Source organism: Mya arenaria, chromosome 14 (assembly GCF_026914265.1).
Source record: "Mya arenaria isolate MELC-2E11 chromosome 14, ASM2691426v1".
NCBI lineage: Eukaryota > Metazoa > Mollusca > Bivalvia > Myida > Myidae > Mya > Mya arenaria.
The window spans coordinates 51,023,132-51,084,798 of NC_069135.1; the positions used below are offsets into that span (position 1 = coordinate 51,023,132).

General features: G+C 37.7%; 3 protein-coding genes across 3 annotated transcripts; all 3 read left to right on the forward strand.

Moving 5' to 3' along the window:
- The first annotated feature begins 8,497 nt into the window (after positions 1–8,497).
- Positions 8,498–10,498, forward strand: LOC128216224 (uncharacterized). The gene is made up of 2 exons (XM_052922795.1): positions 8,498–8,811; positions 9,097–10,498. Exons 1-2 carry the CDS (start codon positions 8,498–8,500, stop codon positions 10,427–10,429), a joined length of 1,647 nt encoding a protein of 548 aa, XP_052778755.1. The 3' UTR covers positions 10,430–10,498.
- A 19,892-nt stretch (positions 10,499–30,390) lies between these two features.
- LOC128216225 (uncharacterized) lies at positions 30,391–35,667 on the forward strand. Its single transcript, XM_052922796.1, has 2 exons — positions 30,391–30,725; positions 34,287–35,667. Exons 1-2 carry the CDS (start codon positions 30,391–30,393, stop codon positions 35,665–35,667), a joined length of 1,716 nt encoding a protein of 571 aa, XP_052778756.1.
- A 17,616-nt stretch (positions 35,668–53,283) lies between these two features.
- Positions 53,284–60,398, forward strand: LOC128218324 (uncharacterized). The gene is made up of 2 exons (XM_052925976.1): positions 53,284–53,638; positions 58,535–60,398. Exons 1-2 carry the CDS (start codon positions 53,304–53,306, stop codon positions 59,916–59,918), a joined length of 1,719 nt encoding a protein of 572 aa, XP_052781936.1. The 5' UTR covers positions 53,284–53,303; the 3' UTR covers positions 59,919–60,398.
- Positions 60,399–61,667: the final 1,269 nt, after the last annotated feature.

Sequence of the window (61,667 nt, forward strand, 5' to 3'; positions counted from 1 at the left end):
TAAAGGTCTCTTCTATGTCATTAAGATACATACTAAATAAAAAGGGTGAAAGGCTTTCACCTTGACGTACCCCTAAATCACATGTGAAAGAATAACTTAGGTTATCGCACATTTTGACTTTTGACTTAACATTCTTATATATAGATTTGATTACATTCAGTATGTTACCCCTCACCACATAAATGCACATCTCAGTAAATGCACATCTCAAATTTAAGTAATTTAAACCATAACACATCTATTACCACAAAATCAAAAGCCTTTTGGAAATCAACAAATGTGCAGAACAGCCTGTCGTTGTTACTTAAAACAATTACTAATTAAACAGTGCAGTATGAATATGTTGTCCACTGTGCTCATGCCTTTACGGAAACCTGCTTGAGCTTCTACATAAACTGAGTATTTGTCTGCCCATTCATTTAACCTGTTATTTAGAATTCGCCTGAATAATTTTCCTAATGTACTAAGTAATGTTATTCCTCTATAATTGCTCGGATCATTTTCATCACCATTTTTGAGTATCGGGAAAATAATACCCTTAGACCAGATTTATGGGAAATGTCCTCGTTTTAAACACAAATTAAATAAAGCATGAAAATAATGTCTTAAATACTTTTCACCATATAAAAACATCTCATTCAAATATAAATCTACCCCGCCGCTAGTATTTTTTCGTAATTGTTAAATAGATTTATCTATTTCTTCTAATGTAATTTCTTAGTCTAACTCTGAAAACATAATCTGGAGTTCCCCATCCAAATATCTGTCATTAAAATTTAAAATGTCTTCGTCGGCTTAAATATTAAATAAATGGTAAAACACGCACACATTTGGATTGCTAAACATGTATATTTATATAAATGTCGTAACTCATTTGGTTATTAAATCAGTTAAAGTACAGAGATAGACAATTTTAAGGAACCAATAGGTTGATAATTATAGAACATTTAAATGACACTTAACTCAAAACAAGCCACCAAATGTTAACTCTGCCATATTTTATGCCGAAAATAGGTGCATGTCCCATTGTATTATTTACAGCAAAATGAAATGAACATGATTTAAGTTATTAATAGCTAGCTGAAAATAAAATCTCAATGATAAAATGATGAAGTATTACTTTAACTTTATATGAAATTAAATGAAGTATCAAAGTAAAACATACAAGTATGTATCAAGTTATATATCCATGGTCATGTGATTTGAATGGTGGCAGTGATAGCTGTGCTGCAAGGGAAGTAACAATTTGTGAAGTTTGCATCCAGGGTTGTTTTCGATGGAAAATTGTTTACCGAATGTGTTAAAATATAAAAACAATAATTTACGTAGTTTCATTTCGATTTTAAGTGTATATTATTTCTCGCTAAAAATAAGAAATAAATATAAGATAAACTAACGCTTTTTTCCGTATACAGTTAACTTCTATTATATAACAGTTTGATTGCTACGCCACTTATTAGAAAAGAACATAGTTTGAATATTGGCAATCGGAACGATAAATGTTTTTGTTTCTTCTGAAAAGAAATATATAACATGAACGTGAAACTGAAAGTAATAGCAAGCAAAATGTCCGTGCACAAATGCCGGTGCAACTTAAATTTGACAAGGATGCATTGGATAACAGAATAATAAGTATTTGCAGGAACAGTTATGTTTAACTCAACATTCATTCAATGATTATATATTCTATTGATAGAAATTTGCTTGGGGAAATGTTTCCTATGACAAGGTGAAAAAGGATACGTCCTACCGATCCCATTTATTACTGCATGTAAAAGGAAACACAGGTGTTATTTTTGTTGGCCTTAATCGCAGTTTAATTGCTTTAAGGCCTAGAAATATGTTTGGTTAGGGTTACATCCTTTTAAAAAATAGGTAGGGTAGGAAGGCTTTTTTTATTAGGCTTTTTTTTAAGAATGTCATTTTCATCATTGGATACCGGTGTAAAGATATATTCTGAATAAGCATTTAAGGTTTTCAACTACAAAGTGAAAAGCAATTTAAAAAATATACATATATTTTTTATTTCATTTTTTTAGTTTTTCATATTTTTTTCAAACTGACTATAAAACGGTAGGATCGGCGCCTATTCCGTATGGTCGGGTAACCTGAACCAAATTTTTTTAAGCCTAATCAGAAAAAAAAATCAGATGTATTATAGTTGTAGAGTATTCATGTATTTTAACAAATGTATTTCAATCATTATGAAACTTTTACATAAAAAATATCAATCTAGCTTTTAAATGCTTATCAATAAAATCCAGTCACCTGATCTATTACGTATGTTGGAAATAAGCTGTTTATCGAACTTCCTTGTTGGAAGTGAAGGCCAGTGAGAAGACGTTTGTAACTTTTAACCCTATATGTTACAGGACTATGGCATTAAATTTTGCATCCTCAATTCAGGGGAGCTGTGATTTCATCCATGAGTTCGCCTGTTCCGCTTGTGAAGAAGATGGACTGAACACGGAAGCTCAACATTTCTGTCAGCAGTGCACGAAATATTACTGCGATAACTGTGTACCAGTTCACAACAAGCTATTAAGAGACACATAGTGCTCGACCGAAAGGATGTGAAGAAATGGGCAGCAGCACCAGGGATGTTAGACGTCCTTGAGAGATGTGAGAAGCACCCCGGAAAGGCGCTAAAGCTGGTCTGTGGTGACCATGACCAGCTGTGTTGCCATGTGTGCGTTGCCGTGGATCATAGGTATGTATCAAAGACGTTAAAATAACACAATCACAGTATAGAAATTGATCGAAAAATATTTTAAGCATGCTTAACACTGTTACCGGTTTCTCGGTCTGTCTGTCTTTCTGTCTGTTTGTGTGTCTTTGCATATGTCTGTCTGTATGTATGTCTGTCTGTCTTTTTGTCTGTTTGTGTGTCTTTGTATATGTATGTCTGTATGTCTGTCTGTATACATGTCTATCTGCATGTCTTTCTGTCTGTCTGTCTGTTTGCCTGTGTGTTTGTCTGTGTGTCTCTCTGTCTATCGTTCGGTCTTTCTTTCTGTCTGTTTGTGTGTCTATGTGTATGTCTGTCTTTATGTATGTATGTCTGCTTGTGTGTATGTTTGACTGCCTGTGTGTATGTCTGACCGTGTGTCATTCTGTATCTGTGTATGTTTTTCTATGTGTGTGTGTGTGTGTGTGTGTGTGTGTGTGTGTGCGTGCGTGCTTGCGTGCGTACGCTTGTGTGTTTGTGTGTGTGTTTTTGTATCAGTGTCTGTGTTTGTGTGTGTCCGTCAGTGTGTGTCCGTCATTGTGTGTCCTTCAGTGTGTCCGTCAATGTGTGTGTGTGTCTCAGTGTTTGTCTGTCAGTGTTTGTATGTCAGTGTGTGTCTGTCAGTGTGTGTCTTTGTGTGTGTGTGTGTGTGTGTGTGCGTGCGTGCGTGCGTGCGTGCGTGCGTGCGTGCGTGCGTGCGTGCGTGTGTGTGTGTTTATGTGTGTGTCTGTCACTGTGTGTCTATGTGTGTGTGTCTGTCAGCGCTTGTCTGTCAATGTGTGTCCGTCAGTGAATCCGTCAGTATATGTGTGTCTCTGTGTTTGTCTGTCAGTGTGTGTCTGTCAGTGTGTGTCTGTCACTGTGAGTGTGTGTATGTGTGTCTGTCAGTGTGTGCGTCTCGTATGTGTGTGTTTGTGCGCGCGCGCGTGCGTGCGTGCGTGCGTGCGTGCGTGCGTGTGTGTGTGTGTGTTACAGAAATTAATGCATTAAAGTTTTAAGACTCTAATGGGCATCTTTTAAATCTATGATCAGCTTGATATTATCTTAATGTGTATCATTTACGCTTAATACATGGAACATCGATGTAAGCAAACTCAACAGGTTCTGAAAGACGACGACGAAGAAGAAGACGACGACGACAAAGACGACGACCGACGACGAAGACGACGACGAAATATAAGTATTTAAATTGATTCAATTTTAGAAGAATGTTATGAACAATCGTCTTCAACAAAAACGTGTTTTTCCTTCTTTCATTGCAGACACTGTTCATCAATACAGCACATTTCAGAAGTTGCAAAGGGCATCCGCAAAGATCCGGAGTTTCGTCAATTACCTCAACGGGTAGCTGTTCTTAGGAAGCATATAGAAGATATGAAAAACGACAGAAAGAAAAATAGTGCCTCACTGAGGAAGACTCGAACAGCCTTTGTTGCTGAAATCAATGCAATCCGGGAAAAGATCAACGGCATTCTTGACAAGATGGAAACAACAACCGTTCAAGAATTAGACCGTCTGGTGGCTGATCAGGAACTGTCCATTAAGAAAGATATGGAATCCTGCACACAGATGCACGACGAATTAAAGAGCATTATGGATGACATACAAAGGAAAGACTCATCAGGCGAACCACCCATATATATTGGGTTCAGAAAATGTGAAGAAATAATCAAGCAAACAAACGAAATTCTGCAGAACATATCAAGTGTTGTTAAATACAATATAACTTTTCGTAAACATAATGGAATTAGAGATAATTGGTCCTCGATGAAGAATTTCGGAGAGTTAAATGAATCGAATGTTTTTGGTGCACGACCACGTACATCGCTTTTTCCCCGAGATCATGTATTCGCTACCGAAGGTTACAAGGAGTACAACGTAAACATTAGTTCTGACAAAGTTTCGTGTTATATTAAAGGGATATGTGAGCTACCTGGTGGAGAGATTGTTATTACAGACGCCAACAACATAAAGTGAAACTCCTGGACCAGGAGTACAGGGTTGTCGACCACTGTGATGTCCCCGAGTATCCATATGACGTGTGCCACATCGGCGGAAATGAGGTTGCCGTCTGCGTTAACAACAACAAAGACAATGGTGATAGACATGAACTTCATTTCATTAACATTACAAAAGGGACATTTGTGACGCGAGAATTAAGTTTCACCCGTAGATGTTACGGCGCAGCTCATCATGGAAACATTTTTTTTACATTTCATCAGGCACCGCGCTGTACGTCTATACAATGGAAGGGGAGGTGGTTAAGAAGCTGTACGAGGACAAGATCGGTGAATACACGGTGTTGAGAATTGCCCTCAGTAACGACGGGAAGGCTATCTACAATACAAACAAATCAAACAATCAACTTATCACCCTGGACAACCTTGGCAACAAGCTAGCCACATTTATTGATCCTGACATGAGGAGACCTTACGGAGTACACGCGACAACTGCTTGATACGTTTTCGTCTGCTACTAAAACTCCAACACAGTTCTGCAGGTTGACAAGGACGATATAACGAAGTTGGCCACACTGGCAAAGAAACAAGATGGATTGTACGAACTTACTGCTTTGTACTTCATCAGCCGTACTTCCTCTCTCGTTGTCGGATATAAAGACACTCTTCTTGTCATCAATGAACGATAAATAAAAAAATACCTCCACTTACAAGTGACAAAAAAAGATCATTAATAGAACTGTGTTAACTGTGTTAACCTTTTTCGTGTAAGTATTAACATGGATAAAAATTGTTCAATATAATACGAGAATCATATTTGCTTAAACATACATAAACATTTATACGTTACGTGTTACGCTTGCTTTTTGCTACAAAGTTATAAAGTTTATCGTGCGCATGTTATTCAACTATATCACTGTTGATTTTAAAATATTATTCACATATGTTATATATCTGGTATGAGTATGTATGTATACAGATTAACTATTGTCTCTTTAATGCGAAAATAAATACATAATATACGGTCCGTTTTGTCCATGTGCCTAAAAGAAGATTGAATACCTTTACTACAACTACAAGAGTCAGTTATGTGTTTACTATTTTCACTGGACACCCAGATCAACCGTTCATGTAAGGATCGTCGTCATAGGTGGAAGATTCAAGCAGAGATGTTATTAAGTGAAAAAAAAAACTTGATATATGCTCTGTTTATTAAAGGCGCACATTAGTGGTTGATGCAAAAACATTTTTTATAGTTAATGAAGAATTATGTTAATCTCATTTGACAAACGGATCAAATAAAAAAAGTTAAATTATTATTACCCCTTATAAAATATAAAATATGTTGTTGTTTTTTTATTTATAGCTACGTGGCCCTTAAATGGCGCCAAAATATCGCTAGTAATATGTACACATATGTGTTTTAATCATTAAAGTCAAATGAGTTCAACATAATGCTGCATTAATGAAAACTAATATTGCACCAACCTATAGTGTACCCCTTTAAAACTTGAAATGATTATTGATTCAAAAGTAAGTATTGCAACTCTCGATTTATTTACAAAGGCATTTTAAAGGCAATACACACAGCTATGTCGCCAATACAAGTCTCTGCTGATCTAAATGAAATCTTAAATGGACTAGTTCACTATTTTTAAAGTCCTATCAATAGTGCTGACTGATATTGACGTTGCGTGTACGGAATCCGTATCCCCATCCAGTTCACGTTGTACAGGATCCGTAGTTCAATTCCGTTAACACAACGTTGCGTGTATGGGGTCGGTATACCCTTCCAGTTCACGTTGCATTTACGGGTTCCGTATATGCATCCCGTACACGTTGCATGTCTGGGTCCATATATCCATCCCGTACATGTTGCATATGCACGGCCCTTTAATAATCCCGTACACGTCGCATGTACCGCGTCCGTTTATCCACCCAATACATGTTGTGTGTACGGGGTCCGTTTATCCACCAAATACACGTTGTGTGTACGGGGTCTGTTTATCTACCAAATACACGTTGTTTGTACGGGTTCAAGAGCAAGTTGTGTATATGCGGTCCGTTTATCCACCCCGTATACTTGTGTGTACGGGGTCCATTTATCTACCCAATACACGTTGTGTGCACGGTACGAGGTCTGTTTATCCACCCAATGCACGTTGTGTGTACGGGGTCCGTTTATCTACCAAATACACGTTGTGTGTACGGGGTCCGTGTATCTACCAAATACACGTTGTGTGTACGGGGTCCGTTTATCTACCAAATACACGTTGTTTGTACGGGTTCCAGAGCAAGTTGTGTATATGCGGTCCGTTTATCCACCCCGTATACGTTTCTAGTACGGGGTCCGTTTAACCATCACGTACATGTTGAATATTAAGGGTTCGTATATATATATATATATATATATATATATATATATATATATATATATATATATATATATATATATATATATATATATATATATATATATATATATATATATATATAGGACAGGGGCCTCGACGCATAAGCTTCCTTCCGGGAACCAAATGTAAAGTTTATTTACACCCGTGCATAGCGCCAGCCTTGTCCTGTCATTCAAAATATTTACCATATCCATAACTAAATAATTGTTAAAGATATTAAAATGAAACTTTGAGTACTTGTTTAAGATATGCATATATCATATATTTAGATTGAACCCTACTGAGTTCTCTACTCAAGCCTAGAGTAATCAATTCTAAACATCAAAGCTGGTGGGGGCGCGTCAGGTGCATCATCCTTGATCAGTTTTTGAAAACCCTCTACTGACAAATAGTTTCAAGAAGCCTTAGTGGAAATGGAAAGTTCGTATTTCAATAAGCTATCAAAGATGAAGGATCTGTATCATATGAAAATAGTCACAAAAGCTTCAAAAAACTTTTCCGCTGTGTTTTCTCTTCAGCAACAAGCAACCTCAATGGAAGTACAGTGTGTATTTTATTTTTCCTATTCTAGATGCTAGATCTGAATAATATGAACAAAGCAATATGTGTATGTACCTTTTTTAAGAACCATAACAATGTGATCTTTAGGTCACAACCTAACCTCCCTTTAAATTTTAATAATGAAAATGAATCACTAACGTTTTTTTATGGACTAAAATAAATTTGACAACTAAGGCCTTCAGTAGCAGCTCTTCTCATTGTTTTCTTCCAGAGTGTTTTATAAAAAAATCGATCTGAGACAGTTTTAAAGTGCCTAGTTTTGTTAAATTCAGATATTCAAATATTGGTGATGATGTTGCACTAAAAAAACATTTTTATTAAAATTTTCTATTCCTATTCCTTATTACTCTGACACTTTTATTCAATATCAATACAAACTCATGCATGATAAACATAAATTTTGAGTGTTAAACCTAATCGTGTTTTAATAGCAGAAAGGGCAAAACTATTAAATGATTGGTGAATGCTTAAAGATTTACTGTGATCTACTATTCGTCTCTTAAGGTCATTCTTCATAAAACATAAAATTGTTTTCATGATGTATTCATCCTTTTTGGAATATTAAAACAATATTATTAATTGTGGTAAATCGTTTTTTAGTGTAAGAATGCATCTTTAAAAGTTTAAATTTCATAGTGTTTGCGATACGCTTATCTTGCTGACAAAATAGATAAACGAAGAATTCCACGTCCCGGTTTCTTAAAGTGCAAAGGAAAATATACCCACTATCACTTAACCAGTTTAAACTTGTCACGGCAATGGCGGTCCACACATATGTGAGTTGTAAGACTTAAAGTTATCTTTTTGCAAGTGAAGGCTTATTGAACCTGTACAAAATGGCTGCTGGAGGTTCATACTTTTACAAGGGATCTGACCTGATTCACGACTACGGTTGTTCCAAGTGTGAGGAAAATGACCTGAACACTGAAGCCCAGCACTTCTGTCCGGACTGTGAACACTATCTGTGTGACAAGTGTGATGGGATTCATGGAGAGTATTTCAAGAAGCATGTTGTGTACGGGCGTGGAGAGATACAGAAGTGGGCGGGGTTCTCCATAGACAAATGTGACCAGCATGGCAAAGAGCTGGAGGACCACTGTGATGACCATCAGGAATTGTGCTGCAGTGTATGTGTGGCCCTAAACCACAGGTGAGAGCTTAACCACGGGTCTGATAATATTAGTTAAGTAACATGTAAATAAACATTTTTTTTCACCATTTTGTGTGTTTGCTGTGTTTGACAATGTTAAAGGTAAGGCAAAAGAATTCATTTTCCCATCTCAGAGCCAGATACATTTTTCTTGCCACTATGAAAAAAAAAAGAAACAATGCATCAACGCAAAATCTTGCACTATTTCATGAATATGTTGATAAGCAGATATGCCTCTTTTTGTTTCTTTCATGAAATGATGATATAATCAATCACGTATTACAGACTGTGTAGCAGTATCAGTCATCTGCCTGACCTGGCCAAGGGCTTCCTGCAGACAACAGAGTTTAAGCAGCTGCCAGCTGCAGTGGACAAGATTAAAAGCAGGCTGTATAAGCTCACTAATTCCAGGATGAATTATCAAGCCTCACTGAGGGACTCCTATGAGAACATCATAGTTATAATTAAGGCTCTCCGCGACGAAATTAACCAGATCTTAGACACGCTGGAGGAACGGACAGTTGAACAGTTGGATAGCATAATGAAAGATTTAGAGAAGTCTATAAAGGATGATTTAGAAATCTGTTCTTACATGGACGACCAACTCAGTATCATGATTGAGAAGCTGCAGCATATGGCATACAAAAAGGAGACCAGCTCTTTCATTGGATTCATGAAATGCCAGTCTAAATTGAGTGAAGCCAGGTATTTTGTGGAGGAAATACGGGGAAAAGAAGGAGTGAAGTATAAATCTGATGAAAGTGTATTGCAACTTTTGAGAAAAATGAGCCGCCTTGGCAATGTTGAACGTGTTCCTTCCATTTATGTGGGTACGGCTCAGAGTTCAAGTCATTTTAACGTTAGGATAGAGAAGGACAAGAAACAATGCTATATTGCAGGTATCTGTGAGTTGCCCAGTGGAGAAATGGTTTTGACTGACTATACGAATGACAGAGTGAAGCTACTGAACAGGCAGTTCGAGGTCATTGCTCACTGTGATCTGCTTGCTACTCCTGAACACTTGTGTCACACCACAGATAATAATGTAGCTGTAGCTGTTAGTGACAAAAATGAGGTTCACTTCCTGGCAGTAACCAAAGGGAAGCTTCAAGCAATGAGAAAATTCACCATCCACCATTACTGTTGCTCAATCGCGCACCACAATGGCCAGCTATATGTTGGCTCCATTGATGGTCTGTACATGTACAATATGGTCGGAAGACTCATTAAGAAGATATATCAGGACTTTTCTGGTGGTAAGGCTGTGTACAGTTGTGCTATCTCTGCTTGTGGGGAGAGAATTTTTGTTACGAACTCTGATTATTCTGAGTTAGGAACACTTGATAAAACAGGCCAAGTAATTTCTACAATAAAAGATCCTGAACTAGAATATCCAATTGCACTATGTGTCAGCCAAAGTGGTCATGTGTTTGTGTGTGGGCTGGGGTTTCGCACTGTAATGCAGGTAGACAAGGAGGGGAGACATAAGCTGGCCACAGTGGCCAGGGAGGCAGATGGACTGTATAACCCTCGGTCAGTATGGTTTAGTGAACAAACGTCCACCCTCATTGTTGGGAATCTTCTGCAGGACAACATAACTGTTGTCAAGTTGAATTGAATGAAAGCAAATCAGATTCAGGTATTAACACCTTGACAGAAGATGTGAACGAGTGTTTTGAACTTAGTATCCAAGTATGGCTGATATTTATTGTTCAATGCAAGCAATGTTTTCTAGAAGTTGATATTTGTTAGTAAACCATATCAACAGTGTGTATTATATCTTGCATAAATGTATAGAAATGGAAAATATTAGTTTGTGTCAGTAATAAAGTGGTTTATATATTTTAAGCGATGACTGTTTGGTGAATTAAAATTTTGTGAACAGGAACTAATTGTATATACAAATGAAAATGAATCTACGTCAAACCTATTTCATGCCATTTTAAAGTAATCAGTATACTATGAATTCCAAACCTTGTAACCATGAATATGAGAAAGTGTTGAACATAATATATATCATCCGAACAAAAAAGTTTTGTGTTTAAAAAAGAAAAATGTAATCATGATGAAACAATGGGAAACGTTTTTGAGAAATAAATGATAAAATATTTGATCGTAAAGAAATAATGGAAAAAGGTTTGAGATATAAAATATGAAGTACTGGGAATTTAAGGCACTAATTAACATGAACATTTGGTACTTTATTACAGTAAGGAACATAAATACATCCCATGTAAATGATTTACTGGTTTTGTAAAATAAAAATAAAGCTGTTATATCTTCTAATCAGAGGCTTCTTTGATAAATAAAGTTTTCGCTCAAATTGAAAGTGATGTGCTTTCTCTTAGCGACCTTCCTATCAACGAGCATGTCGTACAATCACCTGTTCCGAAAGGGTTATTTCAATAAGTAATTGTATTTATTTCCAAACATGTGGCTTAAATTGTTAAATCAGACTCAAAATAGTAGAAATTGCAAATGTTTTCTTTTTGTTTCTTCTAATTAGTAATATTCACATTCAGCATTATACTGGATATCCAAACACTTGTTTCGAACAATGACCTCAATGAGGAAAAAATCAGAATACTTTCACGAATAAATATCAGACGAGAAAAATATTTGTCTGCCTATAACCCAATTAGACATTATTGGTATCAAATTTTTTTTTAAGTTTTAGATTTTGTTAAAAATGGGTTGAAGATTCTGCACCAATGCAAATATATAATAGAAGTGTAGTTTCATACCAATTATTCCAAGAAATGCAAAACAAATCCACATTAATGGACTGTAAACTATTTAAAATTGACTATTTTATAAACCTGTTCGGAAACATTGGGATAAAAGAAACCATTGACTTTAGGCTTATTAGTGAATAATTTTGTGTATAATAAGTTTTTTTAGTGTTATAGTTTGCATATTTTTGTGAAAAATACTTATTTTGGTATTTTACTGTAGAAATGCTCAATAACAATAAAACCTGAAAATTCAAGTGTGTATATATTTCGGACATCAACTATTTTGGACGAATATTTAAAAGTTTGCTTAAAGGGATGTGTTTCAATATATCTACTCTGTGTGATTGAATTTGATACTGATGATTGTAAGTGACATTATGAAAAGCTTATATTAACACAAAATTATGTATTCATGACGTTTTAGTCTTATATGGATACTGATTTGTTTTCTTAAAGAACCAGTATTCTAATTTAGTGAAATAAAATAAAATACGGTAATATTTTAGATAAATGGAACTTAAACATTAATGCTTTAGTTTTCAACAATTGTAATAACATCATTCTGGTATCAACATTTAATGTAATAAAAGGAAGTGTTTGGTTAGTAAAGTAATACTAATATACTAATATTGTTGCTAAGATTTCAAAATGACATATATCATTTTATTTTCATACTATAAGTAGAAAATTAAAAAAAAATGTGATTCCAATAATTTATTTTGTTTGTTTCTCTCTTGTTAAAGATATAGTAACATTTAAAATCAAAATTGAAAAGTGCAAAGTCCATGAAAGCTGCAAAATTAATGAAACTTTCATTTCCAAGTTGACAATTCACTAAATTCTATATATAAAATGTATCATTTAATGCTTTTCATAGACAACTATCTTCCCATTGTTTTTTCCTAAGATGGTTAAATAGAATTTTTACTACCATGATTACACAAAAGAGTTACAGAAAACAGTTTTATAGCTGGCTAATAACATCTTACAACTGTTTTAGGCCAATTAACCAGTTTTTCATTTAAGTGTTGGTAACGATTTTCAAAAAATCATTAAAAAATCATTTTTTTTGTCAATTTTGAAAATTTAACTGTTCTGAACTTCTCTTAAATTGAATTTCATTAAAATATTTCAATATATAAAAAATCAATGGTACACTTTTTTTTTACTTTCTATCTTTAGAACAGGGGCTGTATTCAATAAGTACCTTAGAGTGACCTTTAATTTAAGAATGCAAACTACGTTTTTTGATTGGCCTGTACTTTTAGCTGACCAATAGGCTGAATGGACTGATGCGTGTCTAAGGCTATAAGGATCAGATCAATACTGAATACTGGCCTAGGACATTAAGTAATATATCCCTCATTTCAATACACTATCAATTCCTTCATCGAAAGCTTATCCAAGCTTCCTTTCAGTCATCGAACTTGTTCTTATTTAGATTAATAAGCTTACAAAAACTTCGCGGATAGATCGTTAAATTAAGTATTCCCAATGATAGACTCCTCTGTTTTTTATCAATACGACACAATTTGCAGTTTTAAATAGATTGTATTTAAATATTTCGATTTATCTTTTCTGACAACTGCCGAATAAAATCGCCCTTCTCGCAGATTTATTATGCTTAAGGCCATAAAAGCCATCGACGTACGGGAATGAATGACTTTTGATATATGCAATTAACGAGTTTCAAGTTATGTCGAGATTGAATATGTCACCTGTGATAATGCTCTAATAACTGGGCTGAGGTTAAATTATGTATTCTTATGGAGCAGTTTCCTAGCACTAGTCGTATAAATTTAATTTAGAATATAAGCAATGTTTACTTAAAATGTTTGTAATGTTACTTGCGAGTAACCTTAAAGTGGCACTATTATTTCAATCGAAAGTATTTACACATGAATTATACTCAAACAATACTACTTTTAGATACCTCCATTCCAATATTGTGAAGCGTGTATTGAGGATCTGATCGTTGCAGAATCGCATGGAAATGGTGTTTGTGGTCAAAGCAAAGTAGAATATCAACTCATTTCGCTGGCGATTAACCAGCATTCGATAATATAGATATGTTAATGCACATCTAAAGTGTCTATGTTTTTGTTGCGATATAAAGTGTCCTTCGTCCAGTGCATAGTTAACCTTGAAACTTGTGTGGCACATTTAATTCATGCTTTATAACTGCAAATTCCATATTCTTATGCGCAGCAACCAGATACAGAAATAACCTCAAATGTACTAAATACTTGCTATTTACAGTTTCTTACAATGACTGCATCGTACCTTTGAACAGTTTTTGCATTAGGTGCTCTGAATGGCTTCCCTCCGTCTGCAGATAGAGTTGGGATCTCTAATCATAGCAGTACTTGGAGTTTACCTTAAGTTTACGTTTATTATTATTTGTTTTATTGATAAGTTTTTTCCTCAAGTTAATGCATACTTTGATAAGATTTAACTTTTGCGTTTTATCTTTATTAAGGATTGTTGGGATATGAGCGAGGTTTAATCTGGTTTAAATCCCCAGTAAATTTACATTTTACTGTCCGTTCCAAGGCGGTACCTAAGAATTCTTGATAAACATACCTATTTTTTATATATATATAGTATGTTTGCACTGTGCTGTTTGTGGAGTTTTGTGCTGTTCTTCTATGTTTCTTGTCTGTGATTTTGAAGTAATGAAAAGCGTCAGACATTTCTTAAAGTGGAAAGCAGGGGTGAACCCAGGATTGGATATTTCGTAACCGTTTGACTTGCGCCCCTTCAAAATTAAAATGTTGAAGGGGTTGGGAGGCCAGCCCCCTAGAAAATGTTCACAAGTTCTAGGCCGAAATGGAGCATTTTTGACGTTTTTATATACTCTTTACCTCCTTTATTTAAATAAAAAGTTACCTTTGGCGATTTTAGGCGGCTGGGGCGCCGGGTCCGCTCCCATTGAATCCGTTAATGGAATTTGTCCTATAATCGACATCATGTTAAAACGGCAAAACTTGCTCTTCTTGGTATATATTTCAGGTTTATACCATTCGTAAGAAATATTTAATAAATCATACAAACGAAACCCGTTCGCTCGATATCGCTGGGCTCGATTTCCTCGTTGGCTGGAACTGAACGTTGAGAACCAATTTTGTTTTACTCTTTGTAAGGATGCGCGCTTGGCTCGATATTCGCGAAGCTCGTCCGATCCCTGGGCTATCGAGCCAACGGTTTTCGACTGTACATTTATTTTCTCTTCTGGTTTATAAGACAACCTTAGAAATGTATTCGACCCAAACAGATGTGAATTACAGTTGTCTGATGACGTCATATTATATCAATATCAATTGAAAGGATTTTGTGTCCAGAAAATAAAACACTTTTATTTTTACCGAAAATAATTTAAAATGTTTTTATTGGGCCCTTCAAAGATTGCAAAATATGGCGTTAATATTCAAACTGTTCATAATTTTATGTATGATGTGTTATCGGTTGTTATTTTTTGAACGTATTAGAAATCAGCCAACAAATACTTAAAGTATACCAATTTTATATGTTGACCGACAGACATCGACATTTAACATTAACGTCAGGCACCAATAAATATATATCCTATACAGTCGAACCCGTTGGCTCGAACTCCAAGGGACCGGCGGAAATACCTCGAGCCTAAGACAATGCGGGCTAAGCGGGATGGTTTACTTTCAGTATAAAGAATCGGTCAGTAACATCTAGGTCGAGCCTACGAGGAATTCCAGCCAAACGAGTTCGAGCCAACGGTGTTCGACTGTATATTTTATCGTTAATTGAGCAATTAACATGCAAGATAAGACTCATTTAATGTGCTTCATGTATATTTCTGTATATTTCTGTTTACTCTACCAACGCTCTGACTAGGACATTATTTTTTACTGAGTGCCACTTTAAAGTGACTCGCCTATGTTTTTGGACCAACAATTAATTTTCCCGGTAATGCATCTGAAAACACTTATTTTATCATTATTTTACTCTATGAAATACAGATATAGCATAAACAAGAAGTTTAACTTTAGTGGGGTTGAAACCCACGCCCGTAAAGTAAAAGTAGACCGAGTAGTCCACACTGCCACCTGGACTTTAACAAATGATGAGGATATGTTGACCTGTTAGGGATACATTGATAACATCACATGACAATCAACAAATCACGCAACACCCCATAGCTGTTATGAATGTTTAACTGCATTACGACAGTGTGGTCTTCAAAGACGATATTTGAGCAAATATCAACATTTGCTGAAGGGTTCAGGCTCTTTTTTTCTTTTCTTTTCTTTTAACACTCCTTATGATTTGCCACACTTTATTTCATAATTAAAAAAGTGCATTTTACAAACCATGAGTGAGTCCCTTTTAAACAGAGTTGGGCCTTAAGGTCTATTATATTATATAGATACTAAATTGCGATATGTCTTTTTGACAGTTAATGACTTTCAGGCCATCGATTCTAATAAGCCTGTCTTCTTCAAAGACGTGACTCAAACACTAATATGTTTTTTCCCAAACAATGTGTTAAATGTCATCAGAAATTAAGCGTTAAAATCTGTACAGAGTTGTTAATGCATTTATGTTTGAGAAAAGATGTATATATATATATTTTGTATATATTATGACATTGAAAAATATCGGAAAGATGTGGCTTGTTGATTTGAGTTACGTGTATTGTTTTGTTTCATAAACATATGATGATGATGATGATGATGATGATGATGATGATGATGATGATGATAATGATGATGATGATGATGTTGATGAGGATGATGATGAGGATGATGATGAGGATGAGGATGAGGATGATGATGGCGAAGCCTCGAGTGAAATATTTACTTTTGGTGATCACAGGGTATATTGCTATTTACTGGAAACGGTTTTTTCTTATTTTATTAAATGCCTAAAAATGGAGATGTCATTTAATTATTTGTTTTAGAAAAAAACGCATATTTGTATGCACACGTAACGTCATTTCGGAAATGGCGTCGTTACCCAAGCCCTGCGCGCGCTGACGTTCGATTTGAGACTGACAGCGGGCTAAACTTTCAACACAATGAAAAATATACATTTGATATTTTGCCTGTTTCAAACTGACAAGTATACATGTACTTCCAAGTCAGAACTGACCACATGCATGTACTGCAAAGTCGGAACTGATCACATGCATGTACTGCCAAGTCGGAACTGACAAGTATGCATGAACTGCCAAGTCGGAACTGACCACATACCTGTGCTGCTATCTCGAAACTGACTGCATATATATACGGCCAACACGGAACTGACCGCATGGAAGTACTGCCAAAACAAAACTGACCGCATACATGTACAGCCAACTCACAACTGAATCCATACCTTTACAGCAAACTCGGAATGGAAAGCATACATGTACTGCCTACTAGAATCTGACCGCATGCATTTACAGCCAATTCACAACTGACTGCATACCTGTGCTGCTATCTCGAAACTGACTGCATATATATATATATATATATACGGCTAACTCGGAACTGACCGCATGAAAGTACTGCCAAAACAAAACTGACCGCATACATGTACAGCGAACTCACAACTGACGGTATACATTTACAGCCAACTCACAACTGACCGCATACCTGCGCCGCCAGCTCGAAACTGACGGCATACATTTACTGCCAACTCACAACTGACTGCATACCTGCGCTGCCAACTTGGAACTGACTGCATACCTGTACAGCCAACTCACAACTGACCGCATACATATACTGCCAACTAAAGACTGACCACATACGTGTACTGCCATCTCGGAACTGGCATCATACATGTACAGCCAACTCGGAAAAGAAAGCATACATAAACTGACAATTTTAAACTGACCGCATACCTGTACTGCACACTTGAAACTAACCCGTGTACGGGTACAGCCAACTTGGAACCAATATAGCCATCATTGAACTGACAACATACAAATACGGCAATCATTGAACTGACAACATCCATATACGCCCATCATATAACTGACAACATTCATATACGCCCATCATGGAACTGACAACATGCATATAGCCATCATTGAACTGACAACATACATATACGGCCATCATTGGACTGACAACATACATATACGCCCATCATGGAACTGACAACACGCATATAGCCATCATTGAGCTGACAACATGCATATACGGTCATCATTGAACTGACAACATACATATACGCCCATCATGGAACTGAAAACACGCATATAGCCATCATTGAACTGACAACATGCATATACGGCCATCATTGAACTGACAACATCCATATACGCCCATCATATAACTGACAACATTCATATACGCCCATCATGGAACTGACAACACGCATATAGCCATCATTGAACTGACAACATACATATACGGCCATCATTGAACTGACAACATACATATACGGCCATCATTGCGCTAACAACATACATACACGGCCATCATCGAACTGACAACATACATATACGGCCATCATTGAATTGCAACATGCATATACGGCAATCATTGAACTGACAACAAACATATACGGGCAGCATTGAACTGAAAACATACATATACGCCTATAATGGAACTAACAACAGGCATATAGCCATCATGGAACTGACAACATGCATATACGCCATACGGCCATCATTGAACTGACAACATACATATGCGCCCATCATGGAACTGACAACAAACATACACGCCCATCATGGAACTGACAACATACATATACGCCCATCATGGAACTGACAACATACATATACGCCCATCATGGAACTGACAACACGCATATAGCCATCATTGAACTGACAACATACAAATACGGCAATCATTGAACTGACAACATCCATATACGCCCATCATATAACTGACAACATTCATATACGCCCATCATGGAACTTACAACATGCATATAGCCATCATTGAACTGACAACATACATATACGGCCATCATTGAACTGACAACATCCAAATACGGCCATCATGGAACTGACAACATGCATAAACGGCCATCATGGAACTGACAACATGAATATAAGGCCATCGTGGAACTGACAACCTGCATATACGGGCATCATGGAACTGAAAACATACATAAACGCCTATCATGGAAATGAAAGCATAGATAAACGCCTATCATGGAAATGACAGAATCCAAATACGGCCATCATGGAACTGACAATATGAATATACGGCCGTCATGGAACTGACAACATGAATATACGGCCATCATTGAACTGACAACATGCATATACGCCTATCATGGAAATGACAGCATAGATAAACGCCTATCATGAAAATGACAGCATCCAAATACGGCCATCATGGAAATGACAACATGAATATACGGCCATCATGGAACTGACAACATTCATATACGGCCATCATGTAACTGACAACATGAATATACGGCAATCATGGAACAGACAACATGAATATACGGCCATCTTAGAACTGACACCATGAATATACGGCCATCATGGAACTGACAACATGAATATACGGCCATCATGGAACTGACAACATGAGTATACGGCCATCATGGAACTGACAACATTCATATAAGGCCATCATGGAACTGGCAACATGAATATACGGCCATCATGGAACTGACAACATGAATATACGGCCATCATGGAACAGACAACATACATATACGGCCATAATGGAACTGAAAACATTCATATAAGGCCATAATGGAACTGACAACATACATATAAGGCCATAATGGAACTGACAACATTCATATACGGCCATAATGGAACTGACAACATACATATACGGCCATCATGGAACTGACAACATACATAGAAGGCCATATTGGAACTGACAACATTCATATACGGCCATCATGGAAATGACAACATGCATATACGGCCATCATGGAACTGACAACCTGCATATACGGGTCTCATGGAAATGACAACATTCATATAAGGCCATAACGGAACTGACAACATTCATATACGGCCATCATGGAACTGACAACCTGCATATACGGGCCTCATGGAAATGACAACATGCATGTTCGGCCATCATGGAACTGACAACCTGCATATACGGGCCTCATGGAAATGACAACATTCATATACGGCCATCATGGAACTGACAACCTGCATATACGGGCCTCATGGAAATGACAACATGCATATACTGCCATCATGGAACTGACAAAATGCATATACGGCCAAAATGGAACTAAAATCATACATGTATGGCCATCGTGGAAATAACAACATTTGTATACTGCCATAATGGAACTGACAACATGCATATACGGCCGACATGGAACTGACAACATTGATATACGGCCATAATGGAACTGCATGGATTGCCAACTCGGAACTGAGAGCATACACGTACTACCTACTCGGAACTGACTGCATACATATACATGCACTGCCAACTCGGAATTGACCGAATACATATATTTCTAACACGGAACTGACCGCATGCATGTATTGCAAATTCGGAACTAACCGCTTACATATACTGCAAACAAGGAACTGACAAATGCCTCCATTGCCAAGTAAAATTATAAGCTTGCAATCTTAATTCGTGCCCTTATTTGCATTCACATTAAATGGATTTGATGGCGGGCTTTTCCACCAATTTTAGAGTGCTTTTATTTTTTACAGTTTTAAATGAACTAATATGATGTCATGGTGTAATGCACATGCTGTCCATAATACTTTTCACCATAAGTTTAACATGTTTTAACTCTTTAATCTTCGCACGAAAGCAATTACATGTACCAGCCAAATGCATACAACTCTGATAAGATGTCCACATGTTATCATTCGTTTGTTTGCTCATGTCAATGAGTTGGTTATATATTTACTCACTTATCAATACACATATTGATTTACTGTTTGCCCAGAGGGATTGAACCAGTTAAAAACAATTGTCTGCATATTTCTTTCTTATGTTTTTCTCAATATTCATATAATTTACCGTTTAAAGCCTTAGCGCAGTTAGTTGTAAGCTTTAAGGTTACACCATATAAAGCTTTAGAGCGGTCTATTCAATGCTTTAAGGTTACACGGTCTAAAGACTTACAGCAATTCCTTAAAGACTTAAATGTAACACCTTCTAAAGCCGTAGAGCAGTTTATTCAAAGCTTTAATGTAACACTTTCTAAAGCCATAGAGCAGTTCATTTAAATCTATAAGGTTACACCGCATAAAGCCTTAGAGCAGTTCATTCACAGCTTTAAGGTTACAACGTCTAAAGCCTTAGAGCAGTCCATTAAAAGCTTTAAGGTAACACCGTTTAAAGCCTTAGAGCAGTTCATTCACAACTTTAAGGTACACCGTCTAAAGCTCTAGAGCGGTTCATTCAAAGTTTAAGGTTACACCGTCTAAAGCCTTAGAGCATTTCATTCACAGCTTTAAGGTTACACCGTCTAAAGCTTTAAAGCGGTCTATTCAAAGTTTAAGGTAACACCGTTTAAAGCCTTAGAGCAGTTCATTCACAGCTTTAAGGTTACCCCGTCTAAAGCTTTAGAGCGGTTCATTCAAAGTTTAAGGTTACACCGTTTGAAGCCTTAGAGCAGTTAATTATTTAAAGTTTTAAGGTTACACCGTTTAAAGCCTTTAAGTTGTTTACATGATGCTTTTAAGTAATACCGTTCAATGCCTTACAGTGCTCCACAAAAAGCTTAAATGAAGCACCGTCTAAAGCCGTACAGCTGTTCATTCAACTCTTTACAGTTACAACGTCTAAAACCTTAGAGCATTTCATTCAAAGCTTTAAGGTAACACCTTCTAAAGCCGTAGAGCAGTTCATTTAAAGCTATAAGGTTACACCGCATAAAGCCTTACAGCAGTAAATTGTAAGCTTTAATGTAACACCGTCTAAAGCCTTAGTGCAGTTAATTATTTAAAGTTTTAAGGTTACACTGTTTAAAGCCTTTAAGTTGATTACATAACGCTTTTAAGTAACACCGTTCAATGCCTTATAGTAGTTCACATAAAGACGCTTTAATGAAGCACTGTCAAAAGCCCCTCGGTAGTTCACGAACAGCTTTAATACAGCACATTTCACAGTATCGAGCCCCAGTATGTCTGCACATTTTTCCATCCTGTCACATTTGGCACCAAACGGGGAACCGTGGCTGTCCGTGCACTTAATGGGGCGCCCAACGGGGGCCCATGGTTGGACGTGTACTTAATGGGGCGCCCAACGGAGGATCATGGTTGACCGTGTACTTAATTGGGTGCCTAACGGAGCACCATGGCTGAACGTGTACTTAATGGGGCGCCCGAAGATGGACCATGGCTGAATGTGTACTTACTAGGCGCCCAACGGGGGACCATGGCTAAACTTGTACTTAATTGGGCGCCCAACGGAGCGCTATGGCTAAACGTGTACTTGATTGGGCGCCCAACGTGGGACAATGGCTGGTCTTGTACTTAATTGGGTGCCCAACGGGGAACCGTGGCTTAACGTGTTCTTAATGGGACTCCCAACGGAGCGTTAATGGAGCGTCCAACCCAACTTGGGACCGTGGCTGAACAAGTTCTTAATGAGTGTCCAACGGGGGACCTTGACTGAACGTGTTTTAATGGAGGGTCCAACGGGGGACCTATGCTAAACGTGTTCTTAATGGAGCGCATAAAGGGGGACAGTGACTGAACGTGTTCTTAATGGATGTTCAACGGGGGACAGTGGTTGAACGTGTTTTAAATGAGCGTCCAACGGGAGACAGTGACTGAACGTGTGTAATTGAGCGTCCAATGTGGGACCTATGCTAAACGTGTTCTGAATGGAGCGTCCAACTGGGGACAATGGTTGAACGTGTTCTTAATGGAGCGTCCAACTGGGGACAATGCTTGAACGTGTTTTGAATGGAGCGTCCAACGCGGGACAGTGGTTGAACGTGTTTGAATCGAGCGTTCAACGTGGGACCTTTGCTAAACGTGTTCTGAATGGAGCGCCTAACGGGAGACCTTTATTTAACGTGTTCTGAATGGAGCGTCCAACTGGGGACAATGGCTGAACGTGTTTTAATGGAACGTCCAAAGCGGCACCTTTGCTAAACGTGTTCTTAATGGAGGGTCCAACTGGGGACAATGACTGAACGTTTTCTTAATGGGACTTCCCACGGGGATGAATGTTTTTCTTTCTTCAATTTTAGTATATAGCTCTAAATAAACACATGTCAAGAACAATTAACACCCAACGTTACAATTCGATATCATTTTGGATCTGACCGATACCGTTTCACCATTTAAATTAACGGATACCTTCGACAGTTTTCGCTAACAACGATGTCCTCGAAAAACAACAATGCTAAAATATGCCAAAACACTTCGCCTACTTTCCATCGAAAACAACCTTGGATGTATATGAACGGTTTACAATCTCAGAATCTTCACATTTTACTACAAGTGAATCGCGTTTTTATTTCAAATTAACACGAATTACTGCTACTAATGAATGTGAACACTTCCGAGGCCATCTTCTACGCAATGATCGCCCTAGACAAGCGGTATAGATCTCAGCCAACTTGAGTGAGATAAGCTGGATTTCGGCTATGCGCTCTACTTAAATGTATTTTATTCTCTCCTCAAGGTATACTTTAATATCATTTCAATTATTCAAGTTGAATGGTAGTTTAAAATATGAAGAAAACCTTCAAAATGAAAGATAATTTACCATCTTTAACCGAACTCGTATTTAACGAGCGGCGGTAAGCGCACGGGCGGTCACATGAGCCCTCAGATTCGACACAGGACTAAGGCAGGGAGGTTGGGCGTAAAAATGACTCAGATCTGTTCATTTTCATACATTCTATTCACAATTTAAGTCATGAATTTATTCAATTGTCAATAATTATGTATCAAATGTTTACCTATAAATATGAAACTACATGTAAATGTGTCTCTATCACGCCTAGATAAAGTGTAATCTTCAGACTGTCAGTTTGAATTAATCTAGCTGAGTGTCGAAAACTGATAACCAGCGATACAGTGTCTTAAAATAAAGCAAAACTCTTAAGTAAAATGATATCTAACTCTTTCAAATTATCAACAAAGTAAATTCACTTATCAGGAACCATAACAACTTTTAAATTTGAAAACCTATCGTAAAACAATATGGAAAGTCCATAGGGAAACCACAAACTTACTCCGTGTGTGTATACCACGTGATAAATTGTGTCATAAAGTCTACGGAAGGCAATATTTTGATTTGAAAGAAGATTTTAAACAAAGTTAACTTTACTATTTCTTTACCATTTTAAATGAAATATAGCGCAGTCTTTGCCGCTTAAGGAGCCTTGCCTTAGTTCGGTCTTTTACAAGAGTTTGATTGAGAGTTTAGTTTCTTAAAACCTTTTCATAATACGGCCGTCTTACGGAGCACTGTCAAAACATTATTTTGGAAACAGGTTTGTCGAAGTGTTTGATGAAACTAATGACCTTATCAAATTTCGGTAATAAAACAAATGCGGGGTTCTTTAAGCGGCATAGACTGCCTTTTATTTCATAATAAATTGTGTAGTTAAAGAAAACTTATCTTTAATTTAAGTCTTCATTTTAAGCAACATGTTGCCGTCCGACGTCGCATTTATGACGTAATTTATCACTTGGTATACACACACTGTAATTAACAAAACATATGAATATTAAAATGGTGAAGATATCGTCAAAGGACAGATATCTTGCATAAATTGATCGAGTCTTTTATTAAATAAACGGTAAAACCCGCACATATCAGGGGTGCGTTTCAGATAGATTTTACGATCTGCCATTATCGTAAATTTACGATCGTAATAACGACCAACTTAACGATAATCATAAAGGCGTTTCAGAAACGTCTCGTAAACTCTCCGGTCGTACGTAAAAAATAACGATAAAGCACAGCGTTAAAGCGAGTGACCCAGTCTGAAGTGAAATGACGTTACGTCACTTTGACCTGATGAGCGCACCTGTCTTTTTTAATAATAATAATAATAATTATACCGATAATCTCTTGAAGTGAATCAATTAATGAAACTCTCCTTTTTATAATGATTGACACAAATGATACAAACTCGTGATCTCCATTCTGATTACCCATCTGCTATTTATGTTACAATTGTATCTTAAGTACATCGTCATCCGGGATTTTTTGTGATGGAGGCAGTGGCGGGTTTCGACGCTCATTTTAATATTTGTGTAATTATTATGAAAATTGGACAACAACAAATTACGTTTTTTTTCAGGCTGGTGATTTTACTTTAAATTCGTCTTTGATAAGTGAAATATTATAGTATGCGTAATATGAATGTTGTGTAAAGTAAATGCAAACGTGCAGCATGGTGCTGATGATGATAGTCACGATGATGCGACGACAACGGCAATGATGATTTAATAATAATAATGTGACAACGACACTATAATGATGATGCGATGACAACGATATTGATAATGCGACGACGACGACTTAGATGATGATAATAATAATGATGATGCAACGACGGCAATGATACTAATTATGATGTGACGATGACGACAATGATCATGACGAGATGATGATGCGTAGATGTTGCTGATGATTGATGATGTGGATGACGATGAAGGTGTGAAGTTGGTGGTGTCTGTGGTTGTGGTAGGTGCGGTGGATAATGATGAGGATGATGATGACTGATTCCGATCATCAACAACCGGCCTTAGTTCAGATAACGAGTAAAGTTCATACGCACCAAAACTGTTATGTTAAGAGTTATTGTATTGGGAAACAGTTCGAAAATACATTGACTGGTTGGATTTTTTGTATGAAGACAATTCATAAATCCATCTTTATTGTGTCAATCGTTGTAATAACAGTTAAATAAACAGTATTTCAGATTCATTCAAAATACATGATAAAATCTACATTTGCAGACATGCTTCAAATACACAAAATTACTAAAAGAAATACAGCTATTTTACAAGTTCGTCTCATCAAAACACATTCAACAAAAAGTATCTTAACTGGTGCAGATTGTCAAAGTGTTTAAATGTTCAGAGTTTCATGCAAACATTATCTATTATCTATTTCAATCATGTTATGATATACACTGGAGTATATACTTTATGTAGCATTCTGTGTTTATACATGAGCCAGTCAAAGTAAAAAATAAATGTATTCAGAAATATCGAAAGATTCACTTAAATTCTATAAAAAGATAGTATGAATGTTTACATGATCAGCCATTGTAGTGTGTGTTTTCTATATATTAATAAGTTTGAATAAATGTATCATTAAGATAAGCCTTATATAATTCACAAACATGTACAACTGGATATACACAGTTGAATTTGTATAATATACATATATATATATATATATATTTGAAAAATCTAATGCTAATCGCTTTTAAATGCAAAGTCAAACTTAAAATAAATATAAGAAATTTCATTTCAAATAATGAAGGTTACACAAATGCCTCACTGCCTATTTAACAGTTAAAAGTCTTATGTTGTGTTGTGTTGGGATATGCAATTAATTTCAGATTCTGTGTCAATATATCTGTAATTATCTGCTTGGTCTGGTATCTCCAGTGTATGTAGGTATAAAATTCTGTTCTGACAAAAGTCTCCTAAAACACACTGGAAACCTTTAAGGTGAGTATCTAGAAGACTGACTGTGAGCATATTCTAGATGTTTGAAACCTTGTGATTTCTCAGTGTCCTGAAAAAGACAAAAAGTTACAAAATATTGTTTAATACAGCACAATATAATACTTTTTTGATAACGCCCTTTAATGGTTAAACTACAAGTAACACATAATTTACATTCCCATATTTCAACTGAAATTGTTTGAATATTTTATGAAAATTATTGTCTTTTAAAAAAATAAGTAGGGTTTTTAAGAAAACATGAAAAACACCATTCTGGTCACATTTTATTTCTTGTTTAATGTTCATATAAGTTAAATAACAAGTATATTGAACCAGTTAACTGCTCAAAGTAAGATGCCCAACATTGTAACAAATTAATATAAAATTCATCTTATTGTATTATTCATAACATTGGTTAATATCCTATTGCATTTTTCATTTCCTACCTACTTTTACATTTCCCTCCATTGCCAGCTTGAAGCATTCCTGATAGTTTTCTATCACCAGCCTGAAATAATTAACTAAAACAAATATTTAACAAGTAAACAAACACTAAAAAATGAAAACATAGCATATCAATAAGCATCTGTACATAGCCTGTGCATTAACTGCAGATACATAATATGGTTTTAAGTTTAAGTTTCTTACATAAGTCCTTATGACAATGTGTTCATATGTTGAATATACCTCCATTATTATTCATAAAACCAACATTACAATTTAATTCCCTTTTCCATACCATTATTAAACAGAGGTCAACTGAAGAGCACAGCATTTTCCACCAAGACCATGACACTTCTGTTGGCAATTTTCATTTCAGTTTTTATTGTACACTTGGCATAAATGGTATGACTGAAAAGGACAAGATTTAACCTTTGTCAGTTGAAAACTCACAAAGTGTACATAATACTACAAAGTTCTACATAAACCATAGGATACCTTACTAAAACAAGTTTCAATTACAAGTAAAGGTGAACTTAAATGATTACATAGTCACCTGAAAGAGTCCATGGTATTAAAGTATCCAATAATCAACTTGTTTGTTGTGACAGTGTTGTTTACATTACTGTACAGTATATTTACATATTTAGCATCAGTTGTAGATGTGTAAAAATAAGAAGAAGAATTATGTTATATCATGACATGATAAAATGGTAACACTGTTTAATAATTCACTGACTACATGCCACAAATGCCGGTAATATTACAACAAAATATGTACAGGCATTTATTCATCCGAATTAAAAACCATCCGAAATAGAGGAATGTTTAACATGACATATTAAAAAGCAATGAAACCAAATCAAATTCTACATCATATTCCATGTTTTAGATGTACACAATATCAGCACATTACATAGATATAACAAAAAGCTTACATCTTCTACAGTTAAAATCCTTTTTTGACAGAACGACGGAAATAGAACATGTTCATACTGTTTTCAGCTATTTTTAGACATAGTTTGAAAATTCCACACCAGCGAACATGCTATACGCAATATTAAACTCTCAAATGTTGATAAAAAGTAAAAGTATACTTTGATATGGAGAAAATCTTCATCCGCCATCTTGATCGTTAAGTTAACGAGTGCCTCTTACCGGTCGTAGGTTTACGAGCAAAATTAACGATAAAGCAGGTGCACGTTGTGTCTCTGAAACGGTGCCGATCGGTAATTTTGGTCGTACTACCAAAATCAGCTAACGATCGCCTTAACGATCGTCTCTGAAACGCACCCCTTGTATGTTAATATGTCGTTACTTCATTTAAGGAATGAATTGCGGTGTTGATGTCAATATCGGGGATATGAACGCAATTGGGCTGGTCAAAGTACGCGTGGAGTTCTTCGGACTACACACATTTTGACCAGCCCAATTGCGTTCATTCCCCGATAATGACATCAACCCCGCAATTATTTCCTTATATAAACACCAATAGTTCATTATTTCATTTAAGAATTGTTAAAAAGGGGACCTGCTGACACATTACAAACAATAACAAGATCAATAGTTTTCATGTATATTGTTATGCGATGAATTGCGATCCGAACATATCCGAATATGTTGCGTTCATCGATTGATAAACGCAATTGCCGAAAGGCAGTTCATTTAAGGAAAGGAAGTTGAGGTGTAAATATTTGGTTATTAAATCAGTTAAAGTACAGAGCTAGACCATTTTAATGAACCAATAGGTTGATAATTATGGAACATTCAAATGACACAATGTTTTTCAAAACAAGCCAACAATATAAACTTTGCCATATTTTATTCCGAAAATAGGCGCATATCCCATTGATTTGTGTACAGCAAAATAAAAGGAACATGATTAAAGTAATAAATAGCTAGCTGAAAATATTTTTTTTCAAATTAAATGAAGTATCAATGTAAAGCATAATTATTATAAGTTAAATCGGGACAAAAACTCATTAACTTATAGCAGGAGATGAACGGAAAATATCGTAACATGTACGCAACAACCGGCATGCAAGCTGATTTCCGGTATGTTTTTTTGGTAGAACCCGTTACGTATGTATCACGTTATATATTCATGGTCATGTGATTTGAATGGTGGCAGTGATTACTGTACCACAAGGGAAGTAACAATTTGATTTGTTTTGTCCAAGGTTTCTATGGAAAATGACCGAAGTGTTCCGAATGTTTTAAAATATAAAAACAATAAGTTATGTAATACAGTTTTTAATTTTATTTTGATTTAAATTGTGTATTATTTCACGCTAAAAAAATGAAAAATAAATAGAAGATAAACTGACGTATTAATTTGGTCAGTTTACAGTTGTATTATACAACAGTTTGATTGCCACGCCATTTATTATAAAAGAACAATGTTTGAATATTGGCGATCGGTACGGTGAATGTTTTTGTTACTTCTGAAAACATTATAACAAGAAAGTGCAACAGAAAGTTAAAGCAAGCAAAATGTTCGTGCACAATTACCGGTGTAAATTGAATTTTGACAATAATGCATTGGGTTACAGAATAATAGTATGTGCAAGAGTATTGTTTAACTCAACATTCATTCAATGATTATATAATTATTATAATGATAAAAAAATGCTAGCGGTAATGTTTCCTATGACAAGGTTAAAGATATACGAACTACCGATCCCATTTGTTACTGCAGGTAATAGGAAACACAGGTGTTATTTTTGTTGGCCTTAGTGACAGTTTAATTGCTTTAATCAGAAAAATACACGTGTATTATAGTTGTAGAATATTTATATACAGTCGAACCTCGTTATGTCGACTTTTTCGGGACCTAGTGGAAAAAGTCGAGATAACGAAAAGTCGACTCATCCGAATTACAAAAAATATATCCAATCCCAACACGTTTCAGTTGGATTGTACGATGTTTACATCCACAATTGAACGGTCTTGTTAAATATTTTCGTCATGAAAACAGCAAACTTATTCTTGAAAAATAAAGTGAAACAAAAGAAGAATTATTTGTGTCAAATTTATTTCTATTACATTTATGGATCACATAAAACACATATAAAGCCACAATTGCATACATTTGTACATTGTAAGATTTTATACCGGGTCCTTCTCTGAATTGGTCGACCAGAGCAGTGGAACTAACATTTGATATTTTGAAGTTATTCTTTCTGTTCCCATTAAGGATTGATATCTAATCAATAAAATGTTCATGTTTTATACAATACCAAAGAGCTTGAGCAATAAATGTCTCTTTAATTAAATACATAAACAAACAACTTTAATTATTCGCACTTACCAATTACATTTTTGTATCCCCCAATTATGACAGTTTGTTATATTGACACGCAAGGTATTTTGCGACATGCCGCAAACCGTCATGAATATTTTCACACCTACGTCTCGATCTACAGTTCGACATAAAGAACATGTGTGAAATACGAACACTGGGACTGAAAAACGAGGTCGACATAGCGAAAAAGTCGAGATAAAAAAATCGACATTAACAGATTTATTTTATAAAGAATAAGAAGGAATAAATTCGGGACCGGAAAAAAAGTAGACATAATCGGAAAGTCGACTTATCCGACGTCAACATAGCGAGGTTCGACTGTATTTTAACAAATGTTTTTCAATTATTATGAAACTTTTTACATATTAAATATCAGTCGAGCTTTTAAATGCTTATCAATATAATCCAGTCACCTGACCTATTACGTTGGCGGGAGATAAGTTGTTTATCTTACGTCCTTGTTGGAAGTGAAAGGCAGGGAGAGGACGTTTATAAGTTGTAACCCTATATGTTACAGGACTATGGCATCGAAGTTTGAATCCTCCATTCAGAGGAGCTGTGATTTCATCCATGATTTCGCCTGTTCCGCTTGTGAAGAAGATGGATTGAACACGGAAGCTCAATATTTCTGTAATCAGTGCATGAAACATTACTGCGATAATTGTGTTACAAAACATAATGGCTTATACAAGAGACACACGGTACTCGACCGGAAGGACGTGAAGAAATGGGCAGCAGCACCAGGGACGGTGGACGTCCTTGAGAGATGCAAGAGGCACCCCGGGGAGGCGCTCAAGCTGGTCTGTGGTGAACATGACCAGCTGTGTTGCCATGTGTGCATTTCAATTGATCATAGGTATGTTTCAAAGACGGTTTAAGTTAAAATAACACAATCACAGTATTTAAACTGATCAAAAAATAGTTTAAGCATGCTTCACATTGTCTCCGGTTTATACAATCACAACAAAATTGTATATTACATATGTGTATTATTAGACTGTGCTAAATTTTTATCCGTCAACACTGTCAACAAAGCCTTGCTAATGCACCAGTCAATTGTAACCACGCCCCCTCCAGGTTCGGGGGGGTATACCGGGGATAGCCGGGGAAATGGGCCGTGTTTTTACTTTCCAGGTGGCCCCGCAGTGCCGGGTGTCTGTGGTGGTTTTGTCTTCACGCCAACTATAGCGGGAAATTGGACTTAGCTTTGGTCCCTTGGGTGCGGGGGCATTTGGCGGTGGGGGGGGGGGGGGGGGGGGTTACCAGCAGATTGTCCTCGCAGGGCGGAAAATTTTCCGGGGCTTGGCTGAACCGAAAGTCAAAATCCCCGCTATTCCCCGGACCTGGGGGCGTGGTTACAAATGACTGGTGCATAACTATAACACATTTGTTTACTCGTTCATTATATATCACCTGCAGATCGGGTAGGGAGGGTGTCGAACTCACCCCCTCTGAAATCCTCTATGTTTTCTTTTTATTTTATTATAGTTGAACTACTAAAATACCAACAAAGTGCACCATTTGGACTAAAATTGTCATTTCTTTTATTTATTTATTTTTTTTTTTTTTTTTTGTGGGGATCATTTGACCCCCAACTCCCTGCCCCCCCCCCCCCTTCCCAGCACTTCCAACTAAATAGATTTCGCTTTTGAGGGAGATGGGAAAGTAAAAAGGTTACGCCCCTAAGTAGCGCCCCATCTAACGTCGAATCCTGGATCCGCCCCTGTATACATATATAGACTCGTTATTCGTGTCAGATCTTATATTATGAGACCTTTATTCAAATGGAGAAATATTGAGAAACACTTTAGTACTCTCTATTAACTCACGATGATTTGGGCAAAATTTCTAGCTGTGCGGTTTGACTAGATGAATATGTCGTGCACGTACATAAAATGACACTGTAAATAGCATATTAATGCGTAATAATTATGTTCCAACGCATTCGGAAATCCTCGGCCATTTTCCATCAAAAACAATCTCGGGAAGTATATTGACGGTTTACAATGACCGAATTCTTAACATTAAAGTAATTTGCAAGTAGAACGCGTAGTATTTCAATTCAGCAGTTAAACTGTTGGGAATCTTAATTGTCTTTACAATAATATGCTTCACTGACAATTAAAAAAACTTAGTGATTCAAAATACACGCTAAACACAACGATTCATTTTTACTATTATTTATTTTTTACGATCTACTCCTACTGATGTACCGACATACATCCGAGGTTGTTTTCGATGGAAAATGGCCGAGGAGTTCCAAATGGTTCTAATGCTCTTTATTATTTCTCAGATAGTCAAGGGACATAACTCGACACATTCTAAGAGTTATGAGCTTTACTACAAATACTGCCACTGTTGTTCGGCGACTAATGGTATAATGAATTTAAACTCTATGCGACTTATGGTATACAGAATTTGAACTGTATGCGACTTATGGTATACTGAATTTGAACTGTATGCGACTTATGGTATACTGAATTTGAACTGTATGCGACTTATGGTATACTGAATTTGAACTGTATGCGACTTATGGTATACAGAATTTGAACTGTATGCGACTTATGGTATACAGAATTTGAACTGTATGCGACTTATGGTATACTGAATATAAACTCTATGCGACTTATAGAATACTGAATACAAACTGTATGACGTTAAATGAATGAATTCGCAAAACATCGTCATAACAAGAAATCTAAGTTATTTTTTAACCAAGCCTTTCTTCTAAGAAATGTTATTATAAATACTAAGACTTAGACTATAAAGTAATTTATGCTATTAGCCTCCCAACATTCCTATACATGTACCATTTACCTTTCAATTTAGATATTAATCATCTAGTATTTTTTAAACATATGCTATGCTTTTATTTGTCTTTACTTGTCTTTATTGTTTTTTACTTTTAATATGCCATATTTCATTGTGTCTGTCTGTCTGTCTGTATCGCTGTCTGTATGGCATTCTATATGGCTGTCTGTATGGCCGTCTGTCCGTCTGTCTTTCTGTCTGTCTCTTTGTCGGTGTGTTTGTCTGTGTGTTTGTCTGTGTGTCTCTCTGTCTGTCTGCCTGCCTGCCTGTCTGTGTGTTTGTTTGTGTGTCTCTCTGTCTGTATGCCTGCCTGCCTGTCTGTGTGTTTGTCTGTCTCGGCCTGTCTGTTTGCCTGTGTATTTGTCTCTCTGTTTGTCTGTCTGTGTGTTTGTCTTTGTGTCTCTCTGTCTGTGTCTCGGTCTGTCTGTTTGCCTGTGTGTCTCTCGGTCTGTGTCTCGGTCTGTCTGTTTGTCTGTCCGTATGTATGTCTGTCTGTCTGTTTGTCTGTGTGTTTGTCTGTGTGTTTGTCTGTGTGTCTCGGTCTGTCTGTATCTCGGTCTGTCTGTTTGCCTGTGTATTTGTATGTGTGTTTGTCTGTGTGTCTCGGTCTGTCTGTTTGTCTGTCTGTATGTCTGTCTGTCTGTTTGCCTGTGTGTTTCCCTGTGTGTTTGTCTGTGTGTTTGTCTGTGTGTCTCGGTTTGTCTGTGTCTCGGTCTGTGTGTTTGCCTGTGTGTTTGCCAGTGTATTTGTTTGTGTGTTTGTCTGTGTCTCTGTCTGTCTGTCTGTCTGTTTGTCTGTCTGTATGTATGTCTGTCTGTCTGTTTGCCTGTGTATTTGTCTGTGTGATTGTCTGTATGTCTCTCGGTCTGTCTGTTTGTGTGTCTTTCTGTCTGTTTGTGTGTCTTAATGTATGTCTGTCTGTATGTATGTCTGTCTGTCTGTGAGTATGTCTGACTGTGTGTCCTTCTGTCTGTGTGTGTCTGTGTGTGTGTCGCACGTGCGTGCGTGCGCGTGTGTGTGTTTCTGTGTGTGTTAGTTTGTGAGTGCGTGCGTGCGTGTCTGTGTGTGTCTGTCTGTGTGTTTTTGCCTGTGTGTGTCTGTTTGTGTGTCTGTCTGTGTGTGTGTGTGCGTTTGTGTCTGCGTGCGTGCGTGCGTGCGTGTCTGTCTGTGTGTCTGTCTGTGGGTCTGTCTGTCAGTGAGCGTCTGTAAGTGTGTGTGTCTGTCTGTGTGTATTTATGTGTGTGTGTGTATCTGTATGTATGTGTGTGCGTTTGTGTGCGTGCGCGCGCGCGCGCGCGTGTGTGTGTGTGTGTGTGTGTGTGTGTGTCTGTCTGTCTGTCTGATTGTTACAGACAGTAATGCATTAAGGTTGTAAGACCCTAATGGGCATCATTTCAATCTATGATCAGCTTGATATTATCTTAATGTGTATCATTTACGCTAAAAAATGGAACAACGATGTTTTAAAGCAAAATCAACAGGTTCTGGAAGAGGACGACGAAGACGACAACGAAATATAAGTATTTAAATTTATGTGACTTTAGAAGAATGTTATAAACAAGCGTCTTCATAAAACAAACATATGTGTTTCCTTCTTTCGTTGCAGACACTGTTCATCAATACAGCACATTCCAGACGTTGCAAAGGACATCCGCAAAGATCCCGGGTTTCGACAACTACCTCAACAGGTTGCTGTTCTTAGGAAGCAGATAGAAGATATGAAAAACGACCGAAAGAAAAATAGTTCCTCATTGAGGAAGACTCGAACAGCCATTGTTGATGAAATCCAAGCAATTCGTAAAAAGATCAACGACATTCTTGACAAGATGGAGAAAACAACCGTTCAAGAATTAGACCGTCTGGTAGCTGATCAGGACATGTCCATTAAGAAAGATATGGAATCCTGCACACAGATGCACGATGAATTAAAGAACATCATAGATGACATACAAAGCATAGACTCATCAGGCGAACCACCCCTTTATATTGGTTTCAGAAAATGTGAAGAAAAAATCAAACAAGCAAAAGAAATTCTGCAAAACATGTCAAGTGTTGTCAAATACGATTTAACTTTTCGTAAGCATAATGGAATAGAAGATAATTTGTCTTCGATGAAGACATTTGGAGAGTTAAATGAATGCAATGTTTTTGGTAAACAACCACTGATATCGCTATTCCCCCGAGATCATGTATTCGGTATCAAAGGTTACAAGGAGTACAACGTGAAGATGAGTTCAGACAAAGATAAATGTGATATTCTAGGGATATGTGAACTGCCTGGTGGAGAGATTGTTATTACAGACTTCACCAACATGAAAGTGAAACTCCTGGACCAGGAGTACAGGGTTGTCGACCACTGTGATGTTCCCAAATATCCATTTGACGTGTGCCACATTGGTTGGAATGAGGTTGTCGTTTGTGTTAACAATAACGACGGTATATGTGAACTTCATTTCATTAACATTGCAAAAGGTAAACTTGTGACTACGAGAAAATTAAGTTTATCCCATAGATGTTACGGGGCAGCTCAGCACGGGAACAACCTTTACATTTCATCAAACACCGCGCTGTACGTCTATACGATGACGGGGAAGCTGGTTAAGAAGCTGTATGAGGACAAGTCCGGTGATAACACGGTGATGAGAATTGCCATCTGTAACGACGGGAAGACTATCTACATCACAAACTTCTCAAACAATCAACTTATCACCCTGGACAACAACGGCAACAAGCTGGCCACATTCACTGATCCTGACTTGGTGGCACCTGACGGAGTACACTCGACAACTGCTGGACACGTGTTCGTCTGCTGCTTTAACTCCAACACAGTGCTGCAGGTTGACCAGGACGGGAAGACGAAGTTGGCCACACAGGCAAGGAAACAAGACGGAGTGCACCACCCTCAAGTTTTGTTCTTCAGCAGCCGTACATCCTCTCTGGTTGTCGCCGGAGAGAAAGACACGCTCCTCGTCCTTAATGTGCGATAAATAATAGATCCAATTACAAGTAGCCAAAAGACAATTATTATAACTGATTGTTTTTTTACTTTAACCTTTTCTCGTAAGTATTAGCACGGATGAAAAATGTATATAATACAAGAATCATATTTGCTAAAACATACATATACCTATATATATTTTACGTATTTTATTTGCTTTTAGCTACATAGTTATAATGTTTATCGTGCACATGTTATTCAACTTAATGACTGTTTATTGTATAATGTTTTTCAAATATAGTTTATATGTTGTGTGTATGTATATATATGATTTATTCTTTATTTAATTTTGAAATAAAATATATAATACGGCCCGTTTGTCCATGTGCCTTTAAAAAGCTTCACTACTTTTACTACAACTACAAGAGAGCCAGTTATATGTTAACTATTTTCACTGGACACCTAGATGAAAATAGGTGCATTAATTATGCAGAGTTTCTTTAAAGTAAAAACAATAACAACATATACCATGATTATAGTTGGTTTTGTTTTCAATTAAAGGCACACAATAAAGATGGATTCAAAAAACATTTTGTTTTTATATTAAATGTAAAATTATGTTAAACTCATTAGACAGTATGATCAAAACATTAACAAACATAATGCCACCCGTTTTAGTAAAAAAATAACATATTTTTAATTAACAGCTACGTGGCCATTAAAACGCGCAAAAAAGTATTTACACAAATTATATTTATTGTTTGTTTTATTAATTATTATCAAATGAATTTAACATAATACTGCATTTATAAAATAATAATATTGCACCAACGTGTTCAGAGTTTGTTTACAATCCGTATATCCTCCCCGTAAACGTTACAGGGTCCGTATTTCCATAGCTTACACGTTGCATGCACGGGGTCCGTATATCCATAGCTTACACGTTGCATGCATGGGGTCCGTATTTCCATAGCTTACACGTTGCATGCATGGGGTCCGTATTTCCATATCTTACACGTTGCATGCATGGGGTCCGTATATCCATAGCTTACACGTTGCATGCATGGGGTCCGTACTTCCATAGCTTTACACGTTGCATGCATTGGGTCCGTATTTCCATAGCTTACACGTTGCATGCACGGGGTCCGTATTTCCATAGCTTACAAGTAGCATGTACGGGGTCCGTATTTCCATAGCTTACACGTAGCATGCACGGGGTCCGTATTTCCATAGCTAACACGTTGCATGCATGGGGTCCGTCTCCCCATAGCTTACACGTTGCATGCACGGGGTCCGTCTCCCCATAGCTGACACGTTGCATGCACGGGGTCCGTCTTCCCATAGCTTACACGTTGATGCACGGGGTCCGTATTTCCATAGCTTACACGTTGATGCACGGGGTCCGTATTTCCATAGCTTACACGTTGATGGACGGGGTCCGTCTTCCCATAGCTTACACGTTGCATGCACGGGGTCACTTTATCCATCCCGTACATGCTACGTGTATGGGGTCCGTATATCCATCGTGTGCACGTTGTATGTATGGAGTCTGTTCTTCTGTCCCGAGCATGCCAGGATACGGCTTCCGTACATCCATATGTATGTTTATATATTATTTTTTGGCCAAAAAATTAACGGTTAAAATATGTTCTTCTGCAGAAGTGTTTAATTATTTAAGAAATTAATAACTCCAAATTTTAAAAGTTCGGGGTGTGGATGTACAGAAGTCCGAACACGTGGTGCTCCGTATACGTATTCGTGTACGGGTACCGTACACGTTTAGTGTACGGGTCCAGCCACGCCCGTATATTCAAGATGTACGGGACCGTTCATTCCCATTTATTCAACTACTTTCCGCAGTTAAAAACAAACTTTAATTTGAAAATTGTAAATTAAAAAAAAGGTTTAATTTCAAAGTAAACTGACTTAATTTGCGAACATTTAGAGTAAACATTAAATTGTGTATAAACAGTTTTAACTTTGTCATACATGCATGAGAAAATGGTTGAGGGGTCTTCATCAATGGAATAGAGGATAACTGTTTGTTTCAGTGTAAGATCGTAATATATTTCACCGATTGAGCTCAAAAACTATATATTATTCACGCATGACGAAGCCTCGAGTGAAATATCTACTCTGGGTGATCACAGAGTATATTGCTATCTTACTTGAAACAAACAATTTTTATTTTATTAAATGCCTAACATTGAAGTTAGAAGTCATTTAATTACTCTTTTTTAGAAAAAAATACGCCAATGTGTATGCTCACGTAACGTCATTTCGGAAATGACGTCGTTGCCCTAAGCCCTGTGCGCGCTGACGTTTGATTTGGAACTGAAAGCGGGCAAAAATTTCAAAACAGTGAAAAATATCCATTTGATATTTCGACTGTTTCAAACAGTGAATTATACATTGTTTTCACTGATTAATCTCTTAAAACCACCGGAAAGCATATAATTAATACATATACAGTAAGCATTAGGATATTATGGACCATGGTCAAACAAAAGTGTAGAGGATAAAAAAATCATCATTTTCTGAAAGTGCACCATGAGCTTTCGGTCTTGTGACGTCACAACATTGACGTCACGTGCAAGTTAGTGTTGACCAGGCTCATCTGGTAGGAAGCGGTTTGTTAGTTCACGAACGAGCGAATCGTTCACGTGCACGGGTTGTCTGCTGAAGTAATGTAAAATGCGTCATGTATCCGTGCTTCGTCTTCGCAAATGCGCGGTCTAAAAAAAATAGAAAAGAAACATATATCAAATAAGCAAAGATGGCATGAAGCACTCGTTCACCTATCAAAGGCGTACCTGAAACCAGGCGCAATGCTGCCTTATACGCGAGTACGCGGCTGAATCCACATGATTCTGACAAAAATATTAAGAACAAATCAGCCAAAGTTACAGTATGCGTACTTGATTCCATAATCCTGTCCATTATTAACTGTCCATTTTCCAGTACTAAATAATGCACATCAGAACGCCAATAATGCACCAGATTGGACCATTGTTTTCATTTTTTTCCGATGGGTCATGCCCCCGGAATCCCATAGCACAATTATGAATCCACATTAATAGAGGGCTAGCTACGCCCCTGGAAGCATGTTGAATTGTATGCCCCTATAACTTGAGAGACACATTGAAGTGCGAACATCTTTCATTAGTACTAAAGAATACAGTAATCAAAAAATCATTTTCAAGCATTCTGGTCGCCATAAATCAACTAAACTAACATAAACTTTAACCAGTTAAGGCGACTATAATTTAATTGCTAGGTATTCATCCCCGCCAGTTTCCTTTTTTTCCGCAACCCCTTAAATTGTATTGACGCAAATAAAGATGTTGAATTAGGACCTGTTTTCGTATCGACTCGTCCATTATGCAATATGAATAAACACATACTTAACGGTGAAACAGTCATCGAAGAAAATAAAATGTCAACCCTCCTCCGCCCACCCCAATTTAAAATTAAAATTTGGATGAAAATCTAACAGCTAATATATATATACTCACGTTATCATGAGTAAAACAATTATTTGCTAATCAAAATTGTTCCAGACACCAAATAAGATTTGTTATTGGTAGCAAATTTCACATTGTAAGATATATAGATTGAGTCTGGCTCGTTCGTTCGTCTTTGCTATATAGGTAGTATCTGTAACGTAGAGGCACGTCAGGTCGGAAGGACATGCGAACGTTTACTGTATGACGCTGGATCGCCGCACTGACCTCGCTATACATAGTCCTCTCTCTAAATCGGATCCGATTGTTAGAGTACTGAAAATATATTAAATTCAAATTAAATAACATTGGCCTAGAATAGCATTGATTCATTTGTTGTCAATTTATAGCTGTATACGTTTTAACATCTTCGTGTACCTGCAACAACACCAAAGACAAATAAACTGCTTTCAGTGTAAATTGTTATAAGCAACGGGAGGGCGGGTGGGAACATACACCAGTTGAATGCTACCAATAAACCTTGAGTGACGAATACGCCCCGCACAATCCTTATATACTGAACCTAAAACTCGTGCACGGAAAATACACGAGAATAATATTTCCGCTAACAAGAACCGGTTTCTAGCGCAAACAACTAAAATAAGAAACAATCTAGAACCGCGAATAATTTCATTTGGATTTCACGGACACTTTTTGAGTTTCATTCAAGATGTCTTCATACAATATTTCAGATATACACTCCGTTAGTCTTCGATATTTGTTTTTAATGTCGGGAATTAAGCACTTACCGTTTTGGAGTAACGTAGATTGAGTTGTACGTTCTTTCGTACTGGGGTATGCCTAGGGGCACCCCTGCCTACATACAACCAGTTAACACGACCCTGATTGGCATTTAACCATTCAATTGACCAATTAAAGGATACTTCGTCAATAAAATAGCACATGTGGCGGATCCATGGTCTAGTGTAACACACTTGACTGTCAATCTAGGGGTCACAGGTTCGACTCCCCACCGGAACACTAAAATACTAATCATATCTCTGGAAGGACGTTAAATGAGAGTCCCGTGTGACAGTGCTATTAACTGGTGCACGTTAAAGAACCAGGGTAGCTCTTACCAGGGTAACATTATGTATGTGCACTATGCTCCAACCACCTAAAATGACTAACAATCTTGTCGGAGCCCTCGCCGAATGTGTCTTGCGCAAGTGCGCGTATAAATAAATCTATAAACGAGATATATAAGCAAACAAACACACCAAAAAATAGCATCGAGTCAACAAGAACATAATTATCATCTATGATAATAAAGGGATAAAATATTTTCGGCGTTATCTTTACGTCATATGATAAACTGTTTCCGGTTTGTCGTGTATATGATAATTCAACTGGGCAGGTCACGTGAGGCATACTAATAGAAGCAAAAAATAACAATAACAATCTTAGTGTTTGGCGCGAATGTCCATACCAGGTAAGTCGTTTACATTTGTATACATGTAATACTTATATAGTTTAGTTCAAATCGACACCAGTGTAAAAGGCATTAAATCACGCTCGACATATGGTTTAAACATATTTTATTATCGAAAGAAACATACAAAGTATGTAAGGTCGTATTTACAATATCAAAATATAGGATTTCTAAATTGCTCGACATGTTATTTGTATAATGAAAGTTGTCAAACATTGTCACAATTTCCATTCTTTGATCTTATAGAACTCATTAAAGTCTGGGAATATTTTGAGTTATGAGAAACGTCGGACATTTGTTAAAGTTAAACGCAGGGAGGTTCAAGGATTTGATGTTGGAGGTGGCGTAACTTAGGGGCGTAACCATTTGACTTGCGCGCCTTTCTCAGAAACAAAATTCAAAATTAATTTTCTTAAAATGTTGAACAGGGGGGGGGGGAGGAATTTCCCAAGACAATTTTAACAATTTATATTCTAAAATGGTGCATTTTGGGCGTATTTCTTTACTCTTTTGCTCGTATATTGAAATAAAAAGTAAACTTTGGCGATGAAAGCGGAATAGGGGGATGTTTAAAGGGCCAAACTCGCTCTTCTTGGTATACGTAAAAGGTTTATACCATTCTAAGGAAATATTTTATAAACCATACAGTCGAAACCCGTTGGCTCGATTTCGCTTGGCTTGATTTCATCGTGAGCTCGAACTGGACGTTGAGGACCGATCTTGTTTTACTCTTTGTAAGGATGCGCGCTTGGCTTTAGTGGGGTTCAAACCCACGCCGATAAAGGCAAGAAAAAGGGAGAATACAGCCGCTAAGTCCTCACGGCCACCGGGACGTTAACAATTGATGAGGATATGTCGACATCTTAACGATACATTGATAACATCACGTGATAATGTCAATCAACCAACACCACAGCCGTAATTGATATTTAATCGCGCCACTAACGCAAATGACAATTGTGGTCTTCAAAGACGATATTTGAGTAATATCAACATTTGCTGAAGGGTTCTAGCTTTTGACATTTTTGTTTTAACACTCGTTATGATTTGCCACACTTTATTTCGTAATGAAAACAAGTGCCTTTAAAACAGGTGTTTGGCCTTTAGGTCTTATTATATTATATTCATACTGAATTGTGAGATGTCTTTATAACAGGTATTGAAAAACATCTTTGCTTATAAATGATTTATATTTAATGACTTTCAGACATATCGATTCTAATAAGCCTGTCTTCTTCCAAGACGTGACTCAAACACTAATATGTTTTTCTTCCAAACAATGTGTTAAAAGTCATGGGAAATTTAGCGTCACATTCTATACAGGGCTGTCGATGCATTTAGTTTTGAGAAAAGATGTAAAGATATGTTTTGAATATATAATGACATTAAACGAATATCGGAAAGATGTGGCTTGTTGATGTGAGTTACGTGTATTGATTTGTTTCATAAACAACGATTTATTACTTTGTACGGCGAAGCCTCGAGTGATCCCAGGGTATATTGCTATCTTTCTATCAACGATTTTTTTTAAATTTATTAAATGCATAAACATAGAGATGTCATTTAATTAAACATTTCTTTTAGAAAAACACGCCAATTTGTATGCACACGGAACGTCATTTCGGAAATGGCGTCGTTGCCCTAGCCCTGTGCGCGTTGACGTTCAATTTGAAACTGAAGGCGGGCTAAAATTTCAATACAGTGAAAAATATACATTTGATATTTGATATTTCGACTGTTTCAAACTGACAAGTATACATGTACTGCGAAGTCGGAACTGACCGCATGTATGTACTGCCAACACGTAACTGACCGCATACAAGTACTGCCAACACGGAACTGACCGCATACAAGTACTGCCAACACGTAACTGACCGCATGCATATACTGCCGACACGGAACTGACCGCATGCATATACTGCCAACACGGAACTGACCGCATGCATATACTGCCAACAAGGAACTGACCGCATGCATATATATTTCCAATACGGGACTGACCGCATGCATATACTACCAACACGGGACTGACCGCATGCATATACTGCCAACACGGAACTGACCGCATGCATATACTTCCAACACGGAACTGACCGCATGCATATACTGCCAACACGGAACTGACCGCATGCATATACTACCAACACGGAACTGACCGCATGCATATACTGCCAACACGGAACTGACCGCATGCATATACTGCCAACACGGAACTGTCACATGCATCTATTGCCAAGCAAAACGATAAGCTTGCACTCACAATTCCTGCCCCTTTTTGCATTCACATTAAAGGCATTTGATGGCGGGCTTTTCCATCAATTAAAGAATTCTTTTATTTTAAGAGTTTCACACATAATTTAATGGTGAAATGTACGTGCTGTCCAAAATACTATTCATAAGTTAAAAATGTCAGTTTTAACAATCTAATCTTCGCACAAACGAAATTGCATGTACCAGCCAAATGCATACAACTCTGATATGATGTCCACAGATTATCATTCGGTTGTTTGCATATTTAAATGATTTGGTTTGATATCAATTAACTTATCAATACACATGTCGAGCTACCGTTTGTCCAAACAATAGATTGAACCAGTTAAATACAATTGGCTACAAATTTATATCACATGTTCTTTCTCAATATCTACATCATTGACCGTTTAAAACCTTAGAGCAGTAAATTGTAAGCTTCAATGTAACACCATCTATAGCCTAAGGGCAGTCAATTGTAAGCTTCAAGGTAACACCATCTATGGAGTTAGGGCAGCAAACCGTAAGCGTCCTGGTAACACCATCAAAAGCCTTAGAGCAGTAAATTGTAAGCTTCCAGGTAACACCATCTATAGCCTTAGAGCAGCAAACAGTAAGCTTCAAGGTAACACCATATATAGCCTTAGAGCAGCAAACAGTAAGCTTCAAGGTAACACCATATATAGCCTTAGGGCAGCAAACTGTAAGCTTCAAGGTAACACCATCAAAAGCCTTAGGGCAGTAAATTGTAAGCTTCCAGGTAACACCATCTATAGCCTAAGAGCAGCAAACAGTAAGCTTCAAGGTAACACCATCAAAAGCCTTAGCGCAGTAAATTGTAAGCTTCCAGGTAACACCATCTATAGCCTTAGAGCAGCAAACAGTAAGCTTCAAGGTAACACCATATATAGCCTTAGGGCAGCAAACTGTAAGCTTCAAGGTAACACCATCAAAAGCCTTAGGGCAGTAAATTGTAAGCTTCCAGGTAACACCATCTATAGCCTAAGAGCAGCAAACAGTAAGCTTCCTGGTAACACCATCAAAAGCCATAGAGCAGTAAATTGTAAGCTTTAAGGTAACACCATCTACAGTCTTAGGGCAGTAAATTGTAAGCTTCAAGGTAACATCATCTATAGCCTTAGGGCAGTAAATTGTAAGCTTTAAGGTAACACCATCTATAGCCTTAGAGTAGCAAACTGTAAGCTTTAAGGTAACACCATCTATAGCCTTAGGGCAGCAAACTGTAAGCTTTAAGGTAACACCATCTAAAGCCTTAGGGCAGCAAACTGTAAGCTTTAAGGTAACACCATCTACAGTCTTAGGGCAGCAAACTGTAAGCTTCGAGGTAACACCATCAAAAGCCATAGAGCAGTAAATTGTAAGCTTTAAGGTAACACCATCAAAAGACTTAGGGCAGTAAATTGTAAGCTTTAAGGTAACACCATCAAAAGCCTTAGAGCAGTAAATTGTAAGCTTTACCATCTATAGCCTAAGGGCAGTAAATTGTAAGCTTTAAGATAACACCATCTATAGCCTTAGGGCAGTAAATTGAAAGCTTTAAGGTAACACCATCAAAAGCCATAGAACAGTAAATTGTAAGCTTTAAGGTAACACCATATAAAGCCTTAGGGCAGTAAATAGTAAGCTTTAAGGTAACACCATCAAAAGCCTTAGGGCAGTAAATTGTAAGCTTTAAGGTAACATCATCAAAAGCCTTAGAGCAGTAAATTGTAAGCTTTAAGGTAACACCATCTATAGCCTAAGGGCAGTAAATTGTAAGCTTTAAGGTAACACCATCTATAACCTTAGGACAGTAAATTGTAAGCTTTAAGGTAACACCATCAAAAGCCATAGAGCAGTAAATTGTAAGCTTTAAGGTAACACTATCTAAAGCCTTAGGACAGTAAATTGTAAGCTTTAAGGTAACAACATCAAAAGCCTTAGGGCAGTAAATTGTAAGCTCTAAGGTAACACCATCTAAAGCCTTAGAGCAGTAAATTGTAGGCTTTAAGGTAACACCATCAAAAGCCTTAGGGCAGTATTTTGTAAGCTTTAAGGTAACAACATATATAGCCTTAGAGCAGCAAACTGTAAGCTTCAAGGTAACACCATATATAGGCTTAGGGCAGCAAACATTAAGCTTTAAGGTAACACCATCTATAGCCTTAGGGCAGTAAATTGTAGGCTTTAAGGTAACACCATCTAAAGCCTTAGAGCAGTAAATTGTAAGCTTAAAGGTAACACCATCTATAGCCTTAGAGCAGCAATCTGTAAGCTTAAGGTAACACCATCTAAAGCCTAAGAGCAGTAAATTGTAGGCTTTAAGGTAGCACCATCAAAAGCCTTAGGGCAGTAATTTGTAAGCTTTAAGGTAACAACATATATAGCCTTAGAGCAGCAAACTGTAAGCTTCAAGGTAACACCATATATAGGCTTAGGGCAGCAAACATTAAGCTTTAAGGTAACACCATCTATAGCCTTAGGGCAGTAAATTGTAAGCTTAAAGGTAACACCATATAAAGCCTTAGAGCAGTACATTGTAAGCTTTAAGGTAACACCATCTATAGCCTTAGGGCAGTAAATTGTAAGCTTTAAGGTAACACCATCTAAAGCCTTAGAGCAGTAAATTGTAAGCTTAAAGGTAACACCATCAAAAGCCTTAGAGCAGTAAATTGTAAGCTTAAAGGTAACACCATCAAAACCCTTAGGGCAGTAAATTGTAAGCTTTAAGGTAACACCATCAAAAGCCTAAGGGCAGTAATTTGTAAGCTTCAAGGAAACAAAATCTATAGCCTAAGAGCAGCAAATTGTAAGCTTCAAGGTAACACCATCTATAGCCTTAGGGCAGCAAACTGTAAGCTTTAAGGTAACACCATATATAGGCTTAGGGCAGCAAACTTAAAGCTTTAAGGTAACACCGTATATATCCTTAGGGAAGTAAATTGTAAGCTTTAAGGTAACACCATCTATAGGCTTAGGGCACCAAACTGTAAGCTTTAAGGCAACACCATCTAAAGCCTTAGAGCAGTAAATTGTAAGCTTAGAGCATCAAACTGTAAGCTTTAAGGTAACACCATCTATAGGCTTAGGTGAGCAAACTGTAAACTTGAAGGTAACACCATCTATAGCCTTAGGGCAGTAAATTGTAAGCTTCAAGGTAACACCATCAAAAGCCTTAGGGCAGCAAACTGTAAGCTTTAAGGTAACACCATCTAAAGATTTAGAGCGGTACATTGTAAGCTTTAAGGTAACACCATTTAAAGCCTTAGGGCAGTAATTTGTAAGCTTAAAGGTAACAACATCTATAGCCTTATAGCAGCAAACTGTAAGCTTTAATGTAACATCATCTATAGCCTTAGGGCAGTAAATTGTAGGCTTTGGGGTAACACCATCTATAGCTTTAGAGCAGAAAATTCTAGGCTTCGAGGTAACATCATCTATAGCCTTAGAGCAGTAAATTGTAAGCTTTAAGGTTACACCATCTATAGCCTTAGAGCAGTAAATTGTAAGCTTTAAGGTAACACCATCTATAGGCTAAGGGCTGCAAACAGTAAGCTTTAAGGTAACATCATCTATAGGCTTAGGGCAATAAATTGTAAGCTTTAAGGTTACACCATCTATAGCCTTAGGGCTGTAAATTGTAAGCTTCAAGGTAACACCATATAAAGCCTTAGGGCAGTACATTGTTAGCTTTAAGGTAACACCATCTAAAGCCTAAGAGCAACAAACTGTAAGCTTTAAGGCAACATCATCTATAGCCTTAGAGCAGTAAATTGTAAGCTTCAAGATAACATCATCTATAGCCTTAGGGCAGTAAATTGTAAGATTTTAGGTAACACCATCGATAGCCTTAGAGCAGTACATTGTAAGCTTCAAGGTAACATCATCTATAGCCTTAGAGCAGCAAACTGTAAGCTTAAAGGTGACACCATCTAAAGCCTTAGAGCAGCAAATTGTAAGCTTTAAGGTAACACCATGAAAAGCCTTAGGGCAGTAAATTGTACGCTTTAAGGTAACACCATCAAAAGCCTTAGGGCAATTAATTGTAAGCTTCAAGGTAACACCATATAAAGCCTTAGAGCAGTACATTGTTAGCTTTAAGGTAACACCATCTATAGCTTTAGGGCAGTAAATTGTAAGCTTTAAGGTAACACCATCTGAAGCCTTAAAGCAGTAAATTATAAGCTTTAAGGTAACACCATCTAAAGCCATAGAGCAGTAAACTGTAGGCTTTAAGGTAACACCATCTAAAGCCTTAGGGCAGTTAATTGTAAGCTTTAAGGTAACACCATCTAAAGCCGTAGGGCAGTACATTGTAAGCTTTAAGGTAACACCATCTAAAGCCTTAGAGCAGTAAATTGTAAGCTTTAAGGTAACACAATCAAAAGCCTTAGGGCAGTAAATTGTAAGCTTTAACGTAACACCATCTAAAGCCTTAGAGCAGTAAATTGTAAGCTTTAAGGTAACACCATCTAAAGCCATAGAGCAGTAAATTGTAAGCTTAAAGATAACACCATCTATAGCCTTAGAACAGCAAACTGTAAGCTTTAATGTAACATCATCTATAGCCTTAGGGCAGTAAATTGTAGGCTTCGAGGTAACACCATCTATAGCTATACAGCAGAAAATTGTAGGCTTCGAGGTAACACCATCTATAGCCTTAGAGCAGCAAACTGTAAGCTTTAAGGTAACACCATCTATAGCCTTAGGGCAGTAAATTGTAGGCATCGAGGTTACACCATCTATAGCATTAGAGCAGCAAACTGTAAGCTTTAAGGTAACACCATCTATAGCCTTCGGGCAGTTAATTATAAGCTTCAAGGTAACACCATCTATAGCCTTAGAGCAGTAAATTGTAAGATTCAAGGTAACACCATCAAAAGCCTTGGGGCAGTAAATTGTAAGCTCCAAGGTAACACCATCTAAAGCCTTAGAGCAGTATATTGTAAGCTTTAAGGTAACACCATCTATGACTTTAGGGCTGTACATTGTAAGCTTTAAGGTAACACCATCTATAGCCTTAGGGCAGTAAATTGTAAGCTTTAAGGTAACACCATCAAAAGCCTTAGGGCAGTAAATTGTAAGCTTTAAGGTTACACCATCTAAAGCCTTAGAGCAGTAAATTGTAAGCTTTAAGGTAACACCATCAAAAGCCTTAGGGCAGTAAATTGTAAGCTTTAAGGTAACACCATCTAAAGCCTTAGAGCAGTAAATTGTAAGGTTTAAGGTAACACCATCTCAAGCCATAGAGCAGTCAATTGTAAGTTTAAAGATAACACCATCTAGAGCTTTAGAGCAGCAAACTGTAAGCTTTAAGGTAACACCATCTATAGCCTTAGGGCAGTAAATTGTAGGCTTCGAGGTAACACCATCTATAGCCTTAGAGCAGCAAACTGTAAGCTTTAAGGTAACATCATCTATAGCCTTAGGGCAGTAAATTGTAAGCTTTAAGGTAACACCATCTATAGCCTTAGGGCAGTAAATTGTAAGCTTTAAGGTAACACCATCTATAGCCTTAGAGCAGTAAATTGTAAGCTTAAAGGTAACACCATCTATAGCCTTAGAGCAGCAATCTGTAAGCTTTAATGTAACATCATCTATAGCCTTAGGGCAGTAAATTGTAAGCTTTAAGGTAACACCATCTATAGCCTTAGGGCAGTCGATTGTAAGCTTTAAGGTAACACCATCTAAAGCCTTAGAGCAGTAAATTGTAAGCTTTAAGGTAACACCATCTAAAGCCATAGAGCTGTAAATTGTAAGCTTAAAGATAACACCATCTATAGCCTTAGAGCAGCAAACTGTAATCTTTAATGTAACATCATCTATAGCCTTAGGGCAGTATATTGTAAGCTTCAAGAACATCATCTATAGCCTTAGAGCAGTAAATTGTAAGATTCAAGGTAACATCATGTATAGCCTTAGGGCAGTAAATTGTACGCTTTAAGGTAACACCATCAAAAGCCTTAGGGCAGTAAATTGTACGCTTTAAGGTAACACCATCAAAGGCCTTAGGGCAATTAATTGTAAGCTTCAAGGTAACACCATATAAAGCCTTAGAGCAGTACATTGTTAGCTTTAAGGTAACACCATCTATAGCTTTAGGGCAGTAAATTGTAAGCTTTAAGGTAACACCATCTGAAGCCTTAGAGCAGTAAATTATAAGCTTTAAGGTAACACCATCTAAAGCCATCGAGCAGTAAACTGTAGGCTTTAAGGTAACACCATCTATAGCCTTAGGGCAGTTAATTGTAAGCTTTAAGGTAACACCATCTAAAGCCGTAGGGCAGTACATTGTAAGCTTTAAGGTAACACCATCTAAAGCCTTAGAGCAGTAAATTGTAAGCTTTAAGGTAACACAATCAAAAGCCTTAGGGCAGTAAATTGTAAGCTTTAACGTAACACCATCTAAAGCCTTAGAGCAGTAAATTGTAAGGTTTAAGGTAACACCATCTAAAGCCATAGAGCAGTAAATTGTAAGCTTAAAGATAACACCATCTATAGCCTTAGAACAGCAAACTGTAAGCTTTAATGTAACATCATCTATCGCCTTAGGGCAGTAAATTGTAGGCTTCGAGGTAACACCATCTATAGCTTTACAGCAAAAAATTGTAGGCTTCGAGGTAACACCATCTATAGCCTTAGAGCAGCAAACTGTAAGCTTTAAGGTAACACCATCTATAGCCTTAGGGCAGTAAATTGTAGGCATCGAGGTTACACCATCTATAGCATTAGAGCAGCAAACTGTAAGCTTTAAGGTAACACCATCTATAGCCTTCGGGCAGTTAATTATAAGCTTCAAGGTAACACCATCTATAGCCTTAGAGCAGTAAATTGTAAGATTCAAGGTACAACCATCTATAGCTTTAGGGCAGTAAATTGTAAGCTTTAACGTAACACCATCAAAAGCCTTGGGGCAGTAAATTGTAAGCTCCAAGGTAACACCATCTATAGCCTTAGAGCAGCAAACTGTAAGCTTTAAGGTAACACCATCTAAAGCCATAGAGCAGTAAATTGTAAGCTTTAAGGTAACACCATCTATAGCCTTTGAGCAGTAAATTGTAAGCTTTAAGGTAACACCATCTATGACCTTAGGGCAGTAAATTGTAAGCTTTAAGGTAACACCATCTATAGCCTTAGGGCAGTAAATTGTAAGCTTTAAGGTAACACCATCTAAAGCCATAGAGCAGTAAATTGTAAGCTTTAAGGTAACACCATCTATAGCCTTAGGGCAGTAAATTGTAAGCTATAAGGTTACACCATCTAAAGCCTTAGAGCAGTAAATTGTAAGCTTTAAGGTAACACCATCAAAAGCCTTAGGGCAGTAAATTGTAAGCTTTAAGGTTACACCATCTAAAGCCTTAGAGCAGTAAATTGTAAGCTTTAAGGTAACACCATCAAAAGCCTTAGGGCAGTAAATTGTAAGCTTTAAGGTAACACCATCTAAAGCCTTAGAGCAGTAAATTGTAAGCTTTAAGGTAACACCATCTAAAGCCATAGAGCAGTCAATTGTAAGTTTAAAGATAACACCATCTATAGCTTTAGAGCAGCAAACTGTAAGCTTTAATGTAACATCATCTATAGCCTTAGGGCAGTAAATTGTAGGCTTCGAGGTAACACCATCTATAGCTATACAGCAGAAAATTTTAGGCTTCGAGGTAACACCATCTATAGCCTTAGAGCAGCAAACTGTAAGCTTTAAGGTAACACCATCTATAGCCTTAGGGCAGTAAATTGTAGGCTTCGAGGTAACACCATCTATAGCCTTAGAGCAGCAAACTGTAAGCTTTAAGGTAACATCATCTATAGCCTTAGGGCAGTAAATTGTAAGCTTTAAGGTAACACCATCTATAGCCTTAGGGCAGTAAATTGTAAGCTTTAAGGTAATACCATGTATAGCCTTAGAGCAGCAAACTGTAAGCTTTAAGGTAACACCATCTAAAGCCTTAGAGCAGTAAATTGTAAGCTTTAAGGTTACACCATCTATAGCCTTAGAGCAGTAAATTGTAAGCTTAAGGTAACACAATCAAAAGCCTTAGGGCTGTAAATTGTAAGCTTTAAGGTAACACCATCTAAAGCCTTAGAGCAGTACATTGTCAGCTTTAAGGTAACACCATCAAAGCCCTTAGTGCAGTTAATTGTAAGCTTTAAGGTAACACCATCTAAAGCCTTAGAGCAGTAAATTGTACACTTCAATGTAACACCATCTAAAGCCTTAGAGCAGTAAATTGTAAACTTTAAGGTTAAACTGTCTTTAATACTGTGAGTTATCTTATATGACTTTATCGCTTGCATTGATACCAAATCAGCTGTTTCTTGGACAAAAAAATAGATAAAAAAATGTCTTAATTGTCAAACTTTTGTCTCGAGATTTTAACGTTTCATTTCATTTGTTTCACTCACATAATTATTCCATTGGCACTCATACGATATTCTATCGTTCCTTTGTTGATAAGCTGACCCCTACTCCAACCCGTGATTTCGTCGAACTAATTAATATCTTGCTTTCTATCCTTTCACTTGGCAGGGAGTATTTCATGGTAACTTAACGTAAGCAGAGGTGTGCAAACGTCTTGGTAACCCAGTTTGATAAGCACTTGCCCTGTCAGGAGGTCCCGGGTTCGAGACCCGCTTCTACGCAATGAAAGCCCTACCAAGCAGTACAGATATCTGCCAACTTGAGCAAGTATAGCTGGATTTCAGCTTTATGTTCTAATTACTTAAATGTATTTTCTTCTCTTTTCTTTGTATATTTTTATACCATTTCAATTTTTCAAGTTGAATGCGGTTCAAAGTACGAAAAACATTCAAAATGAAAAATAATTTACAATCTTTAACCGAACTCTTATTTAACGAGCGATGGAATACATGTATGGCAGATGAAACTACAAGTAAATGTGTCTCTATCACACCTAGATAAAGTGTAAACTTCAGACTGTCAGTTTGAATTAATCTCGCTGAGTGTCGAACACCGATAACCAACGATACAGTTTCTCACTATAAAGCAAAACTCTGAAGTAAAATGATATCTTACTCTTTCAAATCATCAACGAAGTAAACAACAGGAACAATTAAAACTCTTAAATTTGAAAACCTTTCGTAAAACAATATGGATGGTCAAGAGGGAAACCACACACTTACTTAACAAATCATATGAATGTAATAACGGTGAAGATATCGTCAGAGGACTTCCGGCATGCAATCTGACTTCCGGTATGGTGTTTTGGTAGAACCCGTTACATATAATATATAAAAAATTTCTATGGTCATGTGATTTTAATGGTGGCAGTGATTACTGTACTGCAAGGGAAGGAAAAATTTGTGAACTTTGCATCCAAGGTTGGTTTCGATGGAAAATGAAAGCAGTGTTCCAAATTTGTTAAACTATAAAAACAATAATTTTACGTAGTTTCATTTTGATTTAAATTTTATTTTATTACTCGCTAAAATATAAGAAATAAATGGAAGATAAACTGACGTATTTTCGTCAATGTACAGTTTAGATCTATTATATAACAGTTTGATTGCTACGCCATTTATTATAAAAGAACAATGATTAAATACTGGCTATCGGAACGGTGATTTTTTTTATTAAAAAAAAGAATGATATGAAAGTGAAACTAAAGTAAAAGCAAGCAAAATGTCCGTACACATTTGCCGATGTAAACTGAAATTTAACAAGGATATTTTAAAGAATAATAAGTATGTGCAGGAATAGTATAGTTTAAAGCTGCACTCTCTCAGATTGAACTTTTTGACAACTTTTTTTTTTATTTTTTGTCTTTGAATGAGCCATTTTTTTGCGAAAATCAAATTATATAAGACTGCTGACAAAACAATCGGATCGCAGATTTTTATATTTAAATTCAAAAATTGATGTTTTATGCATTTTTCTTAAACCGTTAGTAACGGTTTTAGCCATAAAACATTAATTTTCGAACGGGAATATGAAAATCTGCGATCTGATCTTTTGTCGGCAATCTTTTATTATTGGTTTGCAGATATTTACGCAAAAATTGCTCTTTCCAAGACAAGAAATTAAAAAAAGTTGTAAAAACGGTATATCTGTGAGAGTGCATCTTTAACTCAACATCCATTCAATGATTGTATATTATAATGATTAAAAGTCTGCTATGGTAAATGTTTCCTATGAAAAGGTGAAAAAGTAAACCCGACCTACCTATCCCATTTGTTTTTGCATGAAATAGGAAACACAGGTATTATTTGTTTGGCCTTATTGACAGTTTAATTTTTAAATCAGAACAAAACACAATCAGGTGTAATAAAGTTGTAGAATATTTATGTACATGAACAAATGTATTTCAATCATTATGAAACCTTAACATATCAAATACAAATCTAACTTTTAAAAGCTTATCAATATCATTCAGTCACCTGACCTTTTACGTAGGCGAGAGATACGCTGTTTATCTAACTTTCGTGTTGGAAGTAAAGGCCAGGGGGAGGACGTTTAGACGTGTTAACCCTATATGTTACAGGACTATGGCATCAAATTTTGAATCCTCCATTCAGAGGGGCTGTGATTTCATCCATGATTTCGTCTGTTCCCCATGCGAAGAAGATGGATTGAACACGGAAGCTCAATATTTCTGTAATCAGTGTACGAAATATTACTGCGTAAACTGTGTCCCAGTTCACAACAAGCTATTCAAGAGACACTCGGTGCTCGACCGGACGGACATGACGAAATGGGCAGCAGCGCTAGGGATGGTGGACGTCCTTGAGAGATGCGAAAGGCACCCCGGGGAGGCGCTCAAGCTGGTATGTGGTGACCATGACCAGCTGTGTTGTCACGTGTGCGTTGCCGTGGATCATAGGTATGTTTCAAAGACCATTTTAAAGTAAAAAAACACAAGCACAGTATTAAGACCGATCAATAAGTATTCTGATGCATGCTTAACGTTGTTTCTGGTTAATACAACCATAAACAATTGTACTTAACATATGTGTACTATAAAACTATGCTCTAATTTTATAGGTCAATATTGTCAACTAAGACTTGCTTTATAGCACATTTCTTGAACTCGTTGAATAAACTGTCTGTCTGTCTGTCTGTCTGTGTGACAGTCTATCTGTCTGTCCGTCCATCGGTCCGTCCGTCCGCCTGTCTGTCTGTCTGAGTGTCTGTCTGAGTGTATGTCGGAAAATAGCTCATTGAGCTAATATTTCTTGTTAACACATACCCGACTTTAAAGATTCTTGTTTCTTATGTCTGATTGTGTGTCCATCTGTTTGTCTGTGTGTATGCAGAATATTACAGTTTTTTCTGTTTATGTGTATTTCTGTTTGTGTGTGTATCTGCCTCTGTGTGTGTGTGTTTGTGTCTGTCTATCTGTCTGTGTTTGTCTGTGTGTATACAGAATATTCCAGTCAGTGGTTTTGCGATAATCCAGTCAAATTGTATTAGTTAATTGCAAACAACAGCTAAATCATCGAAATTTAATGGCCATTACGTCCAGCATTAATTGCATGGGAGTTCTTATTTTGGTCAGTTTTTGGAAAAGTCTATGTTTCTTAGGTTTAACGCTTCATCTCAATTTGTTTATTTTGATACTTGTCAAAACTAAAACAAATATTTCAACAATAGTTTTCTACTGAATATAGACATGATTTTCTGAATTATAACTAAGCTAAGAATTAAATCTTTGATAGTGTTTATAATCTCATAATCTGGGCAAAAGTATTTAACTCTCTAAACCACACCCTTGAGTTATGTTTAAAGATTGAAAACATCAAGTACAAGTGTAACTAATTAATGATAATATTTCTTGAACTCGCAACATCTAAATGTATTAATACAAGTAGCGCCTTTAGCTTTGATTGTGTCGATTAATTTAACAACTTGATTACGGTATTGTTGTTTAATGGGCTATTAGGATTTGGCCTTCGTAAGGATGTATTTTAACCAAAATCACGACCCAGTCATAATTCTTTACGAGCCAAATGCACCAGTCAATTGTAACCACGTCCCCCCACCCCAGGTCCGGGGGTATACCGGGGAAAAGCCCTTACCTAGAGTCCCTGGGGTGCGGGGGCATTTGGCGGGGTTTTTACCAGCAGTACACCCCCACAGGGCAGGGATTTTACCCGTAGTTGGCTGGACCGAAAGTCAAAGTCCCCGCTATTCCGCGGACCTTGGGGGGTGGGGGGTTTGGCTTGGTTAGCGCACTCGCTTCTCACATAGGCGACCCGGGCTGGATTCCCGGCTTGGTCGCATGTGAATTTGGTTTGTGGTCACGAAGCCGTACAAGTGGGTTTTATCCGGGTTCTCCGGTTCCCATCACAACACAAGACACCACTCTCGCGTGAAATTGTGTTAACGAGAGTAATTAATATAATGTTGAAATATTTTTTTACACAATCGTTTTAAAATAAATATGATTAAACTAATATTTTGACTCCTGTACACGATGAAAAATGATTCGGGGAGACGTTTTTCTTTGAATGTCAAAAATCTGCGTAAATAATGTTGTTGTTTTTCTTCATACCTTCGTCATTATAAATAAATAAATGAAGGGTCTTGCATTGAGACAAAATCGTAGTCCCTTCGTCCACAACTGCATATAGTTGATTATCGCGAGATTAGCATCAGTAGTATTAGTTATTTGATAGTTTGTAGTTGTAGTAGTAGCTGGTGCCGTGGCAACAACAACAACCGTATCTGCAGCAGCGACAGTTGTTTCAGGGGCTGCAACATCATCACATTATCGGTGGAGGTACTGGTGGTGGTGGTGGTGGTGGTGGCTGTGGTGGTGATGGAGGTGACAGTGGCAATAGCAGTAGCAGTAGCATTAGTGGTAGTATTAACAGCAAAAGCCGCAGCATTACCAGCTGTATTACAAAGACTTGTGAGGGGTGGGTGGGGGTAAACAAATATGTTCTTACATCGGTCACGGTATGAAGGCAATGCAAGATGCACACAAAACAAAGCATTTCTTTTATTGAAACTGCAAAACAAATAAAAAAAATTACGAAAGTGCAATAACAATGCAACATAATGTGTTCACGATGATGTAAACACAATTGAAGTAAATTTAACATTTGGAGGTTCAGTTTCACCAATTTGATGTATTTTCAAGTTTCGATTGTATTATACATATAGTGTAAACGTATCCAGTCGAACCCCGTTGGCTCGAACTCGTTTGGCTCGAATTTCTCGTTGGCCCGATCTGGATGGTATGCCGACTCGTTTCATCATACTGAAGGAAAGAACTACGTACCGCTTGGTTCGACTTTTACGAGGCTCGAGGTATTTTCGCCGGTCCCTAGGAATTCGAGGCAATGGGGTTCAACTGAACTTAATAAAAATACAGTGAAAAACAAACCATTTAAAATGAATAATTAAAAGAGTGATTGTTTTATAAAATGCGAAATCAATAAATCTGCCATTGTAAAATCAATATCTATACGCTTAGTAAAGCATTCCCCTTAATACGTAATACAATTCGACCTATGAAACGACCAGATTCATATATAATGCAATAAAGGTAACATTTGCAATCCAAATAAAAAGGTTGTTAGCATACCATTTTCATCAACAGCTGTCATATGTCTTAAACAATTTCATGTTACTCATTAAAAAACATATGCTATATATAAGTTTGTATTAAGTTTAACTTGTCAATAATTATAACACTCGATACTTATTCATGTTTTTCTTGGCAAAATTTAATACATTCTACCAAATCTTGACCCAAACAACAGCAATTCCCAAAACATGATAACATGATAATTTGACCTTAGATTCTCGGTCAATTAGGCGTTATTGTGTAGCTGAAGTTGACTCTCGTGTAGGAATGACTAGTGGAAATATTGGCTGGCATTTCTTGGCAGGTGTGAATTTCTGTCTGTGTGCCTTTCTGTCTGTCTGTCTGCCCGCCTGCCTGTCTGTGTTTATGTTTGTATGTGTGCCCGTCTGTCTATGTGTGGATCTGTCTGTGTATGTGTTTGTCAGTGTTCCCTTCTGTCTCAACGGCGTGTCTCTGTGTGTGTGTCTGACTGTTTGTCCTTCTGTCTGTGTGTCTGTCTGTCTGTCTGTGTTTGAATGTGTGTCTTTCTATATGTGTGTGTGTCTGTCTTCCTGCCTGACTAACTGTGTGTGTGTCTGTCTGTTTGTTCGTCTGTCTGTGAGTGAGTGTCTGTTTGTGTGTCTTTCTGTCTGTGTGTCTGTCTGTTTGTTTGTGTCTGTCAGTATGTCTGTCTGTCTGCCTGTCTGCCTGCCTGCCTGCCTGCCTGCCAGCCTGTGTTTATGTATGTCTACGTGTCAGTCTTTCCTTGTGTCGGTCTGTCTGTGTGTTTGTCTGTGTGTTTGTCTGTGTGGCTTTCTTTCTGTATATCAGTGTGTCTGTTTGTGTGTGTGTGTGTGCGCGCGTGTGTGCGTGTGCACGCGCGCGCGCGTGTGTGTGTGTCTGTCTGTCTGCCTGCTTAACTTTGTGTGTGTCTATGTATGTGTCCGTCTGTCTCTACGTGTGTGTGTCTTTGTCTGTCTATCCGTCTGTCTTTGTTTTTATCTACCTGTGTGTCCCACTGTGTTTGTCTGTGTGTCTTTTTTTCTGTGTGTCTGTCTGTTTGTCTGTCTGCCTGCCTGTCTGTCTGTCTGTCTGTCTGTCTGTCTGTCTGTCTGTTAGCCAGTCTGCCTGTCTGCCTGTCTGTCTGTTTGCTTGTGAGTTTGTCTGTTGTCTCGCTGTCTGTCTCCCTGTCTGTGTATCTGTCTGTGTGTATGTCTGCCTGTCTCTATGTATGTCCTTCTGTCTGTCTGTCTGTATGTGTGTGTGTGTGCGTGCGTGCGTGCGTGTGTCTCTGTGTGTGCGCGTGTCCGTCCTTTCGTCCGTCTGTCTGTCTGTCTGTCTGTTTGTGTGTGTCTGTATGTGTGCATGTGTCTGTCTGTGTGTATGTGTCTGTGTGTATGTCTGTCTGTCTATCAGTGTGTGTGTGTGTGTGTGTGTGTGTGTGTGTGTGTGTGTGTGTGTGTGTGTGTGTGTGTGTGTGTGTGTGTGTGTGTGTGTGTGTGTGTGCGTGTGCGTGTGTGCGTGTGTGCGTGTGTGCGTGTGTGTCTGTCTGTCTGTCTGTCTGTCTGTCTGTCTGTTTATCTGTCTGTCTGTCTGGGTGTCTGTCTGTCTGTTTGTTTGCTTGTGAGTTTGTCTGTGTGTCTCGCTGTCTATCTCTCTGTCAGTGTATCTGTCTGTGTGTATGTCTGTCTGTATGGATGTATGTCTGCCTGACTGTATGTATGTCCTTCTGTCTGTCTGTCTTGTCTGTCTGTCTATCTGTCTGTATGTGTGTGCGTGCGTGCGTGCGTGTGTGCGTGTGTGTGTCTGTGTGTGTGTCTGTGTGTGTCTGTCTGTCTGTCTGTGTGTGTGCGTGTGTCTGTGTGTGTGTGTGTGTGCGTGCGTGCGTGCGTGTGCGCGCGCGTGTGTGTGTGTCTGCCTGTGTATGTGTGTCTGCCTGTGTATATGTGTGTGTGTATGTGTCTGTTTGTTACAGAAAGTAATGCGTTTAGGTTGTAAGATCCTAATGGGCATCATTTCAATCTAGGATTAGCTTGATATTATCTTTGTGGAGCATCGATGTTTGAAAGCAAAATCAAAAGGTCTGGAAGACGACGACGTAGACGATGACACAATATAAGTTATAAGTTAATTTATGAGATTTTAGGAGAATGTTATAAACAAGCGTCTTAATAAATAAAATATGGTTTCCTTCTTTCATTGCAGACACTGTTCATCAATACAGCACATTCCAGACGTTGCAAAGGGCATCCGCAAAGATCCCGAGTTTCGTCAACTACCTCAACGGGTAGCTGTTCTTAGGAAGCAGATAGAAGATATGAAAAACGACAGAAAGAAAAATTGTGCCTTACTGAAGAAGACTCGAACAGCCATTGTTGATGAAATCAAAGCAATCCGTAAAAAGATCAACGATATTCTTGACAAGATGGAGAAAACAACCGTTCAAGAATTAGACCGTCTGGTGTCTGATCAGGAGCTGTCCATTAAGAAAGATATGGAATCCTGCACTCAGATGCACGACGAATTAAAGAACATTATGGATGACATACAAAGCAAAGACTCATCCGGCGAAACACCCCTATACATTGGGTTCAGAAATTGTGAAAAAAAAATCAAACAAGCAAACGAAATACTGCAAAACATGTCAAATGTTGTCAAATACGATATAACTTTTCGTAAACATAATGGAATAGAAGATTTTTTGTCCTCGATGAAGACATTTGGAGAGTTAAATGAATCGAATGTTTATTGTAAACAACCACTGATATCGCTGTTCCCCCGAGATCATGTATTCGATACCAAAGGTTACAAGGAGTACAACGTGAAGATGAGTTCAGACAAAGATACATGTGATATTCTAGGGATATGTGAGCTGCCTGGTGGAGAGGTTGTTATTACAGACTTCAAGAACAGGAAAGTAAAACTGCTGGACCAGGAGTACAGGGTTGTCGACCACTGTGATGTTCCTAAGTATCCCAATGACGTGTGCCACATTGGCGGAAATGAGGTTGCCGTTTGTGTTAACAGCAATGATGACGATAGACATGAACTTCATTTCATTAACATAACAAAAGGGAAACTTGTGACTACGAGAAAATTAAGTTTCACCCATAGATGTAAAAGTGCAACTCATCACGGGAACAAACTTTACATTTCATCAATCACCGCGCTGTACGTCTATACGATGACGGGGAAGCTTGTTAAGAAGCTGTACGAGAACAAGTCCGGTGATTACACGGTGATGAGATTTGCCATCAGTAACGACGGGAAGACTATCTACATCACAAACCACTCAAACGATCAACTTATCACCCTGGACAACCTCGGCAACAAGCTGGCTACATTCATTGATCCTGACTTGAAGAGACCGTACGGAGTACACGCGACAACTGCTGGACACGTGTTCGTCTGCTGCTGGAATTCCCACAAAGTGCTGCAGGTTGACAAGGACGGGAAGACGAAGTTGGCCGCACTGGCAAGAAAACAAGACGGAGTGTACGGACCTACCGCTTTGTACTTCAGCAGTAGTACTGCCTCTCTGGTTGTCGGAAGATGGAACGACACGCTCCTCGTTATTAACGTACGATAAAGAAAAGATCCACTTACAAGTGACAAAATGAAAATTGAATATATATATATGATTTTTCCTAACTTTTTTCGTGTTAGTAATAAACAGATAAAGATTGTTATATATAATACGGCCCGTTTTGCCATGTGCCTTTAAAAAGCTTCAATACTTTTACTACAACTACAAGAGAGCCAGTTATATGTTAACTACTTTCACTGGACACCTAGATGAACCTAGGCGGAAGAATTATGCAGAGTTGCTATAAAGTTAAAACAATAACAACATATACTATGATTATAGTTGGTTTTGTTTTCAATCAAAGGCACACAATCAAGATGGATTCAAAAAACATTTTGTTTTTATATTAAATGCAGAATTATGTTGAACTCATTAGACAGTATGATCAAAACATGAACAAACATAACGGATACGTTTTGGGTAATAAAATACCTTTAATAAAATATTTTTAATTAATAGCTACGTGGCCATTAAAACACGCAAATACATCCTTACACAAATTATGTTTATTGTTTGTTTTAGTAATTATTATCAAATGAATTAAACATAATACGGCATTTATAAAATAATAATATTGCACCAACGTGTTCGGAGTCTATTTTTAATCCGTATATTCTCCCCGTACACGTTACAGGGTCCGTATTTCCATAGCTTACACGTTGCATGCACGGGGTCCGTATTTCCATAGCTTACACGTTGCATGCATGGGGTTCGTGTTTCCATAGCTTACACGTTGCATGTACGGGGTCCATATTTCCATAGCTTACACGTTGCATGTACGGGGTCCGTATTTCCATAGCTTACACGTTGCATGCATGGGGTCCGTATTACCATAGCTTACACGTTGCATGCACGGGGTCCGTGTTTCCATAGCTTACACGTTGCATGCACGGGGCCCGTGTTTCCATAGCTTATACGTTGCATTCACGGGGTCCGTGTTTCCATAGCTTACACGTTGCATGTACGGGGTCCCTGTTTCCATAGCTTTCACGTTGCATGCACGGGGCCCGTGTTTCCATAGCGTACACGTTGCATGCACGGGGCCCGTGTTTCCATAGCTTACACGTTGCATGCACGGGGCCCGTGTTTCCATAGCTTACACGTTGCATGCACGGGGCCCGTGTTTCCATAGCTTACACGTTGCATGCACGGGGCCCGTGTTTCCATAGCTTACACGTTGCATGCACGGGGCCCGTGTTTCCATAGCGTACACGTTGCATGCACGGGGCCCGTGTTTCCATAGCTTACACGTTGCATGCACGGGGTCCGTATTTCCATAGCTTACACGTTGCATGCACGGGGCCCGTGTTTCCATAGCGTACACGTTGCATGCACGGGGTCCGTGTTTCCATAGCGTACACGTTGCATGCACGGGGGCCCGTGTTTCCATAGCTTACACGTTGCATTCACGGGGCCCGTGTTTCCATAGCGTACACGTTGCATGCACGGGGTCCGTATTTCCATAGCGTACACGTTGCATGCACGGGGTCCGTGTTTCCATAGCGTACACGTTGCATGCACGGGGTCCGTGTTTCCATAGCGTACACGTTGCATGCACGGGGCCCGTGTTTCCATAGCTTACACGTTGCATGCACGGGGTCCGTATTTCCATAGCTTACACGTTGCATGCACGGGGCCCGTGTTTCCATAGCTTACACGTTGCATGCACGGGGCCCGTGTTTCCATAGCGTACACGTTGCATGCACGGGGTCCGTATTTCCATAGTTTACACTTTGCATGCACGGGGTCCCT

Coding starts and splice junctions, on each gene's coding strand:
- LOC128218324 (XM_052925976.1), top strand. CDS start 53,304: ATGGCATCAAATTTTGAATCCTCCATTCAGAGGGGCTGTGATTTCATC. Junction 53,639..58,534: donor TGCGTTGCCGTGGATCATAG/GTATGTTTCAAA, acceptor CTTTCATTGCAG/ACACTGTTCATCAATACAGC.
- LOC128216224 (XM_052922795.1), top strand. CDS start 8,498: ATGGCTGCTGGAGGTTCATACTTTTACAAGGGATCTGACCTGATTCAC. Junction 8,812..9,096: donor TGTGTGGCCCTAAACCACAG/GTGAGAGCTTAA, acceptor CACGTATTACAG/ACTGTGTAGCAGTATCAGTC.
- LOC128216225 (XM_052922796.1), top strand. CDS start 30,391: ATGGCATCGAAGTTTGAATCCTCCATTCAGAGGAGCTGTGATTTCATC. Junction 30,726..34,286: donor TGCATTTCAATTGATCATAG/GTATGTTTCAAA, acceptor CTTTCGTTGCAG/ACACTGTTCATCAATACAGC.